The sequence below is a fragment of the Mus musculus genome, chromosome 6 (assembly GCF_000001635.26).
Source record: "Mus musculus strain C57BL/6J chromosome 6, GRCm38.p6 C57BL/6J".
In the NCBI taxonomy this organism is placed as follows: domain Eukaryota; kingdom Metazoa; phylum Chordata; class Mammalia; order Rodentia; family Muridae; genus Mus; species Mus musculus.
Window position 1 is genome coordinate 115,701,989 of NC_000072.6, and position 60,948 is coordinate 115,762,936.

A 60,948-nucleotide genomic window follows, 5' to 3' on the forward strand; every position below is an offset into this window, starting at 1 on the left:
CACAGCTGGCCGCCTTGACCTACAGAGCCCCGAGAAACAACAAAATGAAGGCATGTACTGTTGTCATTCTGTCCCTTTGAGATAGGGTCTCCCGTAGCCAGGCTGGCCTTGAACTCCTGATCATTCAGGCTCCATATCCCAAGTGCTAGATACAGGCAACTATCCAACACCAGGTAGCTCGAATACTTATTATTATTATTACTGCTTTACATTTGTTCTATTTGAGTGTGTGCGTGTGTGTGTGTGTGTGTATGTATGCATTTGTGTGTTTGGGTCGCTGCATGCACATGGAGGTCAGATGACAACTTGTGGTAGCTGGTTCTTTTTCTACCACGTGAGTTTCTAGGATTAAGTGCAGGTTGTCAGACTTGGTCGCAAACCTCCTTAACCACTGACTCATCTTCTGGCCCAAATGATTGGTTTTGTTCTTGTTTTTGAGACGGTCTCACTCTGTTGCTATGGATGACGGGGAATCTGCTCCAGGAAGGTCTCTAACTCACGAGTGCTGGAAGTAACGGTCTGACCCACCATGCCGAGCAATGTTGGTAATTCTTTTTTTTTTTTTTTCCTTTTTTCTCTTAGAGTTATTTGCATTTTATCTTATGTGCATGTGTTTGTTTTGTTTGTTTGTTTTGCCTGTGTGTATGTCTGTGCCATGTGTATGCTTGGTACCCATGAAAGTCAGAAGCGGGCATTGGTTCCCCTGGATCTGGAGTCACACAGATGGTAGTGAACCACTACGTGGGTGCTCGGAACTGAACTTGGGACCTCTGTAAGACCAGCCAAAGTACCCTTAATCACAGATCCATCTCTCTAGCTCCAATGCTGGTAATTTTAAGCCATTGAATTGTGGGACACTTGATATTTAGCAATAGATCACAGCAGTACCACTGGTCAGATTTATTCAGAACGTCAAGAACAAGGATACTCACTAAAGGTGTCCTGCAGGCGGTGTGAGGCCAATGTGGGCCACGGAGCAAAACTGTGCCTGAACAAAGCAGGAAGACCACAGGAACCTCGGCTAAGGGCAAGGGGTGCGCGTTCCCACAGGCAGTGAAAGGAAAGTCACAGACTCCCAGTGTCTCACAGTCAGTCCCACAAAGTATGCAGAGAGCCAGCAGGAGGTGGAGCTAGCCTGACAGTGCCAGGCAGGAAGAGGCAAGACAGAGGATACAGGAAATGTGACCAACTAAATCTTTCCCCAAAGTTCAGAAGTCTAGTCACAGGAGGACTGTGGACATTTATAGAGGTGTGTGGCCTCTGGGAATCCATTTCAGTTTTTCTTCTGTCCATCTGTTTGTCTGTCTGTCTGTCTGTCTGTCTGTCTGTCTCTTTTAAATATTTTAAGAAATAAAGCCAGACATGGTGACGCACACCTTTAATCCCAGCACTTGGGAGGCAGAGGCAGGCAGATTTCTGAGTTCAAGGCCAGCCTGGTCTACAGAGTGAGTTTCAGGACAGCCAGGGCTATACAGAGAAACCCTGTCTCGAAAAACTAAATAAATAAATAAATAAATGGGGGAGGGGGCAGGAGGACCAACAGAGAGAGAGAGAGTCGGCCACCTGTGTGCAGGGGTCCAGTGAGTTGTCATACTCCCTGAAAGGTGGAGTTACAGGCCAGGCAGTTGTAGTTGTGAGTTGCCCGAAGTAGGTGCTGGGGACTGAACTCTGGTCACCTGTAAGCAAGTATTGTTAACCACTGAACTATCTTTCCAGCCTCTTCTTATTTGTTTTTTGCTTTGGTTTGATTGGTTGTTTTTTAAAGGGGGGGTTGTTTGTTTTGTTTTGTTTTTAATTAGCTTGGTGGTATATACCTTTAATCCTTGGACTCTGGAGGAAGAGACAGACAGATCTCTGTGAGTTTGAGACCAGCTTGGTCTACATAGCATGTTCCAGGCCAGCCAAGGCTACAGGGTGAGAGACTCAATCCCAAACAAACAAATAAATAAATGTAAAAATGATTTATTTATTTTTGTTATCTGTGCATGAGTGTTTTGTCTATATGTACATATGTGCAAGATGTGTGTGCCTGGGCCCAGCAGAGGCCACAAGAGAATGCCAGATCCCATGGAATTTGTTTTACATGTTGACAAGTCACTGTGTATGTGTGTGTGCGGATCAAACACAGATCCTTTACAAGTGCAGCCAGTGCCCTTCACACTGAGCCATCTCTCCAGCCCATAGTTACTGATTTTTTAAAAAAAAGATTTATTTATTTATTTTGTATGAGTACACTGTAGCTGTCTTCAGACACACCAGAAGAGGGCGTTGGATCCCATTACAGATGGTTGTGAGCCACCATGGGGTTGCTGGGAATTGAACTCAGGACCTCTGGAAGAGTAGCCAGTGCTCTTAGCCACTGAGCCATCTCTCCAGCCCATATCTATTGATTTTATTTTAAATATTTATTATATGTAAGTACACTGTAGCTGTCTTCAGACACACCAGAAGAGGGAGTCAGATCTCATTATGGATGGTTGTGAGCCACCATGTGGTTGCTGGGATTTGAACTCTGGACCTTTGGAAGAGCAGTCGGAGCTCTTAACCACTGAGCCATCTCTCCAGCCCCCTTGATTTTTTTAATGTGTGTGTATATATGCGTACACAGGCGCATGCCGACTTGTACATGCAAAAATGTGTGTAGTGCCCACTGAGGGCAAAAGAGAGTATCAGATCTCCTGAGTCTGTAGCTACAGGTGGTTGTAAGCCACTCAGTGTGGGTACTGGGAATCAAAAGAGCAGTAGGGTCTCCTAACCTCTGAACCATCTCTCCAGCTTCCCATTTCCATTTAGCATGGGATCAGCCCTTCACGCATGAAACAAGAGGGTCTGTGTAATGGGGACCACAAGAGTGCCAAGAATATTTCCAAAGGGAGGGTCTGAAAACACAGATGTTCAACTTATTACTCACTCCAGAAATGTAAGTTAAAACCGCCATAGGCTGTCTATGCAGGGCCGTGGGTTCAATCCCCAGTATGAAATTAAAAATCAGAACAAACAAACAAACTACTGCCCAAATTGCCACCATGTTTCATTTGACACGCACTGCACTGGCTCAAAGCGAGAAAGAGCAATCTCGGCACTTCTTAAGGATGCTGAGCAAGTACAACCCTGTGCCAGCACTGTAGGAAGGCAGCCTGGTACCATCCCGTAGGGAACAGTCAGGCCTGGGTCAGTCTGGGTGAAGATGCATACAGAGTTAGCCAGGTCCCCAGGAAAGCAGGCTCTATAGGAGATTGACAAGTGGGAGATGGTTTAGTTAGTTTTCTGTTGCTTTGATAAAACACCATGACCAGGCCAACTTATAGAAGGAAAGGTTTGTTTGCTTATGGTTACAGAGGGATGGGTCCCTTCTGGCAGGGAGACACAAGCTGAAAGATCACATCTTCACCCACAACTGTGAAGCACAGAGAGTTAACTGGGAATGGCAGGTGGCTTTGTCACCCTCAAGTGACAGCCTTCCTTCAGCAAGGTCACACCTCCTAAACCTACCCAAACAGCAAACAGCAGTACCATCTGGGGACCTGGGAAGGACAGTTCTCATCCAAGCCACCACAAGAGAACTCTCAGGAACACAGGTGAGTGATGGAGGATGTGAAGTTTCATATGGGATGATGAAGAACTCTGAGTTATAATAGAATTCTCCTGTTGAGATGGCACGGGGGGGGGGGGTGTGTGAATTAGTCACTGTGACCTGACATGAAGCAAGCTAAGACACATTTACATTCATTATAGTTATCAGTGTGAGGAGATGCAGTCAATTGTGTCAGGGAAGGCAAAGACGAAGGCAGCTCCACAGTGATGGGAGCCCGGGGCCGCTTGCCCACATTTCAGGACTGACTGGGATCAGCTACTGTCTTCCTTTTACTTCCTCATTCACTCTGAACCCCCAGCTGTGTCATGCTGCTGCCCACATTTGGGGCAGATCTTCCCCCACTTAGTTATGCCTCCCTACAAAAGCAATCAAAGATGCACCCCAAATGGTACCTCACTAACAGCCTAGGCATTTCTTGGTCCAGCAAAGTTCACGTCAACGTTGTCCATCTCAAGGACCCATGACTTTGTACTTCTGTGTTGGCCCATCGTTGGCTGGGGCACGCCCTAAGGAAGCTGTAACCTCTTCCATTAGGTGACAGAGAGTGAGTCCCTGGTCCTGCTGAGATGCAGGCACAACATGACACATTCTATCTTCATAAAACAATTTAACCCCATTTGAGAACATCTCCTTTATGACCTTAAGTGTGTGTGTGTGTGTGTGTGTGTGTGTCTGCAAAGGCCTCATGTACTCTAGGCAAATGATCTACAACCGTCCACACCTTAGCCTTAGATTTCTCTCTTTTTCAGGGGAAACTTTAGAGGGTCAGTGGGATGGAACCTGCAGCTCTCAGGTTACAGCTGACCTCTGCTTTCCACTGATGCTCACTGTCTTCCCAACTACTGCCCATGCTGGGTGGCCTCTCCTTCTGCCAACATCTCTGCTTCTCTAAGTGGCTTTACCTACTGAGATGGCCCTGTGCTGTCTAGGCTCCTGCACACTGTGCCTGTGTGACCTGGATGTGCTCATGGCTGCTATATTTTGCTGATTTAACATCAAGAATTAATCACGGAAGAACCAAGGGGCCACTCCAACAATCAGCTAGAGCGAGTCACAAACATTCTCCTCTGGTCTTGGGGGAAGAGACACTTATTCCTACTTCCTTCATATGAGAATGTCCAATTAACCTGCCAGGACAATAGCCTTTTGTTTGCTTGTATGCATGTATGTATGTATGTATGTGACAAGGTGACAGGGTCTTGCTACATAGCCATGTGTGTGTGTGTGTGTGTGTGTGTGTCTGTGTGTGTGTCTGTGTTCGTGTGTGTGTTTGTGTGTGTGTGTTATATGCCTCATGTATTCAGACATATGTAGAGACCAGAAGAGGATGTCAGGTCCCCTGGACTTGGAATTAGAGGGTGCAGAGAATTGACTAAAGTTCATTTAGAAAAGGAACAAACACTCTTAATAATAGAGGTTATTTCTCTAGCCTCACAGGATTCTCTTCTAAATATCTATCTATCTATCTATCTATCTATCTATCTATCTATCTATCTATCTATCTATCTACCTACCTACCTATCTATCCATCCATCCATCTATCTATCGTGTGTGTGTGTGTGTGTGTGTGTGTGTGTGTGTGTGTGTGTGTAGTGTGTGTGAGTTTGGTCACCAGTGTGTCATAGTACATATGTAGAAAACAGCGTCACTTCTCTCCTCTTGCCATAGATTCTGAGGATAATACTAAAGTCTCAAAGCACACATAGCCAGTGCTTTTTATCAACTGGGCCATTGCACTGGCTCTTTTGTTTTCAAGCTGGTCTTGGCTGCTTCTCCATCCTCCCAGCTGAGTGCTAGAGTTCAGGCCTGTGCCACCATGCCTTGTCAGAACAGAGTCTTAGGATAGCATATGTCCAGGTAACCAAAGAATAGCATCTGCATGACCACTCCAGGTGGCCCCAGTATGTCATTGTGTCATCGCAGCCTCTAGCAAAAGGCACATCCAGTGAGAAGGAGGAAATGTGTAAATGTCCTCACCTTTCTGTTTAGCCATGTCTTCTGATTAGAGAATAGAGTTTATAAGGGGTTTCTAGACTGAAAAGAGAAAGGAAGGGGGTGAGGAGAGAGAGAGAGAATGAACAGAAATAGAATCTGAGTCTCCTTCCTCTTGCTACACTTCTAACCGTGGTCCTGGAGACCTGGAGTGGATCTGCAGGGTAGGCGAAGAAGCAATAGAACCTTTGGTTTAGCTGGACTGAAAGTCTTCTAGACGCTGACAGAGAAAGCCTTAAGGCAGGCAGAGGTGCTGTGGGAAGCAACCTGAGGGCAGCGATGCTCCAGGGAGCACAACAGCTGACGTGATTATGGTCAGGGAAGAAAGCAGGAACACAAGTGGGAAGGGTAAGGAACTGTGCTGCCCACTCTGTCCCTATCCTGGATGGGCTAGAAAAGTGCCTCAAAAAGAAGAGGAAGAAGAAAAGGAGGAGGAAGAAGAAGAGGAGGAGGAAGAAGAGGAGGAGGAAGAGGAAGAAGAGGAGGAAGATGGGGAGGGGGAGGGGAAGAGGGAGAAGAGGGAAGGGGGAAGGGGGAAGAGGGGGAGGGGGAAGAAGAGGAAGAAGCAGAGGAGGAGGAGGAGGAAGAAGATAGAGAGAAACAAAGAGTGCTTGAAGGCCCGTGTGTGGCTTGCATGGAGGTTACAATTCTCAAGCCCTCTAGGCTGTCAGTTCCTAGGAAGAGTTCATGAGTCATATTCAGGCCAATGGACCACCTCAGCTGCCTCAGGTATGCCATGATATTATCTGAGATCTAATTTTTAGATTGTACTATTCTGTTTCAGTGATAGAGAACAAAATCAACTTGGGGTGGTAAAGGTCCATTTAGCCTACACGTTCCAATCACAGTCCATCACTGAGGGAAAAGTAAGGACCGAGATAAGAACCATGGAGGAACAATATTAACTTACTTCTTCTCCATGGACCACCTGCCCAGGAGTGTCACTGCCTACTGTGGCCTGGGTCATCCCTCATCAAGCATGAATCAAGAAAATCCCCTACACACATCCCCACAGGCCCATCTGATGGAGGCAGTTCCCCAGTTAAAGGTCTCTCTTCCAAAGTGATTCTAGTTTGGAACAAGTTGCCATAAACTGACCAGCACAGATTGACTGAACCTCTGCATCCCGGAAAGGTAAACCCACACCCTAAATATATATCGGTCCATGTCAAGAGGACTTACTTATCCTTCTGGATAAGTTAAAAAAGATTACTTAGTCATTACTTAGTCACCAAGTGCTGTGCTCTTCCTTGAAGGATGAAAGCCATACTGAAGGATCCACTTCAACCTTTGCTATTGGTAAATCAGACATTCCCACTGGCAGTACCGAGACACTTTAGTGAATTGAGAACCTCTGCCATGTGGGTGTTTTGTTCATGAGTCCACAAGTGAGGCAGGTGACAGAGTTCTGTCTGAGCACAGGCTGACTCACTGAGTCAGCTTGCTTAGGTGGTTCCAACCAGTGATGGATGCTTTCTAGTGACATAGACATGGGGCACAAACATTTTCACACTTTGTCTGTCGCGGTTCATTTTCTATTGCTATATCAGAGTGCCATGGACTGAAGAGTTTATAAAGTAAAGGGGTTCTGCACAAGATGATGGAGGCTGGGCAGTCCAAGCATACAGCCTCAGCCTCACCAGCAAGTAGAAAGCAAAGGAGTAAAGTAACCCAGGAAGAGGGTGGGGACGGCTGGGCATTTCTACAACAACGTACTCTGGAAATAACCAAGACCCCGAAAAACAACATCATTCCATTCATGAGACTCCATCCTCACAATTCAGATCCATCCTCCATGCCCAGACTAGAGCAAACCCATTCACAAGTCTGCCCACATCACTCTTTCCAAACCTCCTCCTCTCTGGTCCTATTACATTTCTCTTTTGATCTTGTCTAATTATTTTATTACATTTATTTATGGATGTGGCGGGGGCATTCCACCACGCAGATGTGTAGAGAAGAAGATTAGCATTGGAAATGGTTCTTTCTCTCCATCATGTGGGTCTCAGCAATTCATTAAATTCAGGCTCTTGAGCTTGGCAGCAAATGCCTTTACCTCCTGAGCCATCTTGCCCGCTTTAACCCTTCCTGTTCTCATCACTGGCTACCTCTCTTACCCCAGAAGGATGTCTATGCACACTGCCCCGAAGCTGAGCCTGTTGGTAGATCACTTAATTTTTGTCTTCATCAGTTACTTCAGTATCTTGTCTGGTCTCAGTTTGCACACACAAACCACACACACTCATCTGTGAGTCAAACACGGCCCTCGCTGGCTGCCAGCGTGAGGAGACCTAACTGTATGTAGCCAGGGTGACTGGAGAAGACAAACTGGCATGGTGCTGATCTGGGGGATGAGGCTACCTCGAGGGTCGTGGGAAGCTTTCTCTTGTGCCCAAAGACCCTGCTCAACATTGATCTCACCTTTACTGTCTTACTATGGAATACTGTAAGCCTGTGACAGTACAGGTCACAGGGACAGGTAAAACTTATGGTCAGATGTCCATGTCTCTGAGGTTCCAACACTAGGAGAAGTTTCTCTATCTTTTTTTCTTGAAGTCCTATTCATTATTTTTATGTGTTGGTGCCTGTGTGAGTTTATGTGCATCACATATGTGCAGAGGCTAGAAGAGAAGGCATCAGATCCCCTCGAACTGGAGTTACATGCAGTTGGGAACTGCCACATGGGTGCTGGGAACTGAACCTGGATCCTCTGCAAGAGCAGCAAGCACCCTTGACTGCTGAGCATCCTCCCAGCATTGAGAAGCTTCTCGATTGACAATAATTTATGCGACAGGCTGAATGGCCTTGCTCAGAACTCTAGAGATGTGGCCAGGGCCTGTCACACCACAGATCCCACTGCGACAAGACAATGTGAGAAAAGAAAGATTTATCTTGGCTCACTGTTTTATGGGGGTTCAATCCATCACAGCTGGAAAGGGAATAAGGAACAGATCAATGGTGAAGGGTGGGAGTGTGTATCTAAGGCAGACCAAGCCAGAGCCAAAGGCTGGGCTAAACCCTTCGGAGGCAAAACTGATCTTCTACCAGTAAGGTCTCAAGCCCTGTTGCTCCCACAACCTCCCAAAGTAGAATCTCAGAAACAAATGGGAGCTGTGGGGAGAGGGGGGCATTTCAGGTTCACTGCAACATTCTGATAGCACCCGGTCTTCCAGGTGACATAGAGAGCTGCTTATACCAAAGCCTGGAGTGACTGCAGAGCTCTGGTTGGCTCTGGGATCGTCTCAAGACCTTTATTACTCAGAAAATTAATTACAGGAATAGGTCACCCCTCAGTGGGTATGGACTGCTTCCAAGATTGCCAAGGAGGTCCAAGGCCACTCAGTCAAGTTCATCCTATAAAACAGAGCAGTGTTCACATGTCACCTGGGCATATATTCTCGTGGGCTTTAAACCTTTAGAGCAATGGTTCTCAACTTTCCCTGTGCTGTAATACAGTTCCTCATGTTGTAGCGATGCCCAACCATAAAATTATTATTTTTCATTGCTACTTTATCACTGTAGCTTTTCTATTGTTATGAATCGTAATATAAATATATGTGGTTTTGGATGACCTTAGGAGACCTTGTGAAAGGGTTGTGCGACTCCTCAAAGGGGTAACAACCTACTGCTTTAGAAGTTTGTGTAATGCATCCAACGAAAATGGCACATAAACAGTTATCATACTGGATTGTTTGGGCATTGGAAGAGTGAAAAAGGTGTACATGTTCTATACAGACCCAGGTTAGCCTTGAACTCACCACAGTCCTGTTTCAGATTCTTGAGTGCTGGAATACCCATGGTATGAGCTGCCGCACCTGATCAGATGCAAACACTGCCTTTCAGTCTGTGGTTCACTGAATTCAGGAATGTGGAACTCACAGATGTAAAAGGTTGTCTGAATTCCTGAGAACAGAGCTGACTCTGCATATTGTGCTTTCTTCCAAGGGAGGCATGGGAGTAGTCACTGGCCCAATCCTTCAGACGTCCATACACATCTGTTGTGCTTTTTTTTTTTTTTTTTTTTTTTGTGGTTTTTCGAGACAGGGTTTCTCTGTGTAGCCCTGGCTGTCCTGGAACTCACTTTGTAGACCAGGCTGGCCTTGAACTCAGAAATCCACCTGCCTCTGCCTTGTGAGTGCTGGGATTAAAGATGTGAGCCACTAGACCTGGCTTGTACTTTAAGAAAACAAAGTTATTTTTAATTTATATGCCTACATGTATGCAGTGCCTGTAGAGGCCAGAAGGGCCTCTGATCTGATCTCCCTGGAACTGGAGTTACAGGTGGTTGTGAGCCACCCCGTAGGTGCTGGGATTTGAACTTGGGTTCCTTAGAAGAGCAGCCAGTGCTCTTAACTGCTAAAAATATCTCTCCAGAGATGGCTCAGAAGTTAAGAGCACTCATGACTCTTCCAGAAGACCCAGGTTTGGTTCCCAGCATTCACCTCGGGTGATAGCTTTCAACCCCCTTAGTCTTCAGGGGCTCTGGTGCCCTCTTTTGTCCTCCATGGACACCTGCCACAGACAAATACTCATGAATACAAATTAACAAATAGTCCTTAAAAGTGGGAAATCAAAGGCAATGTAGAAAGTGTTAGCTTTTACTCCTGGCAGTGTTCGGACAGGCTCTCTCTCCCAGGCTATAGGACAGTACATTCTATCATTTGATTTGTTTCCAGGATTGTCCTGGAAAGGAGAAAGAGGTCATCAAAGGGCCAGAAAATAAGTTGTAGTCAAAATGAAAACACCGACTTCCCCCAGACCTGAGGCTTCTGGAAGCTTCTAAAAATAACATTTCCCTCACCCAGACAAGTTCTCCCTATGTGTACATAGCCCAGATAAGCCCAGAACTCACTATGTAGCCCAGGCTAGACTTGAACTCCAGATCCTCCTGACTTAGCCTCTCCTGGCTGTAATCCTCTGCTGATATTATATGCAAGCACCCCCACCTTCAGTTCAGAGATATACAAATGTACCAGTGAGGGAGCAGTCACTAGCAATTCTTAGGCAAGTCACCTCCCAGGCCTCAGTTTCCTCATCTGTACAATGGGCATAATAATAATAGTACCTAACTCCTACATCTTGCTCAACCCTGAAATTCCAAAGTACTTGATACAATGTATCATTTGATCAGTACAGACTGCATTAATTAATTATTGGCTTTTGAGTATTAAAGAAGATGACACATACAGCCCATAGTACATAACAATTGTATTCTAGAGACTAAAATCCATCCCTTTCTCTCCCACCTCAACAAGGTCTCACTTATAAACCCAGACTGGCTTTGAAACTCACTGTGTAGCCCAGGCTGGCCTCAACTTGGCAGTAATCCTCCTACCCCAGCCTCCCTAGTGCTGGGCTCACAATATGTGCACCACACCCAGCTCATGCCTGTCTCCTGACTCAACAGATCTACCTGTAGAATTGAAAACAATAGCAACCATTTAGGTAATTAAGGGAATAAATGAACAATTATGATAATCTTATTCAGGTGATCGGTAATTAAGGACACACCAACAATTTAGAAGTAAGGGTGCCACTGGAAAGACAAGTGCCTATCTTTTGAGGGTGAGGAGCCTATGTGTGTAGTACACAGAAAGTCACACGTGTTGGGGGTGGTGGTAAAGATGCCTTATGTAGCCCAGGCTAGCCTCCAATCATATGTGGCTGAGGATGTCCCTAAACTCCTGATCCTCTGGTGTCCATCTCCTGAGTGCAGGTGAATATCACCATCACCACAGTTTTTATTCAGAGCTTCCTGACCGCAAGCTACAAACTGGGCTACAACCTCAGCCCACACAGAGACTCTGTAGATGTTGCACTAAGGAACTGTCCTCAAGTGGGTCTGGGAATAGCGGTATCAATGCTACTTGGGAATGTGTTAAGAATATAAATTGTACAAATTTTAAAAATATTTTTGTGTTTAGTTATGTGCATGTACACGCTCATGAACGCATTGCTCTGTGTGGAGGAAACTAGTGTCAAGTTTTGTCCTTGGAGATGGAGGTCCCTGACTGAGCCTGGAGTGCATTGATTCCTGTAGACTAGGTAGCCAGTGAGCTATCCTCCTGTTTCTGCAGCCTCAGGGCTGGGGTCACAGATAGCAACACCACAGCCATACCTGAAGGCTCAAGACAGGCCTTGGCATTTGCCTAGCAAGCACATTACTGACTGGGCCATCTCCTTACTGCCCTTAATTTGTCTTTGCTTCTTTTGAGAGAGGGCCTCACTATTTAGCCCAGACTGGATGGCATGCACAGTGTAGCTCAGGCCATCTCAGCCCTCTGATGTGGTTGGATACTAGATATAAGCCACCACTCCCAGTTTAAGACTTACTTTTAGGGCAGGAAAGTTGTTCTCTGACCACTGAGCTGTGTGTGGCAAGTGTATACACACACACACACACACACACACACACACACACACAAATCAGAAATGCACTCATAAATAAGCAGATAAATAAATGGTTTATATATGTTTTATTTTAATAAGGTGATTGTGATTGGGTCCAAAGTCAAAGACCACAAGCCCGAGGGTGCTTCTAGAGCGCTTCCCTATCAAAGAAAATATGGATAATTTTAATGTTTTTTGTTTTGTTTTTTGTGCCTGTAATCCCAGCACTCAGTGGTTGAGGCAGATAGGTTGTCAAAAGGTACACATGACAATATTGGTGCCAGTTTTATTTATGATGTCCTCTGACCTGAAGCAGAGGTGGGGGTGAGGGTGTGGGGGGTAGGGGAGAGTTGGCAGTAAAGGAAGCAGCTCCGGGCTAGTCTGGGCAATACAGCAAGGTTGTCTCGAAACTAAGCTGTTGGGTGCGGTGCTTAGTGGTAAAAGGTGTTTACTGCTGAAGACCTGAGTGAGATCCCAGGACCTACTCTGTGGAAGAAGAGAACTGACTCCTTCAAACATATCCTTCAACATATGGACCCCAAGTGAAAATACATGTAAAAAGCCACTTTGCCAGGCCCACTCTCCTGACTCTACCCCTTCGGTACACTGCACCAGTTTGCCCCAGCACAACCAGCTAGAAGCTGGTTCTTTAAAAGATTTTTTAAAAAAATTATAGTATAGAATAGAGTTTATTCAGGGCATGGGGAGGAGGGTTGAGAGATGAGAGGAGAGAGAGAGAGAGAGAGAGAGAGAGAGAGAGAGAGAGAGAGGCCAGTTATGAGCATGGGGGGGGCAAGGAGACAGAGCAAGAGCAGATTTTTAATTTTTTTTAAAGATTTTTTATGTATATGAATTTTTTACCTGTGCCGCGTAAATTCTTGGTGCTCACAGAGGTCAGAAGCGAATGTCAGATCCCCTGGAGCTAGAGAGGTGGGGAGGGTCATGAGCTGCCTGCCACATGGTGCTGGGAATTAAACCCAGAGCTTCATGAATGCTAGGCAAGCGCTTTGTCCACAAACCACATCCCCAGGCCCCAGGATAACGTAAAAAGACGGATTTTTATGTATGTATCTCTGCGCGTGCCACATGTATGCAGGTGCCCACAGAGGCCCTGTTGGAACTCCCTGAGCTGGAGTTAGAGGAACTCATGAGCGGGCCCAACGTGGCTTCTGGGAACTGAATTCTGGTTCCACAAGATCAGTATGGACTCTCTCTCTCTCTCTCTTTTTTTAATTCTCTTATTTACTCACTTTACATATTGATCTTGAGCCCCACCCCTCCTCCCAGTCCCACCCTTCCAAATCCCTTCCCCCACTAGCCCATCTCCTTCTCAGAAAAGGGGAAACCCCCATTGGGTACCACCCCACCCTGGGATATCCTGTCCCAGTAGGCCCTAAGCACATGGTGTGCCACTGAGACCCAACCAGGCAGTCCATTAGCAGGAAGGACATCCAGTGGTAGGCAACAGCCAGAGACAGCCTCCTCTCTGATTGTTAGGGGACCCGCATGAAGACCTCGGTGCATTTCTGCTACAAATGTGTATGGGTCCTGGTTCAGCACTTGCATGCTGTTTGGTTGATAGTTTAGTCTGTGAGCCCCCATGGGTCCAAGGTAGTTGACTCTGGAGTCCCACATCTCTGTCTCTCTGTCTCTGTCTCTCAGTCTCTCTCTCTCTCTCTGACTCCCTCTCTGCTTCAGGTCAGGGGACATCATAAAGAAAACTGGCATCAATATTGTCATGTGTACCTTTTGCCACATTTCCAATTATGTCTGAAGCACAGTTGCTGGATCACAGAAGGACGTCTGGAGATAGGATCGCCTGCAAGTCCAACGGACTTCAAACTTGATTTGATGCTAAGGGTAGCCTTGAACTTCTGCGTCTTGTCTACACCTACCAAGTGCTGGGATTACAGGTACACATCACCACACTGTCTAGGAGAGCCATTCTATGGCTCCTGCTAGTGGCAGCCAGACTGCTTTCTCAGAGTGAGGCCCCAACACAATTGTAAGTTCCTCCCTAACAGCAAGCTCTTATTTAAAGTGGTTTTCTTCACTTGCTAGAGAAATTACTCCCTCCCCAAAGTTTTAACATTAATTTATCTGGTTATTAGAGACAATAAACAGCTTCATACCTTTAAAAAAATAAGCTTTTAAAATAAGAATAAAAATGATGATAGGTTGGGCATACCTTTAATCCCAGCACTCAGGAGACAGAGCAGGCAGGTCTTTGTGAATTCAAGGCCAGCCTGGTCTATACAGTGTGTCCCAAGCCAGTCAGAGCTACAAAGTAAGACGCTGTCTCAAAATATAAAATAAATTAAAATATGGTTTTAAATATTTCTTTTATACATTGGATTGGGGAAGACATTTGCATGTCATCCTGTTTAGTCTCCATGCATCTCCGGTGTTATTTTTTTCCTCTTTCTCTTACAGACTTATTTTGTTGTTAATTACATGTAGATCAGCATGTAGGGAAATGGAGACATGCATGTAGTGGTGATGTGTTTATTAAAAGATAAAGAGGGGGGATATGTTTTATGGCTGTGTGGTGAGGTGTGGGGGAAGGAGCCATCGCAGGGCCCATGCTGAGGCATCCCTTCCTCCTGAGGGACCAGCTATAGCACCATAGTATAGAAAAGAGTTTATTCAGGATATGGGGAAGGGAGTTAGGGTAGTAGAGGTGGAGAAAGGCAGAGAGAGAGGGGAGGGGAGGGGAGAGGAGGAGAGGAGGGGAGTAGAGACTGGCCATGAGGAGGACTGAGCAGGAGCAGGAAGGCAAGAGCAAGAGAGAGCAAGAGAGAAAGGAGGGGGCAAGCAGCCCCCTTTATAGAGTGTCAGACATACCTGGCAATCCAGGTAACTGTGGGGCAGAGCTTAGACAGAATGCTAACAGTGGGCATCCAAAAGATCCCCTCAGAGGCCAGAAATGTGCTTTGGCTCTCTGTAGCTGGCGTTGCAGGCTGCTCTGAACTGTACGGTGTGTGTGCTGAGTACCCTGTGCAGGAGTTTAACTGTGATCCATTTCTCAATTTCTTTCTCCATTTGTTAGCCAGATTTCTGCTTCTTTGACAGTTCTGTAGAGAACCAAATTAAAAAGAGGAAAGCTTCGTTCTGGCTCATGGCTTCAGACATTTGGGTTTGTGGTGAGGACAAACATGGAAGCTGGAGCCAAAGGAGGCCGGTTGCCGAGTGAGTGCAAGAGAGGCAGGAGAGGGCTGGAGCTGGGCGGCAGAGTCCACGGAATCCAAACTTTCCTTCCAGGGTCAGGGGCCCTTGGGAGATCACGGAGGTAAACAAGAGGTCACCTTCTGGGAAAGCAGAAACTTGCGAGAATCTGGAAGGTCTTTCTCCAGCTTTCCAGAAGGAATAAACAGCTGTTGGAACAGACTCTGAGCAGCCCAGCTGCAGAGAGGAGATATCTTGGATCTGTCAGCTGCCTGCATGGTGTACAGAGCGCTTCAGGGTTGCTGCTTTTGTGAGTCGTCACTCTGTTTGGGGCTTTTTGGTGATGCAGCTGTTTTTGAGCCACACCTGGTACTGTAAATAACCCCTCACCCACACTCCTGTTAGCAGACCAATAAAATCTCACTAGTTTAACCAAGTTGGACCTTGGTGTGGATGTTTCTTGGTTCTGTCATGGGGTTGGTTCCCTTTCTGAGAGAACAGATGTGTGTGTGTGTGTGTGTGTGTGTGTGTGTGTGTGTGTGTGTGTGTGTGTGTTTGTCTCCCCAGGAAGTCTATCACACACAAAGACTGGTTCCCTTTCTGAGAGAACAGATGTGTGTGTGTGTGTGTGTGTGTGTGTGTGTTGTGTCTCCCCAGTAAGTCTATCACACACAAAGACTGGTCCAACCAGTCCCTTTGAGGACGTGCACCCAATGATCTCACAGCTATTCAGGTAAGCCCCGCCTCTTAAAGGTCTCAGCACCTCCTGCTAGTGCCACAGGGCCAGCCAAGATCCGGGCAGCAACGCCCCGCACATTCTACCACGGAGCCCCAGCCCAGCCGCTTCACAGTGGATTCTTCCTGTGTTATTACTATTCCACAGGATTTGCCTAATACTTATTTACCCAATACTTATCTGTTAAAATAACAAACCTAAGAATGGTCATTGCAACCCAAATCTTTCTGTTTTTACAACCTGAAGTCTCAGCATGCTCCAGGCAAACTCCCTCCTTCCCATGCCTTAATTGCCTCTTCATTTGAGGGAAACACCAGGGGGTTTGGAGTCCTACGGAAAAGATCAGGGAAGAAAGGCGATCCAGGGCTCAGCACCCCAGCCCTGCCGATCTGACCTCGTGTTCAGGAGTACTCCACTTTCCCACAAAAGGTCAAGGACGCTCAAGACTCAACAGAAGGCTCCAGGTGCCAGGAGCGAGCCTTGCCCCAAGCAGGTGCAGAGCTGAAATCCATCGACTGAATCTTAGAAACTTCCTGCTCAATGTTTTTCTCTGTTGCTAGGAAACCTGGTTTCCTTAGCTGGTCACCGGTTAGCACCCCCTCTTGTGTCCAGAAGAGCAAAGTTCATGGTTTCAAACTTACTCCCTCCACTTCCCTCCACTTCCCTCCTCTCTCTCTCTCTCTCTCTCTCTCTCTCTCTCTCTCTCTCTCTCTCTCTCTCTCTCTCCCTTTTCTCCCTCTGTTTCTTTCCTTCTCTGACTTTCCCTCTCTGTCACACACACACACATGGGCGCGCGTGTACATGTGGATGCAGGCGGCCTCAGAGACCACACATGTTGGATCTTCCTGGAACTGGAGTTGCAGGTCACTGTGAGCAGCTCAATGTAGGTGTGGGGAACAGAACCCGGGTTCCCTGGAAGAGCAACATGCACACTTAATCACTAACTCATCTCTCTACTTAATTTTTATCATGGAATACGTAGAAAAGTATCCAGAAGTCTGGCATGCCTTTAATCCCAGCACTCAGTTTTCAGAGACAAGAGGATTTGAGTCTGAGGACAACCTGTGCTACCTGTAGATTCTGTATCTTAAAAACTAAAGAAATGAGAGGGGCTTGGTGGCCCTTGGGAGGCAGAGGCAGAGGCAGAGGCAGAGGCAGAGGCAGAGGCAGAGGCAGAGGCAGAGGCAGAGGCAGAGGCAGAGGCAGAGGCAGAGGCAGAGGCAGAGGCAGAGGCAGAGGCAGAGGCAGAGGAGGCAGAGGCAGAGGCAGAGGCAGAGGCAGAGGCAGAGGCAGAGACAGGTGGGTCTCTGTCAGTTCAAGGGCAGCAGCCTAGTCTATAAATCGAGTCCAGGACAGCCAGGGCTTTGTTACAGAGAAACCCTGTCTAGAAAAACTAAACTAAACAAACAAACAAAAAACAAAGACAGAGGACTTTGCCACTCCCTTATTCAATCAGACATTGACTGCCCAGGAAATCATACATCTCCCGGATCTGCAGGGCTGTGCCTGCATTCTTTTTGCTTTGTGCTTAATTATCAGAATACATATTTAAAAATGGGAAGTTTGTGTAAATAAAGTCACACATTTCATTCAATCTAATGTTTATGGGCACTGGAGAGAAGGCTCGGCCATTGAGAGTGATTACGGATCTTGCAGAGGCCCAGAGTTCAATCCTCAGCACCCACTGGGTGGTTTGCTCACTACTGCCAGGAACTCCAGTCCCAGGGGATCTGACACCCTCTTCTGACTTCTGAAGGTACCGGGCACTCATGTATACATACTTCCACACAGACACACACATAATTTTAAAAAATTAAAATGATCTATCACACTATGTTTGTGAGGTTCATCAATGCTATTACATGAAAATGTGCTTTCTCATTTTCTTTTAAAATTAATAATTAGTATGTGAATGTATGATGTGGGGATTCAGCTGTCCACGCCACAGCGTAGACATGGAGGTCAGAGGGCTATGCCACGGAATTGTTTCTCTCCTCCCACCGTGTGGTTCCTGGGGATGGAATTCAGTTTTGCTAGGCCTGGGTGCTAAGCTCTCTTACCTGCTAAGTCATCTCGCTGGCACTGCTGTATAATATTTCAGTACATGACTATACAATAATTTCATTCTGCTCAGGGACATTTGGACTACTTTCAGATTGGGGCTGTCTTGCACAGCGCTGCTTCGAGTCTTCTGTCTTCCCTTATGCTCTGTTGCATGAGGCTGTGCTTCTCTCTTGGGTATCGATGTGACAGTGTATCTAGGTATACCTAGACAGTGTATCTCTGGCTGGCTGTACTAGATAATGCCAGAGAGTTTTCCAGAGTGGCTGAACAAATGCCTGGCTGATCCTGCCCAGCACACTGTTCATTCCCACTGCTCCACTCAGCAACATTTTGTATCACCAGATAGTAATTGTCACCTCTCTTGAGGGTGTGTAGCCCATGGTCATTTTAATGATTCCATATAATACAGTATATTAAGTATGTGTCTTCGAGTTTTATTGTTGTGAAGAGACACCATGACCAAGGCAATTGGAGCTGGCTTACAGTTTCAGAGGTTTAGTCCATTATCATCATGGTGGGAAGCATGGCAGGGTTCAGGCAGACCTGGTGCTGGAGGAGCTGGAGAGTTCTGCATCTTGATCTGAAGGCAGCAAAAAGACTGTCTTCCACACTGGGCTGAGCTTGAGCATATATAACCTCAAAACCCCCACCCCCACAGTGACATACTTCCTCCAACAAGGCCACACCTCCTGATAGTGCCACTCACTATGACCGAGCATTCAAATACATGAGTCTATAGGGGCCAAGCCTATTCAAACCCCCACAGCATGCCTTCACACATTTGTCAGTTGTCTGACTTTCATCTGAACTGAAATGTCTATCAAGAGGTGGAAGTTTAGCTCAGTGACAGAGCAATTGCCTAGCAGGTACAAGGACCCGGATTCAGTCATCGGCTCTGAAAAGAAAAGGAAAACTTACGCACAAAAACAAATGAACAAGCAGAAACAAAAAAAATGAATCAAGGAACATTGTTTAAGTTCATAAAAATTAATTTGTCAAGTGTGGTACTCCCATACTCTGGAGGCAGAGACAAGCAGATCTCTGTGAGTTAGAGGCCAGCCTGGTGCTCATGGTGAGACCTAGTCTCAAAAAAGGTGCTTATGCTGGGCGGTGGTGGCGCACACCTTTAACCCTAGCACTTGGGAGGCAGAGGCAGGCAGATTTCTGAATTCGAGACCAGCCTGGTCTACAGAGTGAGTTCCAGGACATCCAGGGCTACACAGAGAAACCCTGTCTCAACAAAACAAAACAAAACAAAACAAAACAAAAGGTGCTTATTAATTTTTGTTGTTCTTCTTCGTGGGGTTTTTGTTTCTTTGGTGTTTGGTTGGTTTGGTTTACACATGTGTGCTTCTGTGGAGGTGTCTGTGTGTGCTGTATGTACAGGCTAGAGGCAGGGCATCCTCCTTTCTTGCTTTCTACATTTTCAGTTTGTCTCTGACAGGGTCTCTTGATATAGCCCTAGAACTCACAAAGATCTGCCTGCCCCTGACTTCCCAGAAATCACAGGCCCACACTGCCATGACAGCTTTATTTAGTTTAAAATTTTTTATTTGCTGTGTGTCTTAGGGTTTCTAACTGTATGACAGAACACCTTGATCAAAAACACCTCCCTGGAAATGGCTTATTCAGCTTACACTTCCATATCACTGCTCATCATTGAAGTAAGTCATGACAGGAACTCAAACTGGGCAGGAACCTGGAGGCAGGAGCTGTTGCAGAAGCCATGGATGAGTGCTGCTTACTGGGTTGCTCCTCATGGTTTACTCAGTCTGCTTTCTTATAGGACCCAGAATGGCCACTTCAGGAATAGCACCACCCACAGTGGGCTGGAACCTCTAATTAAGAAAATGTCCTACAGCTGGATCTTATGGAGGCATTTTCTCAACTGAGGTTCCCTCCTTTCAGATAACTCTAGCTTATGTTAAATTAACTTAATACTAGCCGGGTGGTGGTGTCGCACACTTTTAATCTCAGAACCCAAGCGACAGAGGCAGGCTAATCTCTGAGTTTGAGGCCAGCCTGGTCTACAGAAAGAGTTTCAGGATGGTAAGGACTATACAGAGAAGCCCTGTCTTGAACCAAACAAGGCATAAGACCAGTCAGATGCTAGGTGTGGTGGTGGTGTACATCTTTAATTGGAACACTCAGAAGGCAGAGGCAGGTGGATCTCTTGAGTTCAAGAGCAGCATGGTCTTTATTGAGTTCCAGAACAGCCGGGCTACATATCAGAGAGACCCTGTCTTTAAAAACAAGATCCTTCTTTCTCTCTTTCTTTTTCTCTCTTTCTCTCTTCCCTTCTTTAACTTTTTATTGGTTCTTTGTGAATTTCACATCATGCACCCTAATCTACTCGCCTTCCCCTCCCCTCATACCTGCTTTCCAGTCTCGCAACTTCCCCACCAACAGAGAAAAAGAAAAGTCTCCTCGTTGTGGAAGTTGAAGTGTGTCACAATGTGTCCCACAGTAAACCCTTCTGTCTACCCTGATAACAAATGTTCATTGCAGTGATTCATTGGTCTGGTATGAGGCCTCTGGCTTGCTTCTGCTACTCCAGCAATACTGGATCCTCACTGGGGCTCCTCTCGGACATCCTGTTGTTGCCCTGTGTCATGGAGAGCTGTAGTGTTGGATCTGTAGGATCAGCTCCTTCATGCACCCCATCAGTTCATCAACGGGGTAGATGTTGGGGTGGGCCAATTCAAAGCCCTGGATCTGGGCCAGGGCGGTATCTGAGCAACCTGTCGGCTCTCCTGCTGTCACACTCTCATGGTTGCCTCATCCCTACCCTGGCCACCAGGGTCACCTGGCTGCCTAGAGGGGGGACAGGGCCCGCTCTCTTGAGTGCTGCAACTGGTGAGGGCCAAGAACTGCTCTCCAGCTCTCTCGACCCCCAGGGCTAGGTCTCCTCCTGCCTGCTGAAGGTGGTGAAGGACAAGAGGGGAGGAGGCGCTCTCTCCCACATCCACGCCAGCACATGGGAGATGAGCTCTTCCACACTCACATTGGGCTGGCTCACCCAAAATGCCTGCAATGTATGGAGCCCTCTCTCCCAAGCACTGCAGCTGGGTAGGGACAGGGGCAGCTCTCCTGCTCTCATGTTCCCAGGGCCAGATCTCCCACAATGCCCAAGTGAGGGGTAGGGCCAATTCTGCACATCTCTCAGACATCAACACAGCCCTAGTGGCAGCCTAGACCAGGGACATCCTCTTGACCTTTGGTGATTATAGATCCCTGCTGCTGCAGGTCGACAGATCCAGACGTGGTCCTTGGTGGCTGCACAGGCAAGGACTCCACAATAGTCCCAGGTGGTATCACCAGTTACTCACATCAGTTCTGCCTCACTTCAGTGGGTCCACGTCCTTCTGCTTCTCTTTCTCCTCCGTTTCTCCACACTTACTTGCTCCTCTTAGTGGTGCCCAGGATCTCTGAGTGTCTGGGTCATCTCAAGAATGCTATGTGCATTACAGTGCTGGGCAGGGGTCTACTCAGACATAGTCTGCTCACACCCAGGCCGGTGTGGTTCTGGACTGATGGATATCTCAGGCTAGCTCCTTGACTGGACCCCCTGGCGCTGGTCCGGTAGTCATTTCAAGCTCACTCCTTGCCCCACTTGCCTGAGTGGCCCCTTTTGAGAATTGTCTGTTTAGGACCCGTTTCTGCCGGGGGGCAGACAGCTGCAGGCTGGGTTCTTCTAGTCTCTGGCTTGCTCCCTGTCCTGGGAGCCCATCTGGGCCTGCCTGGCACCAGAATGGTTGTTCTCTCAAGCTCGATTTTTTCAGACATTCAGATATTCATAGGTAGAACACTGGGCATAGACATGGCCTCTCTCCTCTCTGTTACCCACTGACGACATGCATGTGACACAGCCGCCACACCTTACTTGCTGTGTCATAAGCAGTAGAAAAAGAGAAAAGACAGCTTACTCTGGTGGTCTGGATCCTTCTGAAAGCCAATGCCAGGGCAAGGTTAAATGTTCAGAGACTTGTTAAGAGAGAGTCTGGGTCTGAGAGGATGTAAGGAGGGAAGGGGAAGTTGGAAGACTATGGGGCAGTGGGCTGCGCACAGACAGCCTGGTCTCCAGTTGAGCGTAGATCTTGAACTCCAGTGGGACCCGGTAGGTGGTAATTTCCACCTACATATGACGGAAGGCGTTCCTGGACTCCTGGCTCCTGTCGAAGTTACCGCCCCCACAGCCCCCACAGGAGAGGTGTGTTGTTATCAGTCATGTAGAAGCAGCACCAAGCTTTCCCACATGCAAATAAGGTTTCCCCCAAATTCTCAGTCCAAGCCAATGAGAGGTACCTGCTGTCAAACCCTGAATCACCCCCAGACTGTATATAAATCCGTCCAGGGAATTAAAGGTTTGTGAGAACTACTTCTCATCTGAGTCTTTTGTTCCAAGAGCTGTGACATTGGGAAGAGATCTTCTCTCCTGAAGAGCCACCTGAGGTCCCACCACACTCCTCACTGGATAGGCTTCTCATTGGCCCAGCCCAACCCAACTCAGCTGGAGTTACCAAGCGACCTGGAAGGCACCACAGAGACTTGTCTCCCTGCCTGCACTCACTTCTCTTTGCTGGAACCCTCACACCTAGCCTGGACAGAGATCTCCGTGGAAAACCTCTGGTGCCCAGGCCCACAGAAGGCTATCCTGGAAGTCCTCAGGTTGGGAGAGTGGTAGGGGGGAGTATGTGGGAGAGGTCTCTGCTTGCCACCTAAGGTGAGTGTGTCCATCTGCCATATTAGGGAGTCTGTGAGCTAAAGGTGAGTGTCAGAGGTGTCTGCGTCTCCAGGCATGGGTCTGCCTCAGGATCCCTCTGTTCCAGTGTGGCCAAGGCCGAGTGTGGCCTTGGTCAGTTCTGATCCTGATCTTGGAGATCTGTCTACAGGACCAGGGTCTTGTTCACACAGCCTGAAGAGAATAGCTAGAGAGATCTTTCTAAAGCCATCTTGGTATACAATCCTCTACCCACTGGTAGGCTCTGTAGGCTCCATTGTCTCACTATTTCACCACTTCCTAGTAGTTCCACCAAGAGGACCAAGCATTCAACACTCAGCCTTGGGGAACAGCAACATGTGAACTGGGTCCCTTTCAGGAAACTGAGACAAACAGCTGTCATTGTTCTCCCGGGCTTGACCTTTTCCCCCGGTGTCGGCTGACCTGCATGGTCTCCGCGCACACTCAGTGTTCCTTTGGCCTGTGGGTGGATGACTGCACAAGTTCGATGACCAGGGTCCAGGACAGCCAAGGGCCAACGCCCCTTCATTTCCAGTCCTGTCTGCCCAGTTCAGGATTCCATGCTTTCTTTTAGACCCCACTTTGGACGGGAGCTCCTGGAATCCATAGCCTGAGATGTAACCAGCGCCCAAGCTCCGGTGGTACAGAGGCCCTGAGAACCATCAAGGTCACTGCTGGACTGGGCTGGGAGGGAGTGCGCCACTCAGACCCTTGGCGGAGCTGGGAGACCTGGGAGCATAAAGCGCTGAACTAGCCTCTCTCTGACGCATCCAGGCTGCCAAGGACCAAAATGACTGTGTCCTCCATCTTCCTCTGGCTTTGTCCCATGCCTAGGGGGTTTCAACCTATCGGTCATGTCCTGCTTTTATGGTCACTAATAAGCTGAGGTTGAAAAAATACAAGGTAAAACATAGATTTTTTTCCTTTTATTCAATTTATTTGAGTACACCATAGCTGCGTTCATGCACACCAGAAGAGGGCATCAGGTCACATTACAGATGGTTGTGAGCCACCATGTGGTTCCTCTGAAGGAGGAGTCAGTGCTCTTAACCTCTGAGCCATCTCTCCATCTTCCTAGATTTTACCTTTTTATTTTCTTTGTTTTGAGTGCTGGGTATTCAAAGCCAGGATCTCTTGTATACCAGGCAAACATTCAACCACTGACCCTTTTAGCACCCCCCTTTTTTTAGATTTATTTATTTCTTATATGTAAGTACACTGTAGCTGTCTTCAGACACACCAGAAGAGGGCATCAGATCTCATTACGGGTGGTTGTGAGCCACCATGTGGTTGCTGGGATTTGAACTTCGGACCTTCGGAAGAACAGTCAGGTGCTCTTATCCACTGAGCCATCTCACCAGCCCCCCCTTTTAGCCCCTTAAAACATTTTGTTTTGCTTTGTTGAGTTAGGGATTTGCTCTATAGCCCAGCTGGCCTAGAACTCACAGAACTATTTCCTACCACTGCCTGCTAAGTGCTGGGATTAAAGGTTTCTGTCACACCTGGTTCTTCAATTCTTTTTCTTCTTAAATTTTAAAAGGTTTTGAGTTTTGTATGGACTTGTGAGTATGTTCATGTGTGTGCACAGTTTTTGTTGTTGTTGTTGTTTGTTTTTTTTGTTTTTTCGAGACAGGGTTTTTCTGTGTAGCCCCAGGTGTTCTGGAACTCACTCTGTAGACCAGGCTGGCCTCGAACTCAGAAATCTGCCTGCCTCTGCCTCCCAAGTGCTGGGATTACAGGCGTGCGCCACCACGCCCGGCTGTGTGTGTGCACAGTTATGCACAGCAGTCTGAAGTCAGTCTCTTTATGTCAGGGACAGAGTCTCTTACTAAGACGAGGGGCTGACTGGTTACCCAGCTGGACGGTAGGCACCTGTTTTCTCCCCACCCCCGAGGGCTGGTACTACATATCACACTTTGCTTTCTATGTGGGTGCTGGGATCAAATCTGGGGCCTCATGGTTATCTGGCAAGCATCTTACTGAATGGACTATCTCTTCAGACTCTAAAGTTTGTTTGTTTTGTTTTATCATTTTTATAATTTTGGCATTTTGAAATAGGATCTTGCTATAGAGCCCAGGTTAGCCTCAAGCTAGTGACTTTCCCGGCTCAGCCTCCTGAGTGCTGACTATAGGTCTATTCCTACAACTAGCCTATTGTGAACATTTCTGTTGTGAATGCAGGTGTCCAAATAGTTCTTTTTTTTTTAAAGATTTATTTATTTATTATATGTAAGTACACTGTAGCTGTCTTCAGACACACCAGAAGAGGGCGTCAGATCTCATTACGGATGGTTGTGAGCCACCATGTGGTTGCTGGGATTTAAACTCCAGACCTTTGGAAGAGCAGTCGGGTGCTCTTACCCGCTGAGCCATCTCACCAGCCCCAAATAGTTCTTAAAATATCTTTTGCATATATTCCCAGAAGTGAAGCTTCTGGGTCATGTGGTAATCCTATCTTAAATTCTTATTTTATTTCTTTTTAGATTTTAATAAAAGATTTAAAGAAATAATTTTATTTCTTTTTAGATTTGTTTTCTGTGTATGAGTGCTTTGTCTGAATGTTTGTCTGTGTACCACATGTGTGCCTCATCTATCCTTGGAGGTTACATGTGTGCAGTGCTGGAAGAAGCCAGCAGATGGCAGCAGATCACCTGGAACTGGAGTTACCAATGTCTGTCAGCAACCTTATGAGTGAGTGCAGGGAACTGAACCCAGGTCCTGTGCACGAATAACAAGTGCTCTTAACTGTTGGGTCATCTCTCCAACCCTATTTCATTTTTAAAGTTTTTTTTTTCATTCTGATTTATGTGACAGTGTTCATGCAGACCAGAAGTCACTGAAGATACGACAGCTGTGAGCTACCATATTGGTGATGGGAACTACCTTAGTTACTTCTCTATTCCTGTGATAAGACGCCATGCCCAAGACAATTTACAAAAGAAAGCATTTAGTTTGAGCTTACAGTTTCAGAGGATTAGAGTCCATGATGGTGGGGCAAAGGCATAGTGGCAGGAGCTACCTGAGAGCTGTGTCCAAGTAGGAGGCAGAGAAATGCACAGTGGGAAAGGTGCCTGGCTTTTGAAACCTCAAGCCTGCCCCCAGTGACACACCTCCTCCCCCCCAGGCCACACCTTCTCATCCTTTACAAAACACTAAACACAAGAGCTTACAGGGGCCACTGTCATTCAAATTGCCACCACGGAGCTGAACCCAGCTCCACTGCAAAAGCAGCCCCTTCCTTAACTACTGAGCCATCTTTCCTAAGCCTCAATTATTTTTATAGTCTTACTCTGGTCTCACCTTCTGTGTGGTTTTTAACTTTTTAACTTAGATTGCAAAGAAATAGGTTCCAGCATCTTTTTTGTTTTTTTCTCCTAAAGAAAAAAAAGAAAAGAAAATCTCACTAAGTAGCCATTTCCAGTTTAGAACGCCCTATGTAGACCAGACTAGCCACCAGCTTGCAATGACCCTCCTGCCTTTGCTTCCTGAACACTGGAGTTACAGACACATGATGACATGTGTGGTCTCCTGGGGTGTTCTCTAGCTTGCCATGGTTGCCCTTGATATAAAGTCTATAGCCGAGTCAGCAGGAAAGCACAGGGCCAGGCTTACATCCCGGAGGTTGATCCCCCTCCATCTCAGCACTCAAGACACAGAGGCAGGTGAATCTCTGTGAGTTCCAGGCCAGCCTGGTCACCAGAGTGAGTTCCTGGTCAGGCAGGGGGCTGTACCACCCCAGTTATCTTTTTGGCATAGGATCTCATTCACCTAGACTGTTCTTGAACTCCCTATGTAGCTGAGGCTGGCCTTAAACTCCTGAACCTCCTGCCTCCAGTTCCAGAATGCTAGGATTACCAGCACGCAAAGCCATGCTCAGTTTGTGGGGTGCTTGGGATAAATCCAGAGCTGTGTGAACTTGAGGCAAGTGCTCTAACCAAACCAGGCCTCTAGCATTCACACACACACACACACACACACACACACACACACACACATTTGGTATTTTTTACAAGAATGTTTGCTACCCTCACCGGTGTAGAAGATGTCTGAATTTTCTGCAAGCCACTATACGTACATTCTCGGTTTATACTCTATGCAATTGGATAAGCACTCACCCCATCTAGATGGATTCAATGGAATCTCCAGATGTGTTCTCATGCTCAAGAAACCTAAAGGAACTGTAAGGCTATACAGCTCAGCTAGTAACAAGCTCACCTACCAGGCACGAGGCATAGGGTTCAAGGCACTCAGTACAGTAGTACAGTAGCACATACCTATGATCCCAGCATTCAGGAGGTGAAGGCAGGAGGATCAGGAGTTCAACATTAGTCTTGGCTGCATAGAGAGTTTGAGGCCAGCATGGGCTACATAAGAGCCTGTATTTAAAGAAAAAAAAATCCTTAAAAAAAAAAGAGGAGGGGTGGGGTGGGGAAGAAATCTAAAGGAATATTTAGTCGACTTTTTTTTTTAAGCACAAGGAACAGAAAATTTATTTGGATTTTAGGAGTCCAAGGGCAACAGGGTTGGTCAGCTATGATGGGTCCGCAGCTTTGGTCCCCAGCGTCTTACCTGCAACAAGTTCCCCTGGGAACCCAGCCTGGTAGCTCCCTGCCTCAGAATGGCTGTCCCAAGAAGGCTCTGCAGGAACTGTGAGCTCCTGGGCATGGCCTGAGGACACCAGAGAGACCCAGGCCCGCAGATGCCAGCCTGCAGAACCCAGGATTCATGTTGACCTATGAGCAATGGCATCCCAGCTCCTCCGTGCTGACCCGACGCTATCCCCTCTTCTCTTCCCCACGGAGACTGCGTGTTAATCTGCAGAGCAAGAGCCTGCCCACTGGTGCCGACACTCAGATCACGTGGAAGGAAAGAGCTCTTTATTGTGTGGCCTTCTGGTGTCTTCCAGCGCGTCGTTCTGTCTTCTGGGCTCAGGCATGGCAGTGGTTACAGTGGTCACATTGGGGACTGGCTCAGCTGCTGTCAGGCAGTGATCTCAGTTAGTTCTCCTGAACCCTGAAAGGCAAAGCCAGACGAATGACATAGGACTCTGTCTTGCTCCAACCACCACCTCAAATGCCCACACATCACAGGGATGGCCTCAAAGGACTCTTTCTGAAGGCACTGTGGGTCCCCCATGGTTCACAGTTGTGGAGATATTGCCACTCCCATCTCCAGCACAGAAACACACCATCCCTGGCTTCTAGGCTCTGAGGCACAATACAATCAAGTCCAAAGCCGCTGGGCTGCTGGTCAAAGACAATGTGTGGGGGTATGGCTCTGCAGTAGAGCAATTTCTTAGCCTGTGTGAAGCCTTGGGTTCCATCCTAGCAACACACACACACACACACTCATAGAGACTCTTCTTTAGCCCAGGCTATCTCAAAGGAAACTACAAAGTTACTTAATACAGTCAGGGAGGAGGTAGCATTTGAGGAGTACAGACTTCCTGGCTTTTCTTCAATGCTGACACCCCTCTGCATGCTTCCTCACTTAGGGACAGTCTGTGCAGTAAGAAATGCACCAGCTTTCCAGCCGAGAAGCCTGAGGCTACAGACGGCTGGGTTGTGGCTTGCCTAGCGTGCTGCAGGTCTCGGATTCCATTCTCAGCACAGAAAAGGGCTATCTGGGGGGGTCACAGGACACAGGCAGAACTTGAACCCGAGCCTCCTGACTCAGGGACTTTCCATAGACGACAGATCTTTTTCCAAGGAGAAAGCCCCAATCGGGAGAGGGTTTTGGATGGGGAAACGTGCGGCACCATTACCTGGCAGCCGGAACTTCTGAAGGAGGGGGATGAAGCCCTGAAGCACGCTGTGGATCCGGTACACTGCTCAGAGAACAAGGGGGAAATGTTGGTAAGGACGGTGGCCCCTTAAGGGGCCCCAGGGTCAGGCTCACTCCCCCGCTGCCCCAGAGCCAAAGCACACCCCACGCAAACAGAGCCTTAACATGCAATTTCAGACTAACGTCAATAACAGTGCTGCAGCTATTACACGGAAAACGAATCACAGGCTGTAATAACAGGGGCAGGAAACCCCGCGACCTCGATTTCTGGCTCTACTTGCTTGTTTTCAGTATCTGAGGAGCTATGTGTGTTTGCCACTTCAAACCGTTTTTTGTGGAACTAACCCCTTTTTTCCACAAGGTTTTGCCAATGACCTCCCTTTGACTTCACAATGCGGTCAGGAAGAAAATACAAACATGAGGAATTTACTTTAAAAAAAAAAAGTTTAGATTGTGGCTCTTAGCCAATCTAGAGGGTGATGGCCAGCCAGCCCAGCTGCCACCCCTCCAGGAGCCTGCGGGGCTATGTAGTTTTTTGAAGGATCACTTACCGAGCCCGAAATAGATGCCAATGGTCTCGAGAGAAGCAAAGGTGAGCAGGCCGACCCCGAGGGACATGAACCAGTCTGCAAGGCAGCCAGGAGACAACAATTAGCTATTCATTGTAGGAGTGGAGGTTGACTCCTGTCCGCCCACACAGCCCCTCCCCAGGTCCCCCGCAGGCCTCACCTGCATAGTAGTGGTAACACACCAGCAAGGCTCCGATGGCAAAGCAGAGAAGGACAAAATGGAAAAACTCATCTGCAAGAAAAGATGGTGGATGGTTCTCTCTCTCTCTCTCTCTCTCTCTCAACTCAGGCCATCACAACAACCCTCTCGTTTTTAATTTTTGATGTTTTTCAAGGCAGGGTCTCTACGCAGCCCAAGGTGACCTTCAAATTAGGATTCTTCTGCCTCAACCGTCAGAGCAACTAGAGTTACAGGTGAGTGCCACAGTACCATGCCTGGCATGCCAGGTTTCTCCTGTGTGTGTGTGTGTATGCGTGTGCATGTGCGTGTGTGTGTGTTACTGTGTTGCCTTGGGTGACTTGAAACTCCCTGTGTAGACCAAGCCGGCTTTGATTTCACAGATATCCACCTGCCTCTGGCTCCAGAGTACTAGGATTAAAAGCATGTGCCACCATACCCAGCTATTTGTTTGTTTGTTTGTTTGTTTATGAGACAGGGTTTCACTGTATAATGGTAGCTGATGATCCAACTGTCTCTCCCAGCATAGTGCTGGGGTCAAATGTTGGGAGCCGCCCTCACATTCGCCGTTACAAGATGGCGCTGACATCCTGTGTTCTAAGTGGTAAACAAATAATCTGCGCATGTGCCAAGGGTAGTTCTCCACTCCATGTGCTCTGCCTTCCCCGTGACGACAACTCGGCCGATGGGCTGCAGCCAATCAGGGAGTGACACATCCTAGGCGGAGGATAATTCTCCTTAAAAGGGACGGGGTTTTGCTATTCTCTCGCTTGCTTGCTCTCTTGCTCTTGCACTCTTTTTTTTTTAAAGATTTATTTATTTATTATATGTAAGTACACTGTAGCTGTCTTCAGACACTCCAGAAGAGGGCGTCAGATCTTGTTACAGATGGTTGTGAGCCACCATGTGGTTGCTGGGATTTGAACTTCAGACCTTTGGAAGAGCAGTCGGGTGCTCTTACCCACTGAGCCATCTCACCAGCCCGCTCTTGCACTCTTGCGCTCTTGCGTTCTGGCTCCTAAAGATGTAAGCAATAGAGCTCTTGCTCTTGCTCTCTTGCTCTCTGGCTCCTGAAGATGTAAGCAATAAAGCTTTGCCGCAGAAGATTCCGGTTTGTTGCGTTCTTCCTGGCCGGTCGCGAGAACGCGTGTAAGAGTCAAAGATGTGCATCACCATGCCCGACTACTCTAAGTTTTATTTTGCGGTGTGTGTGTGTGTGTGTGCGCGCGCACACACACGTGAGCGCGTGCACATGAACATATGCTTGCACGTGTGCATCAAGTAAGTACCCACAGAAGCCTGAAGGGGGTGTTAGATGCCTTGGAGCTGGAGTTACAGGCATTTGTGGGGGATCTGATGTAGGTGCTGTGCTCCAAACTCCAGTCCTCTGAGAAAGGAAGGGGAAGCACACTGATTGGCTAAAGCACCGGCCCAGCCCCTTCCTGTTTTATACACTACAGTGCTCTCGCTCCTGACCAGCCCATGTTACTAGCACCCAGGAGCCCCCTCTCCAGCCCATCCATCTCTCCTCTTTATTGTTGGAACGTGTACAGCCACTCAGCTTGGAGTTTATATCTGTGCTTATGGGTTCCCGCCTCCCTGGCTCTAAGTCTCAGAGGAGATTCTCCGTCAGACTGAGCCGCCAGCGCAGCCCCACGGGGGTGCTCAGGAATTAATTTCCTGAGTGAGCATTAAACCACGTAAAGATGCCAAGTGTGACGTTCTGAGGCTAACAGGCACGAGAGGCTGGATCTCCGATGCTTCTTAAAAGGGATGTCAGCAGGATAGACAGCAAGGTCCCCCTTCTTTCTCACTCAGGGGAATACAAAAGAGAGTTTAGGGGAAGTCCAGCATGCACTCCTGCAGTTCTAGTCCTGGGGATGCTGAGGGAAAAGGACCTAAGCGTGAGGGCATCCTGGTCTACAGAGCTAGTTCCCTGAGAGCCAGGGCTACGCAGAGAAGCTGTGTCTCAAAAATCTACATAAACGAACACCCCAAGGTCTCTCTTTCCTATCCGCAAGCTCTTTCCTGAAGTCCTCGTGGAGTCCAGGCTTGGAGCAGAGGAAGCCCAAGAAGCTCTCATCACTTCTCCAGGGGAACTTCCTAACCCCCACACCCTAACTGTGCCCCACCACACGGCTCGTGAAGCATTGATCTCACTGTGCTCTCACATACAACCAAAGGAGCGTAGGTTGGGCACCAGTCCTAGGCTATGCCAAACCCAGGCTGTGCCCTTCAGTAGCTCTAAGGCCCCCAACCCTGGCCTTCGGTTCCTACATGGAAAGATAGACATCACTGCTTGTCCCCTCAACCAAGATTGCTGAGGACTCTGCTGACTGTGGGACCCCTGACAGAGGTGGCTAGGGTTACTATCATTCCAGCCACCAGCCATCTTGGATCCACAGAAATCGGGACCAGCCAGGTGAGGACAGCTCTTGGACACCAACTTACCATCCTTCTTTATGTTCAGTCTTCTTAACTGAGAGGCCTCCACTTCTCCTTAACAATGAAAGACAGAAAGATGTGTTTTGGAGGTTACCACTCCCCACTTAAAGACTCCATCACTGGGTGTTTGTCTGTGGGTCAGGGGGTGCTCACAGCAGGACCCCTCCCTGACTTTCTCATCCCTCCATAGGCCTAGCCCTCTTCTTCCTTCCATCTCTCCCATGATGGAGACTTCTTTCGGAATCACGCATGTATTGACATCCCTGCCAGAACTGGCCTCAGGTCATTGGTGGTCCCCTCTGGCCCCTGGCACAGCTTCCAGCTGTCCCGGGAGCTTGTATATTTACCCTCCGCTGAGCCGGAACCTCTCCTTCGGAGTCCTAGAAATGAGAAACTCAGTGTTAGCTCCATGTCAGCCAAGGCACCTTGCCAGGTGCTGCCACTCTGGGGAGAGGCCAGAGGTGACTGAAGACAGTGGTTTTCAACCGTCCTAATGTTGCGACCCTTTAAAATAATTCCTCATGTTGTGGTGACAACCTCCACAACCATAAAATTATTTCATTGCTATTTCATAACTATAATTTTGCTATTGCCATAAACCATAATGTAAATATCTGGTGTACAGGATAACTGATATGTGACCCCCAAAGGCGTTGAGACCCACAGGTTGAGAACTTCTCTAGATAATGTTCCAGCCATGGAACCCAAGGGACCTTTCCTCGCTGGTTGATACCTGCTTCCTCTTGCCTGGACCGCCATTTCCATGTCCCACCACCTCTCCCCTGTCTGTTCGTGCAGTCAGGTCCCTAAGTAGGCCCGGAGTTGCCATATCTCATGGCTGTGACCCTGAGAGTGCTCCACCAGGACTATGCCCACTGACAGTGCTCTACCAGGTCTATGCCTACTGACAGTGCTCCACCAGGACAATGCCTACTGACAATGCTCCAACAGGACAATGCCCACTGACAGTGCTCCTCCAGGACTGACAGTGCTCCACCAGGACTGACAATGCTCCAATGCCCACTGAGAGTGCTCCACCAGGACAATGCCCACTGAGGGTGCTCCACCAGGACAATGCCCACTGAAAGTGCTCCAACAAGACAATGCCCAGACCCCACTGAACTCCAGAATCGTTGACTCCCTTCCCTTCCTGGATACTCACCTGACTCCCCAGTAGGCACCATTTCCCCAGCAGCACCTGCACGGAAGGAGAATCAGTGAGCACACACATGATTGGTGCCCTCCTGAGAGGGGCCTAGGGAAGAGGGTAGGAACCTACCTGGAGACTTGCACTGATCGGTTGTAGGCTGGGTGGGGACTGGAGCAGGCTTTACAGTTCCTGCTCCACCTACCAGGAAGTAATCCCCACCACAAGCCATGGGAAGTCAGTACTTTTTATTTAAAACAAAAAAAAAACAGGCTGGAGAGGTGGCTGAGTACCAGATGCTCACAAGCTCCCGCGGCTCTTGTTTTGGGGGAATCTGCTGCCCTCTTCTGGCTTCTTCTGGGACTGCACTTATGCATAAACCCACACTCAGACACACACATATAAAATTAAGGGGCAGGAGAAACAGATCCTCTTGATCCTCTTTCAGAGGACCTGGGTTCGGTCCCCACCCTCATGCCAGCTCACATCTGTAATTCTAAGTCTGGGAGAGTGGACCCCCTCTTCAGCCTCTACAGGCACGCAAATGGTACACAGACACACATGTAGGAAAAACACTCATACACATAAAATAAACACATCTTTAAGACAATGAAAGTAAAGCCAATATTAAAAACAAAACAACGTGAAATAACAACAAAGTGACCAGCCTTGGGTTCAATTTCTAGTACTAAAATAAATAAATAAATCCAGATAAGCAAATGAAACAATATCAAGATCACCCACAGTGCCAGCGCCCAGAGGCAGACACGTGTGCTGTGTGGTCTTCTTGCTCTGAGTAAGCCTGTGTTCTTGTTGTTTCCCTGGCTCATTACCCCGAGTTGGGGGAGTGGGTGGATATTGGGGGTCCCAATCTCTCTATTGATAGTGTGCATCTGGCAGGCTCTTTGGTGAACTAGGCCAATCTGTGAATTCTCCTTCTTTGTTGAAGTGCTACTGAGCGAAGTTCTCTGTCATTTACACTCCATCTCTGTGCTCTCTATGTCTCCTCACCGTCACACAGGGCTCTTGGAAACAGTTCCTAAATGCGGACAGGGTGTCTGAGCCATTCTTTTTTATTAGTTATTTATTTTATGCATATGAGTATGCTGTAGCTGTCTTCAGACACGCCAGAAGAGGGAATCAGGTCTCATTACAGATGGTTGTGAGTCACCATGTGGTTGCTGGGAATTGAACTCAGGACCTCTGGAAGAGCAGTCGGTGCTCTTAACCACTGAGCCATCTTCTCTCCAACACTCTGAGCCATTCTTAAACAATACAGGGTTTCAAGATAGTGGAATGAATCATAACCCATCATTCTGCTAGCAAAACTGAGGGTCAGTTGTTTGGGGGGTGACCAGTCAAGACCATGCTGAAAGTCGGGGTTTCAGTCAGCTAGGAAGGCTGACAGCCCTTGACCCATTGTAACCATGGTAGCAGGGACTTCAGTCCCACCTGAATGGCTGCAGCCTCACTACCCCACTTGTATCTGCCTGGGAGCCTTCAGAGCATGAGACTCTACCCTTTGTGTGCCCACTGGGCTCTCGGCCCTCACGGCTGTCTACTCCAAGGTCAGGAGACAAGCAGTTACCTCCGCAGAGCTGAAGCTCGTCCTTTAGCACTTCCAGTTCCCCATGGTCGGCACCTGGGTGGAGACAAAGCTTGGTGAGGTCCCTCCAGTGTCTGAGAGCCACCTCCATCACCCTACATCTGAAGTCTCCCAAAGGCAAAACAGCGTTATTCACGACGCTTGCCCTCAGTGCTCCTAGAGGAGCTATGTTCCCATACTGAGAAGGAACTGCAGATCTGACAGGATGTGGGTCTCAGTCAAGCGTAGTTATGGGAGGGGCTGGAGAGATGGCTCAGAGGCCAGGAGCACTGGCTGCTCTTCCAGAGGACCCAGGTTCAATTCCCAGCACCCACCGGGCAGCAAACAGTTGCAGTTTCATACACCATCTTCTGGCCTCTGTGGGCATTTATATGGCACACACAACACACCTGCAGGTAGGCAAAACACCCATATTCATAAATAAACCTTTACATTTTTATATAAAAGGAGTAGTTGCCATCTATTAAGGTGAGTAGCACTGTACTGGGTGATTTATGCAGAATGTCTCCATTTGGTTCTCATAGAGAATGGAGAAGGCACCAACGCATGCCGCCTACCTATTACGCAGGCAAGGCAACAGGGACTCAAAAGTTCAGTTAGATCTCAGGAGACGGCATAGTAGGAGAGAGCTTGCCCGGCCTTTGGGAGGGACTGGTCTGATCTTGGCACAGGGATGTGGGTGATGGAGGGAAAAAAATTAAAATGATTCTACCAAACTTACATAGTAAGGAGTGACTTTACAGGTCTCTCATAAAACCTGCATTCCTGCTTTTTTTATTTGTGGTTGTTTTATCTTATTCATTTATTTATCATCATCATTACCACCATCACCACCACCACCATCATCATTATCATCATCACCACCATCACCACCACCACCATCATCATCATTATCATCATCACCACCATCATCATCATCTTTGGTACTGGATCTTGAGCACAGGGCTTCTGCAATGCTAATCACAGACTTCACACATTGAGCTACAGCCCAGATCCCCCAGCTAGTTATATCTCTAAAAATAAAACCCAGGATCAACTCCAGCATCATAGGCAGCATTTATTAAGCACTTTGTGTATACCAGTCTCTGCACTAGACATTCATTCATTAATTCCCATTCTCTCCATGACGTTCTCACAAAGTTTATTTATCTGTTTAGGCAAAAGTGTTCTCCTAAGACTGGACAGACAGCTCGAGCCTTAAGAGCACTGGTTACTCTTGCAGAGGACCCAGATTCCATCCCTAGCCCCCACCCACAAGATGTCTCAAAACAATCTATGACTCCAGTTCCAGGGAATCAGATATCTTTTTTAAAAAGATTTATTTATTTATTATATGTAAATACACTGTAGCTGTCCTCAGACACCCCAGAAGAGGGCATCAGATCTCATTACAGATGGCTGTGAGCCACCATGTAGTTGCTGGGATTTGAACTCAGGACCTCTGGAAGAGCAGTCAATGTTCTTAACCACTGAACCATCTCTTCAGCCCCCAGATATCTTTTTCTGGCCTTCATGGTACCACACATGCACAGGGTACACACACATGCATGCAGGCAAAACCCTCACACACATAAGTGATGTGTTTTTTTTAAAGGGGGGGTGTTGAGGTTGTAGCTCACTGTAGTGGGAGAACAAGCTCTGGGTACCTCCCCAGTATGGCAAAAATAAATAAACAAATAAACACATACATCTATCTCACACTTCACCATCATAATTACTATTAATATTTTTCTGTTTTTCTGTTTTGTAAAGTGTTCTTTTTTAATATTTATTTACTTGCATGGTGGCATGGAGCTCACGCCACAGTGCATATGTGGAGGTCAGAGGACAGCAAGTTTTAGAAGTCACTTTTCCTTTTGTGGGGGGCAGAGTCCCAGGCATCTAGCTCAGGGCATCAATTTTGGCAGCAGGTGCCTTTAGCCCACTGAGCTATCTCAACAGTCCCTTTTCCTGTTCTCTGTATGACTTTTTTTTAAGATTTATTTATTTATTTTATGCATGTGAGTACACTATAGCTGTTTTCAGAACACCAGAATAGGGCATCGGATCCCGTTATAGATGGCTGTGAGCCACCATGTGGTTTCTGGGATTTGAACTCAGGACCTCTAGAAGAGGGGTCAGTGCTCTTAACCACTGAACCATCTCTCCAGCCCTCTGTATGACTTTTTTTTAAAACAAATACATATTCGACCAGTTGAGTTCTGTGACTTGGCATCTATTATCTCAGAGCTAGAGAAGCGCTCATCAAAAACAAAGCTGGGTGTGAGGGGGCATACTTTCCTGGTCTACATGGAGAGTTCTAGGATAGCCAAAGCCACACAGTGAAACCCTGCCTCAAAACAAACAAACAAAAAACCAGACTATCACCAAGGCAGAGCCCAGCTTTCTGCTTCTGTCTGGTGGCTGTGGCTATTGTAGGGTGTTAAGTAGGCTATTTCCCCTTCGTCCTGTACAAACAACGCTGTGAGGCACCTCTTCACAGAGCCCCACTGAGAGATTCAGCAGTCAGGTAGGAAGCAAAGAAAAGATGGGGAGCCTGCTGCCTACCACGCAAGCTGTCCCTGCGGGGCCTCCTTCTGTGTTTCCTGGGACCTCTGGAGGGCTGGTCCTCATCGCTGCTGTCTGTGAGGAGCAAACACAAGCTGTAGGGCTTCAGTTGGAAGGAGCCACAACCGCCATGGCTCTGGTGGATATTCTCAGTCTTCCCACACTATGGAGGAAGGAGCTCTGCCTGGCTTTCGGGTTATGACAGTGACCTTGAACTTTCTGTCCTTTCTGTGTTTTGTGACTGAGCCCTACCTCTGCTGCTGCCTAGAGAGGCTTTCCTGAGGAGGCAACCGAGTTCAATGACACAGCATATTACGGAGTCCATGATGCTGTATCATCTCTGTCCTCATGACGTCATATGACCCTGGGTGTCTGACATGTGTTCTACTTGCCTGGAATGCCTTTCCAACTTGTCTCCTTGATTGTGACCTTAAGCTGATGTCACATGTCCTATAGAAACCCTAATCATATTGCTTAAGCCCTCATTGACTTTGTCCTCCCTGCCTTGAGTCAGTCGCCATGATGGCTGGGTGATGTGTGTCTGTCCAGCCACCTAGGTCACAGCCCACATCATCCATTGCCCTAGGTTGCCTAGTCTGGAGCAGAAGCCTGGAGGGGGTAAAGCTTGGTTGAGTTGTGCACGTCTTAGACTAGCTGGTGGATAAAGAATTCAGAGCCAGGAGTTTCTGGCTACAGGGCTTTCTTCCAAGACTACCAAGATGGCCCTGGGTGAGTTCCCTCCATATGCTTGGGGGCTTCCTGGTCAATTGTATTCATTTTTAAAAAGCCAGGGAATCAAGTTAGCTGTGCTTTTAAGTCAGTGTTCAAATAATTTCACCTGACACAGGAAGAGTTGTCTGGTAGTAAAGGTGTCCCTCGGATTCCATGGGGAGAAGGTTCTAAGACTTGCCACACCTACCAAATCCACGGCAGTGCCAGTCCCGTACACACAACAGTGTGGTGTTTGCATGGAAACTGTACGTGTCCTCTTGTGTTATTTTTCTTAATTTTAAAAATATTTATTGTGAGCCGGGCAGTGGTGGCGCATGCCTTTAATCCCAGAACTTGGGAGGCAGAGGCAGGCAGATTTCTGAGTTTGAGGACAGCCTGGTCTACAAAGTGAGTTCCAGGACAGCCAGGACTACACAAAGAAACCCTGTCTCAAAAAATAAAAATAAAAATAAAAATAAATAAATAAATTATTATGTGTATGGGAAACTCGTTCAAGTTTATCTTAACGAATAAGATTTTGAGTGACTTTATTCCCACCTCCTTTTACTTTTGGAACTGGGTCTCAGTATGTAGTCCTGGCTGGCCTAGAACTCACTCTGTAGACCAGAATGTCATCGGATTTGTGTGCTGGAATCACAGGCATGTGTCATCATGCCCAGTTATTTCCCCCTTTTCTATATTCTACACATTTACATCAATGAGAGAGAGAAATATCTTCACTGAAAAAGATCAAACAATATAGAAAATATAGGTAAAATAAAACTCACTCCAGCTTCTACCAACCAGGGACAGCGTCCATCAGCAAGTGACTGACATTAGCTTAGCCTTGCCTAGGTTTTAGTCATAATATACATTTGGGTTTTAGATGGTTTGTTTGTTTGTTTGTTTTACTTTTGCTTGCTTTGGGCAGGTTTCCTATGTAACCCAGGCTAGTCTGCTCATCTTTCTGTCTCTGCCTTCCAAGTGCAATACAAGTGTAATACACGTGTATACACATGTATACCACCGTGTTTGGCTTTATTTAGTAGTTATTCATTCATGTAGCCCAGGCTAGTGAAGGATGACCATGCACTTCTGATCCTCCTGCCTCTACTTCCTGGATGGCGGGATTATAGATGTGTGTCACCATTCTAGGTTTGTGCTGTGCTGTGCTGTGTTGTGCTGTGCTGTACATGTCGCCCAGGGCTCCATGCAAAACAGGTACCAGCAGATCCCCAGCCCAAGCCTGGGAATCTTTCAGCAAATAGAGTTGGAAGCTCAGGCCCACCATGAAAACTAGACCACAGTGCGGGAGCTCCATTTGAACAGGCAAAGCGGCCGCTCCCATACACTGTCCAGTCAAGGACTCTCTAGTTTGTTACCGAGGCTTGCTTCTTAATGCAGGCAACATAGCCTCCATGTGCCTCACCTATAAAATGAGACTAACAATAGTACTACTTCAATAGTACTACATCTTCTTCAACGGGGTCCTATGACGATTGGTCAAATTCTTATGAACAAAGTAATTGGAAGAGTGTCTGGTTTACAGAAGCACTCATTGAATGATAGCCTCGATGTTGTTATAAACTCAGCCCTATATGTTTTCTAATTTTTTTTTTTCGAGGTTTCTGGCAGTCCTGGAGCATACTCTGCAAACCAGGCTGGCATCGAACTCAGAGATCTGCCTGTCTCTGCCTCCTAAATGCTGGGATTAAAGCGCTGCCCAGCTACTAAATTTATTTTTATTAGTGTGTGTGTGTGTGTGTGTGTGTGTGTGTGTGTGTGTGTGTGTGTTACTGGGGATGAAACCTAGAGCTCTTCATTTACAAGGCAAGCACTGTAACATCAAGTCACATTCCAGTCCTAAGAATGTTTGCTATACCTGAGGAGGAGGAAGAAGATGAGGAGGAAGAGGAGGAAGAAGATGACGAGGATGAGGATGAAGAGGAAGACTTGTCTCTCTTATATCGCTCCCGGGCCTTCCCATGATGCTTGTGGAGCTCTGTCTCTTGGTCTGGAGGCACACAGGGTAGGTATGAGTTTTTCTTGCCCCTTGCCCCATCCCTGGCACCAGTACAGCCTCTTCAGGGAGCACTCATCAAGCTAAGAGGGAGGACTACTCTTCTGAAAATCTAAGGCTGTTTGAAGGTGTATAAGATCAAGGTTCTCAGAGACCCTTGGGGAGGGGTCAGGGAGTCAATGACAGCCCCAGGCAAACATTCCTCTGCATACAGACTCTGACAGAGGCCTCTAAGCCCCGAATCCTACCCCACCGGAGACGTTCAGACTCAGAGCAGGTTCCTATTCAGGTTTCTCTAAGCCACACAGAGGGCAGCCTATGATCAAGCGCTAAACTCTCCCTTCCTTCAACAGCAGGCACATGAGACCCTTCCCACCTTCTGGAGACTCTCCCCACTTCCAGCACAAGCTGTCCAGAAACTTCTTGAGATCTGGGGAGTGGCCAAGGACCTGCCCGACTAGGAAGTGTGGGGAACAGGTGGGAGCAAGCACATACATGGAAAATCGCTTCTCTGCTACAGCTTTGATGTGGCCATCACAACACGTGACCTAAGCAGGTCTTGGATGACGGCCCCACCCATGCGGGAGTCTCCCCAGGAGGCTGTGCTCAGGGTCTGAGGAGGCAAACTTACAGTGATCTTCCGTTTCCCTGTGGACTCCACCACTGTCTTGAGACTGGGAAGAAGATCCTGAAGCCTCCATGACTTTCCCTAGAGGAAGAACAATGAGTTGTTAACTTCACTTTAGTTAATGCTCTTCATATGTAAAGAGCTTGACAAATAAATAAGGATAGGAAGGGAAACATCCAACATTTGACATTATAAAGATTTTTTTTTTCCGAGACAGGGTTTCTCTGTGTAGCCCTGGTTGTCCTGGAACTCACTCTTGTAGACCAGACTGACCTCGAACTCAGAAATCTGCCTGCCTCTGCCTCCCAAGTGCTGGAATTAAAGGCACCCGGCTAGGATTTTTTTTTTTTTTTCAGGCAGAGTCTCTCCGTGTAACTCTGGCTGACCTGGAATTTGCTATGTAGACCAGGCTAGTCTTGAACTCATAGAGATCTGCCTGCCTCTGTCTCCCAAGTGCAAGGACTAAAGGCATGTGCCACCATTCCCAGACCATTTTTATTTTTAAAACATATTTATTTGTTGGTTTATTTAGTATGCTGTCTTCAAATGCATAACTTGTATGGAGGCCAGAGGACAACTTGTGGAATCGGTTCTCTTTCTCCAACTTGCTCTCAAGGGTTAAACTCAGAGCATCATGATTGACAGCAGGTACCCTTACACACAAAGCACCTCAGCTCTAGGAAAACAATTTAGAAAAAAAGAGGAGACCAGAGATACACGGCAAAATGTTGTCTCAGATAAATGAAACAAAAACAAACAAACAAATATAACCTTAGGAGAATTTGAATATTGGTCATCTTTTGATAACATTAAAATCTTGCAGAGGCTGGATAGATGGCTGACTAGCCTCTTCAGCCTGACAGCCTGAACTCAGATCCCTAGAGTCTGTAAAGGCAATTTGAACCTCTCTCATCCTAGTGTACCCCTATGGTAGAAAGGCAGGAGGAGTCAGAATTGCTGAGTTGATCAGCTAGCACTGCACACTCAGCAGTGAGCAGCAGAGACGCCCTGTCTCAAACAAGACTGAAGGCAAGGATCAACAGGTAAGGTGTCTTCTCATCTCCCATTCCACACGCACGCCTGCGCACACACAGAGCTTTTCTGAGCTGGGTATAATGGCAAATGCCCACAGTTCCCACTTTCTGGGGGTGGGGGTAAGGACAGAAGCATTGTCTGAGGTTTGGAGCTTGACATCAGCCTATGAAACAGAACATAAGACTCTCAAAAGCAACAACAACAACAAAACCTTTTTAAAGGGGTGCAGTTTATGTTAGTATTAGGATTTTGTTTTATTTTGTTTTCTAAAGGCAAGTCTTGCTGTGTAGACCAGGTTGTGGTGCCTCACAATGTTCCAACCTCCAGTTCCATGGGATCCTACTGTAGCCTTGAGGGGCACTGCAGGCACAGTGTGGCTGTTTGAAAGAAAATGCCACTCATTGGCTCACAGGGAGTGGCACTATTGGGAGGTGTGGTCTTGCTGGAGTGGGTGTGACCTTGCTTAAGTGGGCGTGGCTTGGTTGGAGCAAGCATGTCACACAGTTCCCTTCCTGCTGCTTGCTGATCCTGATGGAGAACTCTCAGCTCCTTCTCCAGCACCTGTCTGCCTGCATGCTGCCCTGTTCCCCACCATGATGATAATGGACTAAACCTCTGACCTATAAGCCATCCCTAATTAAATGTTTTCCTTTATAAGAGTTGCCTTGGTCCTGGTGTCTCTTCACAGCAGTAGAAATCCTAAGACACACACGGTGCACAGACATACATACAGACAAAATGCCTAAACACATACAACAAATATTTTTTTTAAATGTGACCTTATATGTGTATTGTCTCAATCATTTTACAAAGGGCATACGACCATGAGTCCCTGTGCACTGGTGACACACCCGACAGGATCAGCCTTCACCTGTGAATCGTCATTTCCAGACAATAAAATATCTTTTGAAAGGTGGTCTGACCCTTACAATAATCGTACAGGGTCAGGTTTGCTATCCATGTAGATGAGGGAGTGTTGGCTCACAGAGATGATAGTCTTGCTGGGACTGCAGAGCTCAAGTTCCGTCTATCACACCTAAACAGTGACCAGGGACACAAACTAGCTCATGAGTCACCGTGGAGGCAGCTCAGAATGCTTATGGGTGAAGCTGATGAAGATCAGACCAAGAGTTCAGAGCTGAGTCCATGTTCGGCTTTCCTGGGCTTCTGAGAAGTCACTAGGGATCACCAGAGGTGTGTCTGCAGCTGAGGGACTCAGAAAATCCCAATGTCTAGAAGAGCAGATTTTGGGGGTATGAAGGATATGACTGGGTCCAATAGCCTGATTTTAGATGGTCAGGAAACTACCACCTGGAGACTACCTTTCCCAGAATCCTTTGAAGTTGTATATAGCCATGTGTTTCATTGGTAGTGGACAGGAACAGACGTAGTGGCCTGATAGGAAATTTTTAGTGGTTGTGGATGAAGATGCAAACATGTGGGTGTGTTGTGTGTGGGTATGTGTTTCTGTGTGGTGTATGTGCAGTGTATGTGTGTATGTGTGTTTGTGATGGGTATGTGGTGTATGTATGTATGTATGTATGTATGTATGTATGGTATGTGTGAGTGTGTGGTGTCTACGTGGTATATGTGTGTGTGTGTGTATGTATGGTGTGTAGTGTGGTGTGTGTGGTGTATGTATGTGTGTGGTGTATGTATATAAGGTGTATGTAGGTGTGTGTGAGTGTGTGTTTTGTGTGGTGTATGTGAGTGATGTGTGTGTGTGATATATGTGGTATGTGTGTCATGCATGTGTGTGCACATGAGTGTTACTGACAGGCAAGCATATAACCTCCACACTCCTATACTTCGTATTTCAGGTAGGGCTCCTCAGAGGGCCTTACATCCCCACAAGATCATGAACGAAGATGAGGCAGGAACTCAGGTTGCTTCATGTATCGGACTCCCATTCCCTACGTGAATAGGGTGAGACACAGAGCAAAAGATGCTGAGGATAACAAAGCCTGGGAAGATAATGAGATAACTCTCAGAGCTCACCATCTGCTGGGCAATGTTCTAACAGCCTCCACTACCCAATAAGGGCTCATTGTGATTATACCCATTTTATAGTTCAGAATGTCAAAGCACTGAGAAGCTGAGGAACTTGCCAGGCACACATAGCTGGAAGGGGGCTGAACAAGGGCTGCCATTCTGTCCAGGTTGGGAGATTGGAGCACATCGGGCACATCCTCCAAGCCTGTCATTAGCATCAGGAAAGAAGCCAGAAACAGTCACTAGAAGCATTATGAGACTCCATTGACCTGGCTTGGATTTAGCCACTCCTGACACTGGAGTGAGTGTCCTCATGGCCTCCCACTGCCATGTTTTCTGAGGGCATGCTTTCATTATTTTTTTCAGAGATGGGGTCTTGCAAGTCTTACCCTGACTCGTCTTCCATGTTAGGGATTGGTTCTAATTCTTTGTCTTAGTTCAGCTCCCAAAACTCACACAGGAATCTGCATGTCCAGATGCTGAGGGTCCTTGTCCCCAGTTGGTTTTTGATTAATCAATAAAGAGCCAACAGCTAATGGCTGGGCAGGGTGAAAGAGGCGGGAAAGAAATGCAGGAGAGAGGAAGAGGGATTCTGCCATGAGAGGGTCGTAGGACTGACCACGCTGTGAAGGAGAGGAGAGTGAGATGTAGGCACGAAGGGAAAGCTGCCCCATGGGAGGGCGCCCAGAAGGAAGCAGGGCAGCAAAGATAAAATATGGATTTAGGGGAGCTGGAGAGATGGCTCCGCGGTTAAGAGTGCTGTCTGCTCTTTCGAAAGTTATGAGTTCAAATCCCACCAACCACATGATGGCTCGCAACCATCCATAATGAGATCTGATGCCCTCTTCTGGGGTGTCTGAAGACAGCTACAGTGTACTTACATATAATAAATAAATAAATCTTTAAAAAATATATACGGATTTAGAAAAAATTAACTCAGGAATACTGGAGGGGAGTGTGTATGCTAGACCAACCATTGAGCTTATAAGGCATATTAAAAATCTCTCTCTCTCTCTCTCTCTCTCTCTCTCTCTCTGTGTGTGTGTGTGTGTGTGTGTGTGTGTGTGTGTGTCTTTCATTTGCAAATCCAGAGAAGTCTGGCGGTTAGCTAGAAGCTGATCACCCCTGGGAGGGAGCTCAAAGCAGATTAATTACTCTTTCCCCTCTGCAGTCACACTGCTCAAGTCACCCTCCCCTCTGAGTACTGGGGTGCAGGTGCACAGATCACACTGCCATCTTGGGCAGTACAGCACTGACCCATCAGGAGGGGCAGGTGGAAACCTCTCAGAGGTAGGCCCTGAGATGGCCCTTTCTCTTTTAATATCCTTGTCCTGTTCTTCCCCTGTATACTTTTCAACTACAAGAAAGCATACATAGGTTTTTTGTTTTTGTTTTTGTTTTTTTAATTTCACAGCCGAGATTTTATCTGCAGGGCACTCAGATAAAACACTCAGGGACACAGTTCACCAAGAGGCACAGATGACCACACACAGAGCTTGCTGGGAGGAGCCTCTCAAGCCTCAGGGTCGGAGGCCATGACCTGTTCCAAAGTGCGGTAGAGTGGGCAAGACCCTGGGTTCCTTGCCAGCACCACAGAAACCAAACCAGGTGCCACGCTTGATTCCCTCTGAGCTGAGCTGGACATTGGGAGGTGAGAAAAAGAGAAGCTAAAAGAGAAAGGAGGAGAAAGCGCACAGTGTGCAGGGCTGAGCTGAGCTGAGGTGTGTTGTGTTGTGTTGTGTTGTGTTTCGATTTGTGGTGCTGGAGCTCCAACTCAGGACATGCTAAGTAGGCTCTCTACCCCCGAGGGACACCCCAGACCCTACTTGCACCCTCTTTTCTGTTTGTTTGGTTTACTGTAGTTTTGAGACCAGCCCTGTCTGGCCTGGAACTCACTATGTAGACCGGGCTAGCAAAGAACTCACAGAGCTCTATCTGCCCCTGCTAAAGTGCTAGGACCAAAGACATGCACCCCCCACGCCACCTCTGTTTTGCTGCTGTTGTTTGTTCAGTTAAGGTCTGAGCTATATAGTAATATAACTCAGGCTAGCCTGAAAATTACAATTCCCCTGCCTCTCACTCCTGAGTGCTAAGATTACAAGCACACATCATGCCTAGTTTCTTCGATCGTATTTAATTCCATGTAAATAAGTCTTATTTTGTGCAGGAGGAAACTGAGGCCTGGGTAGATAGAATAGCCTGTCCAAGGTATCCAATTCATACTTGGGTGTACTCCTTGCCCTACAGAAAAACCCACTTCCAATCACCACCCGTCCTGGTTAGAGGCTCCTGGATCCTGAGGTGACCCCTTCTCTGAGGCTGACCCTAAAGGACATTGCACATCTTACTCTTAGGCATTTTTCCAAAGCACCCAGCACATCTTCATTTTGTTTGCTCTCCAAGACAGTGTCTTGCTGAGTTTCCCAGGCTGGTCTTACCCCTGAGCTAAAGTCATACTTCCTGACAAGAATGAAGATGCACAGGCTACAGTCTGGAGCTTTTAGAGCCTCTTACTTATCAGGAGGAGACAGATGGAACCACCACAGAGGTAGGACAGCATCTGGTCCTAGTTCCAGGATTGACTGGGAGCCACCATGTTTGTGCTGGGAAGCAAACTCAGGTCTTCTGCAAGAGCAACAGGGCTTTTGGCCATCTCTCTGATTATCATCTGAGCCATCTCTCCAGCTCCAGCCTCAGCCCCAGCCCCAGCCCCAGCCTCAGCCCCAGCCCTTTCTCTTTCAATGTTCTCATCTTTGTCACCAGGGCATCTGGGCTCAGGACTGCATTTCCCCTCCAGCTTCAGCTGTCAAAGGTCCGCTAAGGCCCACTGCGGTGCTAATGACCCCAACAAGCCCTCTCAGCCTCACAACTTGCTTCTTCCACACCACTGTCACGCCACTCAGGAGGCACGTGTCAACAGGATTCTATTTCACAGGGGGGGGGGAAGCTGAGGCCAGGAAATAAAGAAACCTGTATTGAGGCCACTGCTGTGGTCTGAATGTGCTGGCAGAGGTTCATTGGGAAACTTCATCTCAAAGCAACAGTGTTGGGAAAAGGTCTAACAGGACGACATCAAACCCCGAGGATCGACCCTGGTCATTATGGTGACTTGTAAAAGCAAGTTTGAAGGTCTGGTGGTGCAAGCCTGTAGTCCCAGCACTCAGGAGGCAGAAGCAGGTAGATATATGTGAGTTTGGGGCCAGGCTGCTCTACATAGTGAGTTTCAGAACAGTCAGAGCTACATTGTGAGACCTGTCTCAAAAAAGAAAAAAGAGGAGGAGGGAAGGAAGGAAGGAAGGAAGGAAGGAAGGAAGGAAAGAAGGAAGGAAGGAAAGAAAGAAAGAATTTGGAAAGAAGGAAAAGAAAAAAAAAGGAGGCTGTGGCTCAGTTAGCAGTGTTTCCACTTAGTACGCAAAAGACCCTGGGTTCACCTCCAGCATCATATAAATAGCTATGGTGGAACAAACCTATAATCTAAGCCCTGGGGAGATGGAGGCAGGAAATTCCAGGGCTTAAGGTAATTTTTGGGTCCATAGAGAGCTGAAGCCAGCCTGGGTCACATGAGAATCTATCTCAAGTGAAAAGCAATAGCAACCAAACAAAAATAAAGCAAGCCTAGCCCTGGCTTCACCGCACCCCACACACACACCTGTTAGGAGGCACAGAGGTCTTTGTGCTCACAGATAAGCACACAGGTACTCTGTAGTATGCCATCTGTGTAGGGTCACCCACAAGGCTTCATTATGTAGCTGTGACTGGCCTTGGTGATCTCCAGTCACTCCTCCAGTCCCTGGATGGATGCCCCAGTCTCTAATCTTACCTTGTTTTCATCTGGAGCTCCCCACAGCTTCCAATGCCCACCTAGCTATTCCCCCAATACTCAACAGGATGCAAAGGTGCAGGGGCCTTGGGGGTATCAGGGATTTTAGGAATGTAGGAAAACCAAATAGACTTTACAAGATTCAACCACCCAGGATCTGGCTCAGCCCCTTGAGTAATTTTTTATGGCTGCTGTAAGCAATGTCCACACATACAGTGGCTCACAACAAAATACATTTAGTACTTCAATGCATTAGAAGGTCAACACTTTTCTTTTCTTTCAGTGCTGGGGGTTGAACCAGGACCTCAGCATGCTGGGCAAGCATCTACTGAGCCTGCATCCGCCATCCTGTATTTACTTTACTAACTTGTATATTTGTGTGCAGAGAAGGGGATGGGGGTACAGCCAGGTATAAAATGGATATTCTTAGGCTAAAAAGATGTAGACAGGGCTACATTTCTCGCTAGAAGCTATATATACTGAAACCAGATCTTACGCAACCCAAACTGGCCCTGAACTTACTATGTAGCCATTGAACTCCTGCTTCTCTTGACTCCCACATCTTAAAATTACAAGCATGCAACACCATGTCCACCTTCTGTTTGTTTTCATTTTTTTTTAAAGATTTTGTTTGGTTGTTTGTTTGAGACAGGGTTTCTCTGTGTTGCCCTGGCTGTCCTGGAACTCACTATGTAGACCAGGCTGGCCTCGAACTCAGAAATCCTCCTGTCTCTGCCTCCCAAGTGCTGGGATTAAAGGCATGTGCCACTACTGCCTGGCTAAAGATTCATTTATTATTATATCTTAAATACACTATAGCTGTCTTCAGACACACCAGAATAGGGCATCAGATCCAATTACAGATGGCTGTAACCACCATGTAGTTGCTGGGATTTGAACTCAGCACCTCTGGAAGAACAGTCAGTGCTCTTAACCACTGAGCCATCTCCAGTTCCTATTTTGTTTTGGTTTGGTTTTTTTAAAATATCATTTGGAATAATGTCCCCCATTCTCCACCCTTGCTCTAGACCCCTCAGAGCAGCCTTTTGCCCTTAGGACTTATAGGGTCAACTCAAGTCATTGTATAGCTTTGCTCTGACCTTCATCTGCTACCGCTGTGGTCTACCTCTAAAGACCCTTATGGGCACACTAGGCACACTCAGATCACCCTACATCAAGGTTAGCTGATGAATAATCTTCATTCCACATGAAACTCTGGCCCAGGCTTGCATGCAGTGGCTCTTCATGGGTGACCCCATTACTGATCAGCTCTGGGGTTTGACTTGCTCCATTTTCAGCCTTGGTCGACTCCAAACTCTTTGGCAATCTGTTGGTCCCTGCTCCTGGATAGTCACTATATTGATGCCAAACAGCGGAAACACCTAATCAGCATAGCACACAACAGCCTAGAGCTCCTGGACCCAGCTTCTAGGGACTAAAGGAATGTACCACCACACCTGACTTGTGCAGTGTTAAATCCCAGTTGTCCTCAACACAATCTACCATTCCTGGTTATTTAAATGTGGACACTGTAGAGGACCTACTTAACCTGTTTGGGGTTTGTTTGTTTTGTTTTAAAACAGTATTTATTTTAAATTATGTTTGTGTGGGTATGTACACTTGAGTACAGTTCCCGAGGGGACCAGAGGTGTCAGATCCCCTGGAACTGGCTGTTGGAAGACATGAGAACTCAGGGTTTCTACAAGAACTGCACACAGTTCTTACTACTGAGCCGTCTCCTCAGTCCTAAGGAGCTACTCATCTTTACTTGCTACCAAACTTCTTCCAAACCCAGGTATCGTGTGTGTGTGTGTGTGTGTGTGTGTGTGTGTGTGTGTATGCTATATGTGTGCATACAGATGTGCTTGCCTACATATGCATATGTAGATACAGAGGTTGACAGTCAGAACCGTCTGCATTGCTCCATTTTATTGTTTTGAGTCAGGGGCTTTCACTGAACCCGGCACTCCCCACTTAGGCTATATTGTCTAGCCATCAAGTCCCTAGGGCCCATCAATCTCCACTCTCCCAGCTCTGACCCATGCCAGCTAGCCCAGGTTTTTATGTGAGTGTTGGGGATCTGAATTCAGATTCTCTTGTTTACATAGCAAGTACTTTGCCTACTGAGTCCTCTCCCTGCCCACCAGGTTTCCTATCTGAGTCCACCATGCTCCTTGGAAACCCAAATTCCAAGGTCAGGAAAATCAAAAGTACTTCCCTCCTCACTAGCCAGCCATAGCCTGAGAAGACACATAAAACACAAGCCCCTTTACCTTCAAGATACGCTATGGCTCCTCCTTCCAGACACAATGTCTTCCAAATTAACTAATGATCTGGTTTTGCGGGAGCATGGCGACCAGGAATTCCTAAGACTTCCTGGAGGTTTTCAAGTCAGGGATCCAATGTCAGGAGCAACATTAGGTGAGAATGTGATGATCTAATTGTTCCTCACTTGTAGACAGACTGTAGCCCACTCCCAGAACCATACGGCTCGTCTGCTTCCACCCTCCCTCTCCAAACACTACTGGATTGCTTTGGCCCTGTTTCCCCATCACTGCAATACCCTCCCAGCTCTGGCAATGTACAGGAGCACTGCCTTCTAGATAAAGCCTTGAGGGTTAGCCTGCCCCATCACAAGAACCTTGGGACTCAGGCATGATGGGACCTGTTAGAGAAACTAGAACAACCTTTAATAATCTTGTGAGGACAGCAGTTCTTTAACAGGGAGCCTCTGCTTGGGTGGGTATAGAGGTTTGTGCAATATGAATATTAAAGGCTCTGAGGTCTGCAAGAGAGAATGCTCCCTCACTTGATTCCATCTAGTCTCTCTCCTAGACTATGCAAGAACCCAGTTCTTGTCCCAGGATGCAGTCCAGTGCTTTCCATGCAACCCTGCATCCCCTGGGATCCAAGCCCACTGTGGACAGTGCCCACCTCTTAGATCCATCAGTCAGAACTGCTGGGGCACACAGAATCAAACATGACCTATGTGGCCTTGGGACACAGACCCCAGAGGCATTTCACCAGCAGCAGAACTCGAGGTGTGGCCTTCAGAGCCTGCCTCAGAGCAGGACTGCAGGGCAAGAGCTGCAGGGGAAACTGAGTCAGCAGCCCACGAATCTGGCCCTGGAGGATCCTGAGGCTGCCACCATCTCCTCTGAGCTAGTGGACATGTCACTTGCCTGGTAGGGGTGGGGCACATAAAGCCCAAGTGAGTCCCCATTTCACCTTTGCAAGCCTGTCTCCCCTGTGTGAGATGGTTGATGCCATCATGTCGCAAGGGCTGCTACACCGGTTGAGCTAACAAGGTCACCGAGTTCCTGTGAGTGGGAACCATGTGTTTCCCACATACAGAAAGTGCTTCATAAAAAGCAGTTCTGAACTTCAGAGCTGAGGAGACAGCAAAGTGCTCGCCTTGCAAGCACGAAGACATGATGCTAACACACATCTATACAAACAGCCAGGCTTAGGACATACATACACTCCTCATCTCAAGGCAAGAGAGGCCTCCAGAGACAGTCAGATCCCTTGAGCTGATGGCCGGCCATCCTCACCTAATCTTCAAGCCCCAGCATCAGTAAAAGATCCTGTCTCAAACAACAGGGTGGGTGGGTGGGTGGAATCGTGGCTCAGTAGTTAAGAGCAGCCTTTGTTCTTCCAGAGGACCTGGGTTCAAATCCCACTATCTACAAGGAAGCACCCAACCATCTGAAACTCTAGTCCCAGGGGATCCAATGCCCACTTCTGGCCTCTGGGGGCACTAGGCACTCCCATGCAGGCAGAACACCCACACACATAAGAAAACAAAAGGAAGAATTTAAAAGATCCCCAAGGAGGAAGGCCTGAGCTTGTCCTCTGGCCCCCACATGCACACAAAGCCTATGTGCACATGTGCAAACACACATAAAACTGAAAAAGGGGAAAACGGGGTTAAGCTGGCGAGGCAGCTCAGTGGGTAAAGGAACCTGCTGCAAAGCCTGACGACCTGAGTTCAGTCCTCAGGACTGGCTCCCATAAGTTGACCTCCACCCTCCACATACATGCCCCAAAATACTTGCGCAAATACAAGTGTGTGTGTGTGTGTGCACATAAATACATAAATTAATGTAATTAAAATATTTTCTATTGATGTTTTTGTCTGCTTTAAAAAGCAGGCCTGCACTATTCCTTAGCTTCCTAGTAGGAGGGGCCTAGTGGGAAGACTGGGAGGCAGGCCCTTGACTGTGGAACCCGGGGCTCTCTGGCCTCACTCTCCCGCATGATCCTTGCTCAGGCCATGTGATACCTCTGGACCACAGGCTCAAATCGAGTTGCAAACAAGCTAAAACCTTCCCTCACTCCACAGCACTTTTTTCCTCTGTTGCTTCAGACTGCCTTCAACTTGTTTTATACATCTGAAAAATGACCTTGAACTTCTGATCATCCTATCTTCTGCCTCTCCAGTGCTGGGATCCTGGACATCCCTGGGCATGGTTTTACAGTGCAGGAGACCTAATGCGGTCCTCGTGTGCACTCGGCAAGTACTCTACCAAGTGAGCCAGCCCCAGCCTGATTTTGTTGTTATTGTTTTGTTTTAGAGGTAAGGTCTTGCTGTGTAGTACAGGCTGGCCCCCTCCTGCCTCAGTCTTCTCAGTGCTGGGATTATAAGCGTGTTCAACATGCCTGGCAAACCTTCTCTGTGTAAGTAGATTAGCTCAGGTGCTTTGTTATAGTGATGGAAAGCTGACTGGTAGAGAACTGCCCCGAGGGAAAGAAGGAAGGTCTGTCAGTTTCTACTTCTACAGCTTTGTCCCATGTCAGGCTTGGGGATTGAAAGGGGGTGACAAACCACATGGTCAAACCAACTTTCCAGACTAGATGGACCTGTGGCTGTGGAAAAACCAAGGAGGCTGCCAGTCCCTGGGAGTTATAGAGGATCTGAGAACGGCACCTGGGCTGAATGAGATGAAGAGAGGGACCATGGAAGGTGACAACGCCTCTGATTGTAGCTAAGTGGAGAAGGATGGCTGGCCAGCTTAAAGATGATGGGTTTATTTTTTTGTTGTTGTTTGCTTTGTTTCATTTTCTGAGGAAGGAAAGGTTTCTTTGGCTCGTGGTTCCATATCCCCCATCACCATGGGGAGGGCACGGAGGCAGGATCCTGAGGCTTCTGCCCCCATCTTCCCTGAGTCGAGAAGCAGAGGGATGCATACTTGGTGCTCAGTTTGTTTGTTTGTTTGTTTGTTTGTTTGTTTAAGACCTCTGCCCATGAAGTTGGTCCACCCACTTTTAGGATGGGTCTCTTCTCAGTTAAACCTTTCTGGAAACATCCTCAGGGGTGTGTTTCCATGGTGATTCTAAATCCTGTCACGTTAACAATTAGATTCAGCATCTCAGGAATGTTTTTGTTTCCTTCTGAGACAAGGTCTCCACATGTAGCCCAGGCTGACCTCCAATTTATAACCTTCTTAACTCAGTCTTTCGGATTCGGGGAATTATAGATCTGTACTACACCAGGGTTAGATCTTGTTTGAGAATGGGCTTCATGTAGCTGTCTGGCTTTGAACTCCTGAAAAGCTAAGATTGTTAAAAGATAACTCAAAAGGTAAGCATCTAGTATGGTGTGCCAACACATAGTAGGTAGCTAACCACTGCATGCTCAAGTGGCAATATAATGGCAATATAACCTGTGTGCAACACATAGGTGGCTAGCCACTGCATGCTCAAATGGCAGTATAGGCAGACAGGGCAGTAAGAGCACAGAGCCATAGGTCACATTAACAGAAGCAGAGTCTACAATGAGGAAGACAATCCACACCTCCCCAGCCTTCATCGCCGAGGTTATACTCAGCACAGCTCGGGATCTGGAAAGACCAACAGAACCCAGAGAGTGTGGGGTCCTGAGACTCCATCCAGTAGGAATCTTGGAGAAGCAGGGACTCCGTCTGGGGCTAAGCATAATCTGAACGGCCCAGGCTGGTGCCCAGGGTCAGTGCAGGTTCACTCCCGGACAGGCCCCATAGGGCTATGAAACCACTCTGCTCAGTACATGAAGCCATTTTCCCAGAATAACTGCTTTTGGGTGACCCTGAGCACAGTCAAGTGTGGAAACAAGTTTGTCAGCAGTAATGGCTAGTGATCATGTCAAAGCCCAGAATCATCTCCTCCAGAACAGAAACAAAAGATCTGCTTGTCTTTGTCTACCCTTTTTTTTTTTTTTTTGGATACAGGCTCTCACCATGTAGCCCTGGCTGTCCTGGAACTCGCTGTGAAGCAGGCTGGCTTCAAACTTAGATACACTTGACACCTAAGTACTGGGATTTAAGGTGCGTGTCCCCACACAGGTCCTTTTTCTACTATACTTCTTACCGATAAACAGCTTACAGCACATAGCACAGTCCTGGTGTGCCCCCTTGGCCCGTGTCAAGCAGGGCACAAGTGTCTGTGTACAGTGCCTCCAAGGACACTGGGGAGCCCCACAGTACAGGCTGAGGGGCAAGCAGTGCACAGGAGTCCCACTGGGTAGACGTGAGGCTCGGAGGACACAGTTGTCACTGAGTCAGCCCCAAGAGTGAACACGTGGCTCCAGAGTCCCCAGAAAGAAACCGCAGATAGAGATAGTGCTAATCATGGAAGTACATGAACAGGAAAAGTGCAGCCTGCCCAGCGCTGTTCTCCCACGTCCTCTGCCAGCCTCATTCCCATTGAGGACACTCAGCTCTCACCTGTGCCAAACTGGTTATTGGATCAATAATGAGAAGAGTGCAAAAAAAAAAAAAGTGGCTCCCCCCACCCCCAGTGGCCAACTTCACTCCCTGTGTCACTCCCTGTGGATACCAGGCCTCAGGACACCAGTGCACAGCACCTAATGTATAGACCCTGATGGTTACCAGCTTACAGTGGGATCAGTTCCTGATAGCACGCTATAGGTTGAAGGTAAATTGAAAACGCATTTGTGCCTAGCCAGCGGCTCACCGGCACAGCACACTGAGTGCTGAGTTTTCATCGAGTGGCTGATCTGGAGGTGGCTGTTCTGTCTTCAGGCCTGGACTAGCGTTTGCTCTGGATGCCTGAAGAGCAAAGGCTGGTTTGTGTTATTGCTGGTGTGTGTGTGTGTGTGTGTGTGTGTGTGTGTGTGTGTGTGTGTGTGTGTGTTATAGTAAAATGACATCTAGCCCAGTTTAAAAGAGGGCCAAGGATATGAATACAAGTTTCTCGTACACATGGCCAATCGATCTCCACACCATCATTCATTTGTGAAACACAAATCAAAACCACAATGAGATTCCACTTCACCCCCACTAGCACGGTTAAAATGAGACAGAAGGGAACAAGTGTTGACAGGAATGAGAAGACACCAGAGGTGTCCTTAGAGCCATGGCAGCAAGGTAAGATTGTGTAGCCTGTCCTGGAGAACAGGTTTGCAGTTCCTCAAAATGCTAATCATAGTTACCAGCTGATCCTGGACTTCACTGCTAGGTATATACTCAAAAGAATTGAGCCGGGCGGTGGTGGTGGCACACACCTTTAATCCCAGCACTTGGGAGGCAGAGGCAGGTGGATTTCTGAGTTCGAGGCCAGCCTGGTCTACAGAGTGAGTTCCAGGACAGCCAGGGCTATACAGAGAAACCCTGTCTTGAAAAGCCAGGAAAAAAAAAAAAGAATTGAATTCTGGGCTGCTCAATGGGTAAAGGTGCTTGCCACCAAGCCTGACAACCAGAGTTCAATCCCCAGGACTTAACAACAGGAGAGAACCAACTCCAACAAGTTGTACTCTCACCTCTACACATGCACCATAGTATGTGCACATGCACACAAACATACCCACCTCCCACACTAAGTAAGTATAACTTAGAAAGAAAGTTTAAAAAGAAGTGAAAACCCATAGGTACACAGGGACCAGTGCCTGAACAACTGTGGCAGCATCATTGAAAATAGCCCGACGGTGGAAACAACAGAAGTCTCTGTCAACTGGCCAATGGATGCACAGCCATGCAGGGGAAGGCAGGGCGATCTAATGTCATGTGGATGAGCATCCAAGTCAGAAGGGACTAAATACTGCACACACACAGATTGCCCAGCCAGGGATGGTGAGGGAGATCAGAGGGTAAACGTGACACCAAACCTGACCTCCTGAGTTCAGTTTCCCATCATTCACATAGCAGAAGGCGAGAACTAGCTCTCAAAAGTTGGTGGCACACACCTTTAATCCCAGCACTCGGGAGGCAGAGGCAGGCGGATTTCTGAGTTCGAGGCCAGCCTGGTCTACAGAGTGAGTTCCAAGACAGCCAGGACTACCCAGAGAAACCCTGTCTTGAGAAAGAAAAAAAAAAAGTTGTCCTCTCATCTCCACATTTGTGTCATAGCATGCACAATGTACACATGTATTCCACACACACACATATTAAACAAACAGACACATTTTTTTCTTTTACAGGCTCCGAAATGCCTAGCTATATCCATGGGGTCAAAGCAACTAGTTCCTGAGGGGGAAGTGCCCGTTGTACAGGACCAGCCCTATCCTGGGATGAGAAGTGTTTTGAATTTGATAGCCAAGGTTGTATAATTCAGTGAGTCTATGGGAAACCTCTGAATTGTCCTTGTAAAGAGGGAACGATTACAGCAGACAAAGCCCATCTGTCAATAAAGGAGGCAGGTGAGACAGGCTTTCATGTAGCCCAGGCTGGCCTTGAACTTATTGTATAGTTGAGGGTGACTTTGAACTCCTGATTCTCCTGACCCCATCTCCCAAGTGCTGGGGTTACAGGTATATGTTGTCATGTCTGGTTCAACAAAGCTGTTTCAGAGAGAGAGGGACAGAGAGAGACAGAAAGACAGAGGAAGAGTCTCACACACACACACACACACACACAGGTGGGGGAGAACAGACGTGGCTGAGAAAGCAGCTTCAGGAGAATGTTAGAGCCAGATGGGCTAGTGTGGCAGAGGCCACATCACCCAGAGTTCTGGTCCCACTCTCTACAGATCTGTTTCCTTGACCAAAACAGGGTGTCCCCCCCCCACAACTCCACCACTACCACCACCACCACCACCACCACACACATTATTTTCACCATGCCTCCCCTAACACATGCTCCTACCTCTAGGTAGGGCCCTGGATTATCTAGGGCAGTTTTAAACAGAACTAAAGAGGACAATAGCACCATTCTGTCCCCTTTAAAAGACCTGTTGGGGGCTTGAGGACCAGGATACTCTGAGCAGAAACCACCGGATGAGGATGGCTGTCATAGGGAGAAGTAACCCCCAAGAGGGCTGAGTGTGGTTCCCTGGGGTCTGCCAGCACCCTCTCCCCTGGGGCCATCCCTCGTGATGAGAGGCTATGAGGGAGGAAGGTGGCTTTACCTGATCTGAGCCAGAGGCCGAGGCTGAGACCCTTTGCATTCCCTAAGCTTCTGGCTTCCACCACAACAGGCTGAGAAAAGCCTCTAGATACTTAGTCAAATCCTTCATTTCCAAATGGGGAAACTGAGGTCCAGTGAGGCCAGGCATTTCTAAAAGTCCACAGCAAGCCAGTGATAAGAGTCAGCGCTGGTCATGGACTGTCTAAGCTATGGAAGTGTCAAAACAAATATGAGGGGCAAATGGTCCATCCTGCCCCGATGTCATCCACAACGGACACTGAGGGGCCTCAGCAAGCCAGGGAGGTGCAGAGCTGGGCTTCCATCCCAGGCCACCAAGGAAGCACAGGGAGCCTAAAGATCAACCATGTCTCCCAATCCTCTTGAAACCACCCCGATCCACCCCCACCCCTGCTTGACCAGTCCCATGTCCCATGTCCCATTACCTGGAGTCCCTGGGCTCATGTGAGCTGCAAGGTGAGCTGTGTGTTGACTGTGAATGTGGCCGGGCTGGGGAAGGAGAGGCCATGGCACCGTGACAGCAGAGGGCGGGGCAACCATGACGTTGCCCCTGGGCCCCCGCTGGCTCACCCTGGTGCTGTGGCATTGGCATTCCTTCCTGTGGTGCTATCAGCCCCCAGGCCTTCCTGTCTGACTTGCCTCTTCCCCCAGCATCCTAAGAGGGGCTGATGGTGGCAAACACACCCCCACAGACCCCAGGATCACACTAAAACCTGAAGCCCCGAGTGGCAACCATGGTGGACCTCCCCAGGTCGTGACAAACTCCAGGAAGGGAGGAGTTGAGGGTTTGTCTTGGGTTCCTCCTCCTTGCCCAGGCGGCTGATTCAGGTTCCAGCCATGTGTCCCGACCTGCCCTGCAAGTTAGAAGATGCTGTCATGTTCCCTGCTTCTGGATACCAAGGCTGGAGTGGTGTATGGAGAGGACGAGGGAGTTCAGGGACCATGGAGAGGGGCTGAAAGCCATACAGTGCTTCCCCTTGGGGAGGGAACTGGGTGGAAGCAAGGAGGCAGGTCAGGAGAGCAGCCGCCTGGCTAGGATGGGTAGGAACTCAGTCCTCAAGAGGCAGGAAACCAAGGGTTACCTCACCCAGCTGCCACCTCTGCGTTGTGCTCACTCATCAGTCACCCTGAGCAACAGGACAGGAAATGTTTGCTGCCACTGTCCAGGGGAGTACCGACCAGCAGGGATAAAAGGCAGGGCCATGAGCTTCCTGGAAAAGAAGGCCCCGCTCATCCTAGTCTCAGGCCCGACCCATGACTATTTGCTCAAGCTCAGCATGTGCTCAACCTGTGAAGCAAGTCCTACAGGCCTGCCTCTGTTGTCCCCCAAGCCCCACCCCTGCCCCCAATCCACTTCCACAGTCACCATGTGGTTCTTACACCACCACTTCTCTTCCCCGGCTTCTGCCCTGCCCCTCCCCCATTGCTGTCCAACTGGGCAGCCAATTTAGCTCCGTACCCACTATGAATAACTGTCAGTTCTCAGGGCACAGCCCATTCTCGAAGTCCATCTGCCCCATGCCTCTTGTTCCGACCTTAACTCTATGACAGCCTCTCTCCCTCAGCCAGTGCTATCCCAGATAGGCACCTACCTCAGGACCTTTGCACTGGCTGTTCTATTCAGAACTCTTTCCCTTAGAAAGCCTTCTTTCTTCACTCTTTAGGTCTCTATTCAAATGTTACCTTCCCAAAGGGCCTGCTGTGATCAGCCTGCTAGGACGCTAGCTCCTCCTCAGCCTACCTCAGCCTACCTCAGCCTGCCTCAGCCTGCCTCAGCCTGCCTCAGCCTGCCTCAGCCTGCCTCAGCCTGTTTCAGCCTGCCTCTGCCTGCCTCAGCCTGCCTCTGCCTGCCTCAGCCTGCCTCTGCCTGCCTCAGCCTGCCTCAGTCTGCCCTGCTGTTCCACACTCCACACGTTATTTTCTGGTGCAAATTTCCTCATTAAGCACGTGCTCTAGGATCTGGGACAGGGACCAATGTGTAGAAGGCATTCAGTCAATTTTGCTGCATGAGAAAGCGATCAGAAAGGTTAGCCTGATGTGTGCGTGTCTGGTGGTGGGGAGGGTGGAGGGCACACTCCAGACATCACTCCATATGGTATGAGAACAAACAAACAAACAAACAAACAACCTTATTTATTCTCATAATGTACTCACTTCAGATGAGCAAGAGACAAAATCACCTGGAAACCCCTTAGAAACTGCTAAACCCCCGGGGCCCTTCCTAGCCACATGCAATCACAAGTTGTCCCCAGGCTATCCTAGCACATCTGCGCTGACACATGCTCATGTCAGAGCCCCACCAGTCTGAATGTTTTCTGCCATCTTGAAGGCTTAAATGACTGGCACACAGGAAGTGCCTTCTCAAAGGAATCGTCTAACTTTGGTTTCCCTTCTTCTGATTCTGTCATGAGGCACTTCCCCCCACCCCCACCCCGTGCCTCAGTTTCCCTCTCTGCCTCTCCTGAAGCACCTGCTTGGATATTTACCTGGAGCCTGACAGCAGTACCTCCGAGTGGGCAGATGTCATAGTCAGGGTGGACCTGTCTGAGGTGTCAAGGAGCCCCCCCCCCACCTTAGCTCCACCCAGGTGATGTCAGTGCCCAGTGTGTGGGTGACTCACAGCCTCCCACCAGGATGGAGCACAGCTGACAGCCCCCGGGGAGTCAGCACAGCAGCTGGGCTTGACTGACAGCTTTCCTGCATTCCAGAACTACTACCCAGACCCCTGACTCAGCAGGCACGTGCACCCTACAGACAACAGTCAGACAGCCGAGACTCAGTTTCCCCATTTGTTAAAATGATAAGGCAGCAGCTCCCTACATATGACAGGGTGCTGTGTCTGCTGGCCAATGACACCCAGCCTTTGCTATGCCTTATTGTTCTTGGGATTAGACCATGGGATTCTTGAAGAAGCCCCAGTGACTTGTTAGACCTGATACATACATATGCCCTATAAGTGTAGAAGGAAAAGAAAAGAAATCTCCCCTGCTGTGAGCCCCAGGGGTCTGGCTGTTTACACACACACACACACACACACACACACACACACACACACACACCCCAAGGATGTCTGGGAGGGCAGGACCTAGCTTTTCCATCTGAAATTGCCTGTAAAATGACTTCTCCAAGGCCAGGGGTAATGGCTCACACTTGTACTCCCAGTACTCAAGAGGTTGAAGCAGGAGGATTTCTGTGAGTTTCAGACCAGCCTGGTCTACATAGGGAGATTTTTAGCTTTAAAAAATCATTTTGTTTGACTAAATTAAACCCAAACAAACAATTCTAAATCAGAGTATTGTGTCCATTTCATGGATACAAAAAGTGAGATGAAATTATTTTTCTCAAGGTCACAAGGCTGGGCTGAGATTGGCACCAAAGTCTCATTGGCTTGAAACCCCAACCCTTCCCAGTCCATGGAGAAACTCCAAGTTAATCCACAGGCTTACACAGGTCCAGTTTATGCTATTCAAATGTAGGACTGAAACCTGAGTTTTCCCCCTCCCCCTTCCCCTCCTCCTTCCTCCTCCCCCTTCCTCTACTCCTTCCTCCTCCCTCTTCTTCCTCCTCCTTCCTCCTCCCCCTTCCTCCTTCTCTCTCTGCTCCTCCCCCTTCTCTCCCTCCTCTGTTCTCTTCCTCCTCCTTTCTTTGGTGTTGGGAACCAAACCGACGGCCTTGTTCAAGCCCCCACCACTGAACCACGCCCCCAGCCATTGATCTCCTTTCCGTGACGGCTAACCCTGCTGGATATCACTCCACACACCTCCTTTCCTTTCTCTTGGTGAGATGTCAGTCCATGCCTCTGGCCTGCTTTCTGCTTGCTCTTGCCCTCGCTGCAGAGTTGATAGGAGGAGTCAGATCCTCTGTCAGCTCGTGGTGGGCAGATAGTTTCTGTGTCCACCGGCCACTCTCTGAAAGTGCTGAATAGCCATTCCCTTGTCTATTCACAGCAGCGAAGCAGACTGAATGAACAGTTTTTTATTGGATTGGATTCTATCACCCTCCCCCCAGTGCTGTGAATAGAATGTAGGCCTCCTAGGGTACTGCTGAGCCACACCCTGAGTCTAGCACCTCTCTGGTGGGTGCTGGGCAAGAGCTCTAAGGCTGAGTCAAGTCTCCAGCTCCTGAGAAGTCATTCTTTTTCAAAACAAAGTCTCACTATGTAGCTGTGGGTGGAAGTATTTTGGATACCATGCTAGCCTCCAACTCACAGAGATTCTCCTGTCTCTGTGGCTGTCTCTCTGTCTCTCAAGGGCTGGGATTAAAGGTGTGGGTCACCATGCCTGACCCTTGAATGGTCATCCTTAAGCGCATTTTATAGCTGAGAGTGTCTAGACCTAGAGGTGGAAGGGAATTGTCTGTGGATGCCAAGGACTTTGAGGGCAAAGGTAGGACTGCAAGCCAGATCCTCTGCCCTCCAGGGAAGA

At 48.0% G+C, this 60,948-nt stretch overlaps 1 protein-coding gene, 1 long non-coding RNA gene and 1 other non-coding gene across 11 annotated transcripts in view; 1 reads left to right on the plus strand and 2 right to left on the minus strand.

Annotated features, from left to right (window-relative positions):
- The window catches only part of Gm38879, a 4,390-nt gene extending 839 nt beyond the window's left edge, over positions 1 to 3,551 (plus strand). Inside the window, exons 2-3 of the long non-coding RNA XR_869384.1 lie at positions 440 to 545; positions 3,501 to 3,551. This is a non-coding gene — a long non-coding RNA (predicted gene, 38879). The remainder of the gene's footprint in view (positions 1 to 439; positions 546 to 3,500) is intronic.
- Positions 3,552 to 21,706: 18,155 nt separating this feature from the next.
- Gm24008 lies at positions 21,707 to 21,844 on the minus strand. The gene has a single exon (XR_003956640.1). It is a non-coding gene; the product is annotated as a small nucleolar RNA SNORA17 (small nucleolar RNA).
- A 5,298-nt stretch (positions 21,845 to 27,142) lies between these two features.
- Positions 27,143 to 60,478, minus strand: Tmem40 (transmembrane protein 40). Of its 9 annotated transcripts, XM_006506819.4 has the most exons (13): positions 58,117 to 58,211; positions 57,607 to 57,735; positions 40,322 to 40,399; positions 39,553 to 39,684; positions 36,960 to 37,034; positions 34,395 to 34,448; positions 32,822 to 32,857; positions 32,007 to 32,039; positions 31,666 to 31,713; positions 29,197 to 29,268; positions 29,019 to 29,093; positions 28,448 to 28,510; positions 27,143 to 27,696 (listed from the first exon to the last, which is right to left on the minus strand). In XM_006506819.4, exons 3-13 carry the CDS (start codon positions 40,389 to 40,391, stop codon positions 27,677 to 27,679), a joined length of 678 nt encoding a protein of 225 aa, XP_006506882.1. In that variant the 5' UTR covers positions 40,392 to 40,399; positions 57,607 to 57,735; positions 58,117 to 58,211; the 3' UTR covers positions 27,143 to 27,676. The 9 variants fall into 9 exon arrangements, with proteins under 9 accessions (XP_006506882.1, NP_001161728.1, XP_017177335.1 ...); NM_001168256.1 differs by lacking the exons at positions 57,607 to 57,735; positions 58,117 to 58,211 and adding an exon at positions 60,285 to 60,478; XM_017321846.1 differs by lacking the exons at positions 57,607 to 57,735; positions 58,117 to 58,211 and adding an exon at positions 59,011 to 59,033.
- Positions 60,479 to 60,948: the final 470 nt, after the last annotated feature.

Coding starts and splice junctions, on each gene's coding strand:
- Tmem40 (XM_011241510.2), bottom strand. CDS start 57,064: ATGGTTGCCCCGCCCTCTGCTGTCACGGTGCCATGGCCTCTCCTTCCC. Junction 39,685..40,321: donor CAGGGAAACGGAAGATCACT/GTAAGTTTGCCT, acceptor GTGTGCCTCCAG/ACCAAGAGACAGAGCTCCAC. Junction 31,714..32,006: donor AGGTTCCGGCTCAGCGGAGG/GTAAATATACAA, acceptor TTCATTGTTAAG/GAGAAGTGGAGGCCTCTCAG.